Source organism: Nicotiana tabacum, chromosome 3 (assembly GCF_000715075.1).
Source record: "Nicotiana tabacum cultivar K326 chromosome 3, ASM71507v2, whole genome shotgun sequence".
Lineage (NCBI taxonomy): Eukaryota > Viridiplantae > Streptophyta > Magnoliopsida > Solanales > Solanaceae > Nicotiana > Nicotiana tabacum.
The window spans coordinates 175,556,169-175,628,257 of NC_134082.1; the positions used below are offsets into that span (position 1 = coordinate 175,556,169).

Here is a 72,089-nt window from a genome sequence, read left to right on the forward strand (position 1 = left end):
CACGCTGCTAATATGGACTTTCCTCATAAAATGGAAAACAAAACACACAAAAATTAGAATACAGAAAACTGTACTCAACATTATATTATTGCGGCATGCAACTCAATCCAAATAACATGCCTGTGGCGGCATGCCACCTGTTCCACGCATAAAATTCACATAAGGAGATACACACCGAGCTAAATTGCTCATTACTTACAAAATACCGAATATCGGTCATAAGCACACTAAGTGCATAATACCATCCCTGGGGAAACAGATAACACCGTAAGCTACAAAACTCAAGCACAACTGAGGTGCGATATATAACCTGAGTCATAGGAGCCATCCTGCTCACATAGCACCATCGCTATGCGGAACCTCACACATAAGAAATTTATCAAACCGATTCACAACTCACACGACACCATATAGTACTACATGAAATAGCCGACAATGAAATAACATCTCATGTTCGAATACTTCTCCATAAAGAGTGTTATGCTGAAATGAATGCATTCAGCCTGATATAAATCCCATATTCATATTTGAGTCCACCCACAGACCTCAAGCCAATTCTGATCATCCGTACTAGGCTAATAATCCTTTATGGGTCCATAATAACCTCTTTTTTCTCATAACACAAGAACAACTATCGTAACCGGAGGAACCTCCACCGTTCAAAGCCTAATAAACCGAGTGCCCTCCAGGCATAAATTCTCAAATTAATGATATTACCAAAATCTTCACACTTGGTTTAAATTTTTAATCAATCAAATGACTGCATGTCATGGTTACACAATTTTCCCATAAGATATGCTTCCACGATCTCATGAACCAGGTAACAAGTTTGCACTTCCATACCACCGGCCACACAAATGGTGTAAAGCAAATCAAGAATCTGTAACCAGGATGCAAAGCCTCTTACACAAACACCGATCTCAGGTGACACTGAAGATAATACCAACTTACCCTAAACATCCAAATCTCTTTCCTGCTCGTCCAAGCTCGTGACATCCTTGTCAACACAGAACCGAAACATTGATCCTTACTTCCAAATTTTATACCGCTCACCACACCTAACATGCTAATATGCGATAGTGCTAGAATTTCATCATAACTACTGAATCACTAATAGGGTAAACACTTCATTATATAAAAACTTTTTACTTAACTCATTCCGAGAGAACCATAGCAACACACGAGTAAATCTTCATAACCGTAGAACATGAAAATCCTCAAGTAGTGGTTTAAACCACCATAACCCTTCTGGGATCTGCCTACACAGAACAACTCAATCCGCGCTCATCCTGAGTGGCCTTATATCATGAGACCATGCTATCTCAAATCCCACCAATCATCTCATACCCTCCTTGTGTGCATGCTCGCCTCCTCAACTGATGCACTCATTCCGATAATTCCTCTACGAATCCGAGGTCCTTTTCTCTCATTCCTCCAAATGCTACACTGCAAACCGAAGATATCATAGAACGTTCCGAACCTCTTTTCATAATCTGCTGCAAATTCGCGGCTTGAAATTCCTAGGCACCGCATTTTAACATTTGAATTCACTAGGACCATTGTTGAGAGTCACCCACTCTGGCTTGGTCCTGAATGTAATCAACCCCAAGGCTCCGTTGGCACATGAACACCCTTCTCAATGAAGCACCCGACTGAATCACTTCCCTTGTAAATCACCTCTGTACGAAGCATAAATCCTTAATCTTTCCAAAGCCCTAACATGAGTCAATAAGGCCAACTATAGCACACCTTTATCAATGCCTTTACTCAAATTACCACTTATGTTCTTTTCCTTTAGCTGTAATAGCTTACCAATATGCTGATAACCCGAAATCTCATAAGTATATAACCATGCAACTCAATCGTAGACAGTGGGACTCTCCCACTTAGCTTAGAGCCACTTATTACATAACCCTGTAACCTATCAAGATTCTTTCTTCATTGTTGACATGATCTTGCATAACTAACCCGCCAAATTCCTCGAAATCTTTCTATAAAACCCTTTATGAATACTTTGAATCATTAGTCACATTCACATGTCCGACTTCTTTACCGGATAGCCAATATGATTCTTTGTAGAAGCTTTGCCAACCAGCGACGGCAGATCTGCTCACAGGAGATAACCCACATGTGGAGATTACACGCCGACATCTTTCAACGTTGTTGCATGAGGTACAATCACTACATCATCCACAACCCATCATGAGCCCGTGCTCATCCAGCAATTATGCTAGTCTGCTCACTTCTTAGGGACATCAACTAAATGTGCAACGGTACCTCTAGATCTAATGTCATGTTGTATCCTTCTTCATATCGGGCAACTCTCTATTGTATCAAATCTCCCACCGTATAATATTTCAAATTAAGTCTGTAAACCTAGTCACTGTCTACCCTGAACCCCAAATCACTCTAGATGTTTCTCCGGGTGTGTAGTTATCCTACCACTGATCCCATATGCTACTCTGCCACTCTCCCACTTTGTCCAAACCCCTCTTTTTTAAGCAACTACTTGACTCCCGCTTCTTACACCTGGCCTTCTTGAAATTTAACTACCGTATGACACTTCCCACATATCCGTCCTCATCCTTTGTTGCTCAGCTGATGCCTTAGATCAAAATCTATCTCGGTAGCTCTCGAACCAATATACCACTACTAACTTTATACTTTTCCGAAGATCATCTATTCTCGAGCCGTTGACATTAGAAACATCGACTCAATCCTGAACAATTATAGTCTGGTTGCCTTTCCTCCGCCGGGAATGAAATACCTAATCTCTGAATCATGCACTGAGTAGGCCTCCTTTCAGGTTATTCACTACCCCGAAACATTGATAAGTACCCTACCATCACGTCAATACTGGGCGATAGCAACACACGAATCTTCATAACATCTATGCCAAATCTCAAAACCTTGGGTAATACTGATATTAAGCTGAAATGACAGAACAGCCTTCTGGAAGGTGACGACAATAGCCCAATAACTACGCAGGGAGAAACATCCCCCACCACATCTGTAGTACCATTACAATTCCTCAATTCCTGATTTATAACAAGCACTTCACGTTGCATAAGATTGAATGGAAAGGAAATAAAGGCATAAGCCTCAAAGGAATCAAACCGCAGGATGAGGAATCAAGAAGGGAAGTGAACCTACAACCCTGTAGCCTCTCAAAGATAAGTACAGACATCTTCGTACCGATCCTCAAGACTCTACTAGACTTGCTCATGACTCGTGAGACCTAAAGGGAACCTAGTGCTATGATACCATGTTGCCACGACCCAAAATCTACTAAGGGTCATGATGGCGCCGGACACACTGTCAGGCAAGCCAACATCGAGAAGTTAATTAAATTCCAATTTTCGTATTTGTTGAAATCCTTTTCTTTATACATTAAACAATAAATAATAAAATTCACATAAATAACCATGAAGTCTTTAACAAAATTAATATTGAATAATCCCAAAATCATCCCAGAACCCGGTGTCACAAGTGCATGAGCTATTTCTAGAAAACAATGTAATACAACAACCGTCCGGATTACAAATTGGACAGAAAGTAAATACAGTAATTTGAAAGAGACTCTACTGGTTACGGGTCGTCTCGAGAAGTGCAGCTCACCTAAGTCTCCATATTAACTATGCTACTATGCCCACTAGGCCACTAAAGATGCATGTGCATGTGCAACAAAAATGCACAACAAGTCTAGCATGAGTACGAAAATAACGTGTACTCAGTAAGTATCTTGTCTAATCTCGAAGAAGTAGAGACGAGAGGTCGACTTTGACACTTACTAGAGGTCTAATATTAATAATACCAATAATATAGAAAATCGGGAATTTTCATAAAAATGATTTAAAACTCAATTGCATGAGGCAAGTAACCAATTATTTCGTTTATAGGAAATTTTTAAATTCATTTTCATCATTTATACATTTATCTCAGACCAGGGAGAACAAATATCAACATCTATGAATCTCAAGGCAAGCAATACAAGCATGCACAAATCATGTCGAGGTCGTACAACCTGATCCAATAATATTTAAACTGTGCACTGTCAGAGGGTCGAATGACGCGAATCATAGATGTATCTATTTAATCTACCGAGGCATGTTGCCTGTTCCACAATATATAAACATATTCAAACAGTCAATCAAGAACTCATCAAGGACCAAATTATCTAAGAAAAGGCAATTTCTCTTTTAAAAATCAAGAAACGATGACTAATCTTTTAGAAATCATTTACACGTTCGATATATTTTAAGCATTTTTAAATTGATAACAAGATTTCAAATATTGCAAGGAAAGCATGCTTTTGGGTCCTAAACTACCCGGACTTAAGCATAATGGTAGCTACGCACGGACTCTCGTCACCTCGTGCGTACGTAGCCCCCCACAAATAGAAGCACATATCTAATTAATTCACCTATGGAGACAATTCCCTCTTACAAGGTTAGAAAGGAGACTCACCTCACTCCGAAGCCCACTTTCTGGTCCAAGATTATGCTCAAAACCCTCAATTCGATGCGGAACAATCCAAAACTAATGAAATAGTGTATATACTAATCAATACATGTTCAAAAATTCATATTCCAACTATTAAAGTGATTACCCAACCCTAAATGTAAGATTCCTAAAATTCACCCTCGGGCCCACGTGCCCGGTTTCAAGAAATTTTCGAAAAAGTTGTTATCCATAACCTTATGAAGTCAATTTTTACCAAATTCCATAACCATTTTTGTGGTCAAATCTCATTTTTCTACAAAACCTAAGTTTTCATCTAAACCCTTGATTTCACCAATTTTTACATGTTAATCTATCCATAATCTATGTATTAAACTCATGTTGGGTAGAAATTACTTGCCTCAAAGTGCTAGGTAAAAACCCTCTTCCAAAAGCTCCAAAAATTGCCCAAATCCGAGACTCAAAACCCAAAAATGAGTAAAAATGGCTGACTCCTGTTTATAGGCATTCTGCCTTGGCAAGTCGCATGCATGAAATGCGACTTTGCCTGATTTTCGGGTAAAAATAAACTACTACCAGCCTTAAGTCAACGGGCCATAACATTCTGTACAAATATCCACATGATGAATGGTTTAACTTTCTGGAAACTAGAATCAAAGATCTACAATTTTTGTGTTTTACAAATATTTAGATTTCTTATAGATTCCGGGATATAAGCTTCCAAAGTAGGCTCCTCGCATCAGAAATTTCTGGGAAAATTGCAAAACAGCTTTACTAGCCTTCATTCAATTGATCATAACTTTATTTACAAATATCCAAATGATTAACGGTTTCTTTCTGGAAAGTTTAATTCAAGGGCAAAAACTTTCATGTTTTTCAAATTTTCAGATTCCTTATAGATTACAAGATATAAGCTCCCACAGTTAGCTCTGTGATTGCACCAGTTGCTGTCCAAAAACAGCTTCTGCAGCTGAAAAATGTAGCAACTCCTTTTGTCCAAAATCCATTCCGTTAACCTTTCGAAATCCATATGAGGAACTCGGGAGCTTAACCAATTATACCAACATGTCCCAAAATACAATACTAACTTAATCGAGGCTTCAAACCACGTCAAAACTACGAATCGTGTATCGAATCGAATTATGAGTTTTCAAATCTTCCAACTTTTATATTTTGCGCCGAAACATATCGAATCAATCCGGAATAAATTCAAATTTTGCATACAAGGCACATTCGACATTACGGACCTACTCCAACTTCCAGAATCGGAATCTGACCCGGATATCAAAAAGTCAACTCTCGATCAAACTTCTCAAAAACTTTCAAATTTCTAACTTTCGCCAAATGACTCCAAAATGACCTATGGACCTCCAAATCCACTTCCGATCTTGCTCCCAATACTAGAATCATCACATGGAGCTATTCCTAGACTTGAAATCCCTAATGGACATCTATAGCATTGAAAAGCACTTTAACCCAAATTTATGAAATTCTTCTAAAATGCTAACTTCCACAATAGCCGCTAAAACACTCCCGGGTCATCCAAAACCCAATCCGAACATATGACCAAGTCCGAAATCATCATATGAATTTTTTGGAACCTTCAAACTGTGATTCCAAGGTCGTTTAGTCAAAAATCCAATTTTAGTCAATTCTTTCAACTTAAAGCTTTCGAAACGAGAATTCACTTTCCAAATCAACTCCGAAATTTGATTCCGGCCATGCGTACAAGTCATAATACTTGAAGTGAAGCTGCTCATGGCCTCAAACTGCCGAACGATGTGCTAGAGCTCAAAATAATCTGTCGGGTCATTACACCTTTAGTATAAGGTGAGTCATTGATTGAGCTTTACATGTGTCAAAAGTGTAAATTTCAAAGTCTTATTAAGACTTTTTTGTGAGCTTTATCAATCAAAAAGAGATAAACATTTCATTTCAAGACCAAGAACAATTTTTACATTCTATCCATCGACCAAAATGTGAAAGAGTAGGAACATGTCACACAAATTCATTCCTTAACCAACATTTCATTCAAAAAACGTTAAAGGCAGAGTAAGTTGTCCGAAAATTCAAGTTTGTCCAAGTGTGAGTTTCGTCCATATTTCGCAGAAGCAGATTCGTTCAAATAATTCCGGGAACAGGAATGTTAAGACTAAAGCTTTTCCTTCATTTTAGCATGATATCGTAATTACACAAGTTCAATAACGAGGCGTAAAGAAAGATTCGTATCCCGAAATTTGCGTATATTTTGCTAGTCTCGCAAATTACATATATTTTTTGAGTTTTGTAAGTTACCATATTCTTCTTATCGGGACTGCATATTCAGTTGAGTATTTCCTTCTTTCGGTTAAAAGAGTAAAGATTTTACATATATACAATATTAAAAGTATTTTCATTACCATCGAGCTATAACCGATTAGCAGGCCTCTATTGGGAAACCTCTAATCAGATGGTAAGTTATATATCGATCGTACTGTGGCCGAGCGCCTATGAGGGAGCCCAGTTGGTCGAGATACAGAGCCTATTATGGTCGGGCGCTTATGAGCGAGCCGACTACGGTAGATCAGATATATATGTATACCGAGCCTTCTAGGGTCGAACATCTATTTTACTCACTATATTGAGAGAATTGAGTCAATATCAGTAGATGAACATATCTTCAGATTTTCTTTGACTCCCAGTTGTTTTCAATTATTATATTCTCAGTTCAGTTTCAGCTTCAGTATATTGCCTTACATACTCGGTACATTATTTTACACTGACGTCCCTTTCTGGGGGCGCTGCATTTCATTCGTGCAGGTTCGAACATACAGACGAGTAGATCTTCTCAGTAGGCGTATGCCCGAGTTCATCCTTATCGGTAAACTCCCCATCTTTCGGAGTTGCCGGGTCTAGCAGTTTGGAGTACATCTTGTACATAAATGTAGATAGGTCAAGGGTAGGTCGGGGCCCTATTCCAATCACAGTTCATCTATCAGTAGAGGCTTGTAGATATATCCTGTCAGTTAGTGCAGTATGTTGGGCTTGTAGGCCCTGTACGTATATTTTGTTGTCTTGTCAATTTTAGTAATTATGACGGCCTTGCCGGCCGAGCATTATGTTGACGTTTAGTCAGTGTTAGTCTCTATTCAGTTTTATAATTTGCATCGCACATTATCTTGCAATGTGGCCCATGGCCAAAATATGACATTACATGTTTAGAGTCTCTTAGTCACCAGTGGTATGCAAGGATAGGTGAGGAATTGGGTGCCTGTCTCGCCCCTAGGCTCGGGGCGTGACAAAAGTGCTATCAGAGCAGTTCTGTCCTAGGGAATCTACAAACCGTGTCTAGTAGGGTCTTGTTTATAAATATGTGGTGTTCCACATTATATAAGTAGGGGACTACAAGCATTTAGGAGTTGGTTACCCTTCTTTCAAATCTAAATCGTGTTGTAGCACTGAGTTATAGGAAATTTGAGTTAATCTTACGTGTTGATGTTTGCATGCATAGATGACAGTAACTAGGAAGGCTATGGCTAGCCAGAAGAGAGAAATAGTAGTAGGTAAGGGGACTATCAGGGTACCCCCAGCAGATGGGACCCAATCGGAGTCGCAGGGAGAGACCCCTGCCTAGCGATTACCAGCTCCTCCTCCACCTGAGGAGATTCCTAGGGAGACCGCACATCCAGTTGCCCTTCCACTTCCATCAGATCAAGACATGAGGAGTGCGATACATTTGTTGGCATAGTTGGTAGCTACCTAATAACAGGCAGGGGCATCCGCTAGTGCAAGACCTTCTGAGGGATCTGGGAGTTCAAGGGTTCGAGAGTTTATTGCTTTGAATCCCCTAGAGTTCATGGGGACAAATCAGAGGGAGGACCCGCAGGATTTCATATATCAGCTTCATAGGATCTTTCAGGTTATGCATGCCATGGAGAAAGAGACAGTTGAGTTAGCAGCTTTTCGACTCCGAGATATAGCCATCTTTTGGTATGAGGGATGGGAAAGGTCTAGGGGACGTGATGCACCTCCTGATATTTGGAAGAATTTTTCAGATGCCTTCCTTTACCAGTACTTACCGCGAGAGATCAGACTGTCCTGACTCGATCAGTTTCTAGCCCTCAAGCAGGGCAATATGAGTGTTCGAGAATATAGTCTCTGTTTTGACTCATTGGCCAGATATGCACCATCCATAGTTGCTACTATGTAGGACGGGATCCACAGGTTTATAGCAGGGTTGGCCCCAGAGTTGACCGAGTCATGTGCCACCGATTCATTACAGGATAGTATGGCTATCTCCTGGATTCATGCATTTACCTAGAATATAGAGAGGAGTAGGCATTTGCAGCAAAGTACGGAGAGGACTGAGTCAGGGTAGCGTAAGAGGATGAGATTTGCCAGGTCTCAGGAGCAGTCTCAAGGTAGTTACAGGCCCCAGTACTTCGAACAACCACCTAGACCTCCGCCACCTAAGCTACAAGGTTATATGTATGACCGCTATACTCAGTCAGGACCAGGTGAGAGCTCTCAAGCGTCAAGTTTGCAGCGACAATGAGGTTTGAGGCAGATATGTCTAGTTCCATCGCGGTGTGCCATCTGCAGTAGATGATATTTAGGCCAATGCCGAGCCGGCTCCGATGCTTGTTATACATGTTGACGTCTAGGGCATATGATGCGAGATTGCCCAAATAGAGATTCTGGGGTATGGCGCAACCAGAAAATTCTACAACAGGATTAACTATGTCCATGCATCCTTCAGGGTGCGAGTTTCAGTCTTCGGTTGATAGAGGTCAAGGCAGAGATAGAGGGTCCAGTTCAGGTGGTAACCAGAATCGTATCTATGCGCTAGCAGGTCGACAGGACCAAGAGTCCTCACCAGACGTTGTGACAGGTATGTTGACCATTTGTTCTCATGATGTTTATGCCTTGATAGACCTAGGATCTACTTTATCATGTATTACCCCATTTCTCGCGTGGAAATTTGGTATAGTGCATGAAATACTAAGTGATCCTTTTATGGTATCTACATCGGTTAGAGAATCGATTATTGCTAGACGCATTAATCGAGGTTCTACAATATCAGTTTGTGGTCGTCAGACCTCAGCCGACCTAGTTGAGCTAGAGATGTTGATTTTGATGCTATCATGGGCATTGACTGGTTGGCATCTTGTTATGCCACAATTGGTTGTCGAGCAAAGACAACCAGATTTCATTTTCTGGGTAAACCAGTCCTTGAATCGGTATGTAATACAGCGACACCCAGAGGCACGTTTATTTCCTATCTGAAGGCAAGTAAAATGATCTCAAAAGGGTGCATTTATCATACTGTGCGAGTTAAAGATACAGATGCTGAGATACCTACACTTCAGTCTATTCCAGTAGTAAAGGAGTATGCGGATGTTTTTCCAGATGAACTTCAAGGTATTCCTCTAGAGTGAGAGATTGATTTTGGCATCGATTTGCTTCCAGGAACGCAACCAATATCCATCCCTCCGTATATAATGGCACCTACCGAATTGAAGGAGTTGAAGGAGCAGTTAAAAGATTTGTTGGAGAAAGGTTTCATCAAGCCCATTACTTCACCTTGGGGTGCACCGGTACTGTTTGTGCGGAAGAAAATAACCCGCTAAGGATGTGTATCGATTATAGACAACTGAAAAAGGTAACTATTAAGAATAAGTATCCCCTTCCAAGGATAGAGGACTTGTTTGATAAGTTGCAGGGAGCTAGATGCTTTTCAAAAATAGATTTGAGGTCAGGGTACCACCAGGTTAGAGTTCGGGAGAAAGATATTCCCAAGACAACCTTCAGGACCCGATATGGCCACTTCGATTTCCTTGTCATGTCTTTCGGGTTGACGAATACACCTGCCATATTTATGGACTTGATGAATAGATTATCCCGTCCATATTTGGATCTATTTGTGATAGTATTTATTGAAGATATTCTGGTTTATTCACGTTCATAGGATGAGCATGTGGATCACCTATGAGCGGTACTCCAAACCCTCTGTGATAATAAATTGTATGCTAAGTTTTCTAAGTGTGAATTCTGGTTGAAGTCCGTAGCATTCTTGGGGCATATTGTATCTGACAGAGGTATAAAGGTAGACACTCATAAGATTGAGGTTGTGAAATCCTGGCCTAGACCTACCACTCCGATAGAGATTTGTAGCTTTCTAGGCTTAGCAGGATATTACCGGAGGTTCGTAGAGGGTTTTTCTTCTCTTTCAGCACCATTAACAAAGCTGACACAGAAGGCGACTAAGTTTCAGTGTACAGAGGCCTGTGAGCAGAGTTTCCAAGAGCTTAAGAACAAGTTGACCTCAGCGCCAGTTCTAGCACTTCCAGAAGGTCCAAATGGTTATGCCATGTATTGTGATGCCTCAGGTGTCGGGTTAGGATGTGTCCTGATGCAATATGGGAAAGTAATTGCGTATAATTCACGGCAGTAAAAGAAGCATGAGCGGAATTATCTGACCCACGACATCGAATTAGCTACAGTTGTCCATGCACTTAAGATATGGCAGCATTATTTATATGGTATTCATGTTGATGTGTTCACAGATCATAAAAGCTTGCAATATATCTTCAAGCAAAAAGAGTTGAATTTGTGACAAAGGCTATGCCTTGAGTTATTGAAAGATTACGATGTTAACATTCTCTACCATCCAGGGAAAGCTAATGTTGTAGCAAATGCCTTAAGTCGTCGATTTATGGGTAGCTTAGCACATGTAGAGGCCGAGAAAAGACAATTAACCAGAGAGATTCATCAATTGGCTTATTTGGGGGTTCGATTAGTAGACTCTAGCAATGGAGGAGTTGTACTCCAAAATACTGCAAAATCATCTCTCATAACTGAAGTAAAGGAGAGGCAGTACGAAGATCCATAGTTAGTCGAGTTGAGCGAGCGGGTTCCATAATAGAAGAATCCATTGTTAGAACTCAAAGGAGATGGGGTTCTCAGATAGAGGGGTCGTTTGTGTGTTCCAGATGTAGCAGGGCTACGACACAGGATTATGTCAGAGGCACATTATTCGTGGTACTCAATTCACCCTGGGTCGACAAAGATGTATCATGACATTAAGGATGTGTATTGGTGGAACGATATGAAGAAGAACATTGATGAGTATGTCACTCAATGCCCTAGTTGCCAGCAGGTGAAGATAGAGCACCAGAAGCCCGGAGGGCTAATGTAGACTATAGAGATCCCGACATGGAAATGGGAGGCGATAAACATGGACTTTATCACCAGTTTACCTCGTTCCCATCGTAAGTTTGATTCCATATGGGTGATAGTCGATAGGCTCACTAAATTAGCTCATTTTCTTCCGGTCAGATCTACATATACCACAGAAGATTATGCAAAATTATATATTAAAGAGATACTGTGACTACATGGAGTACCAATATCTATTATATCTGAACATGGGGCCCAGTTTGCAGCACATTTTTGGAGGTCAATTTCAGAGAGGTCTAGGAACTCAGGTGAATCTCAGCACGGCTTTTTATCCACAAACGAATGGACAAGTCGAGCACATGATTCAGAAACTCGAGGATATGTTGCGAGCATGTGTGCTGAATTTTAAAATAAGTTGGGATAAACATCTACCTCTTATCGAGTTTGCATATAATAACAGTTATCACTCTAATATCCAAATGGCTCCGTACGAGGCTTTGTATGGGCGCAGGTGCAAATCTCCCATAGGGTGGTTTGATGTTGGAGAACCTGGTTTAGATGGGCCAGACCTGGTTCAGCAGGCCATAGAAAAAGTAAAGCTTATCTGGGAGTGACTGTTGACAGTTCAAAGTCATCAGAAGTCATATTCTGACATGCGGCGACGAGATTTAGAATTCGGGGTTAATGACTGGATATTCTTAAATGTGTCACCTATGAAAGGTATGATGGGGTTTGGCAAGAAAGACAATCTTAGCCCACGGTATATTGGGCATTATAGGATCATTCGGAGAGTGGGCCAAGTAGCTTATGAGTTAGAATTGCCCTCGGAATTGAAGTCTGTCCATCTGGTTTTTCACGTATCTATGTTACGAAAGTGCATTGGCGATCCTACCCGAGTAGTCCCCACTAATAACGTACAGATTATAGAGAACTTATCATACGAGGAAATTCCGATTGTCATCCTAGACCGACAAATCCGCAAGCTGCGGAATAAGGAGGTAGCCTCCATGAAAGTACTTTGGAGAAGCAACAATGTAGAAGATATGACTTGGGAGGTCGAGGAAAGCATGAAGTCTAGATATCCCTACTTATTTCCTCATCCAGAAAAGGATTCGACTGAGACGTCATAATTATAAGCTTCTACATAGAGAGTTGGTAGTAGTGTTGTTATAAAGGCGACCCTGCCAAAGTTATATGGATCACAGTGAATTGAACATTCGAGGACGAATGTTTCTAAGGGGGAAAGGATGTTACATCTCGCGTTTTTCGTACGTTAAAAATTTCGTCTCCAGTTAATTGACGTAGAATCGGGGGTAAGATCATCTTGACGTTAATGTTTTTACCTATTTATAACAAGCGATAAATAAGTGTCATGAAGGATAAATGATGCACGAATTAGAAAAAACGAGTTTCGTTGTAAATGGCCAATTTGGGATAAAATACTGATCAAGTAATAATACCTGATAATTATAAACTAATATCATGCAAGGTACCATATGACCACGGTAGTATAATATATAAAGTATATATGAAGTATTTTGAAAACAGAATTTTAAGTAATTTGTAATAATTTTTAAATTACGCGGGTAATAGATTAATTATCGTGTAACGAAACATTATCCGGTTAACTAATAAGTGGATAAATTAACAAAATCACCCCCCTTAAAGAGAACGTGGCAGCCCCCCCCCCCTTTTAGTATAAGGTAAGTCATTGATTGAGCTTTACATGTGTCAAAAGTTTAAATTTCAAAGTCTTATCAAGACTTTTTTGTGAGCTTTATATTTCATTTCGATACTAAGAACAATTTTTACATTCTGTCTATTGGCCAAAACGTGAAAGTGCATGAACAAGTCACACAAATTCATTCCTTAACCAACATTTCATTCAAAAAATGTTAAAGGCAGAGTAAGTTGTCCGAAAATTCAAGCTTGTCCAAGTGTGAGTTTCGTCCATATTTCGCAGAAGTAGATTCGTTCAAATAATTTCGGGAACAGGTATGTTAAGGCTAAGCTTTTCCTTCATTTTAAAATGATATCGTAATTACACAAGTTTGATAACGAGGTGTAAAGAAAGATTCGTATCCCGAAATTTGCGTATATTTTGCTAGTCTCGCAAATTACATATATTTTTCTAGTTTTGTAAGTTACCATATTCTTCTTATCGGGACTGCATATTAAGTTGAGTAATTCTTCTTTAGGTCAAAAGACTAGAGAGTTTACATATATACACTATTAAAAGTATTTTCATTACCATCGAGCTATAATCGATGGGCAGGCCTCTATTTGGCAACCTCTGATCAGATGGTAAGTTATATACCAATCCTACTATGGCCGAGCGCCTATGAGCGAGTCTAGTTGGTCGAGATATAGAGCCTAGTATGGTCGAGCGCTTATGAGCGAGCCTATTACGACAGAGTAGATATATATGTATACCGAGTCTTCTAGGGTCAGACAACTATTTTACTTACTATATTGAGAGAATTGAGTCAATATCAGCAGATGAGCATATCTTCAGATTTTCTTTGACTCCTAGTTGTTTTCAATTATTATATTATCAGTTCAGTTTCAGCTTCATTATATTGCCTTACATCTCGGTACATTATTTTGTACTGACGTCCTTTTCTGGGGGCGCTGCATTTCATGCGTGCAGGTTCAGACATATAGACGAGTAGACCTTCTCAGTAGGTGTATGCCCGAGTTCAGCCTTATCGGTAAGCTCCCCGTCTTTCGGAGTTGCCGGGTCTAACAGTTTAGAGTATATATTGTGCATCTATGTAGATAGGTTAAGGGTAGGTCGAGGCCCTGTTTCGATCACAATACATCCACTACTAGAAATTAGTCCTATGGCAACGGCCTAAAAACCATTGCAATAGATAAGGAAACCGTTGCAATAGAGCTACTGGAACGGGTGCGGACCGTTTCACCAGGTCACATGGCAATAGATCTACTGCAACGATTCTTACAACGGTTTGGTAACCGTTGCTATATTACTATCTATTGTAACGGTTTTTTCCTTCTATTACCACGGAAATTTTAGTCAATTGGAACGGTTTATAACTGTTGCAATATCTTTATGCAAAGGTTTATTAAATCTATTGCAACGCCAGGATTATGATATTGCAACAGTTTCGAATAACTATTGCAACGGTTTTGTCAAGACTAAAAGCTAGTATAACACCTATGGGAACGGCTCACTGCACCTATGGCAACGGCTCACTGCACCTATGGCAACGGCTCACACATGCTAGCCCGCGTGTAAATAAATAATTATGCATAATAAATGTAATACACCATAATTTATATACATTACAAAATAAAACTATTCATAAACAAAAGCATAATCCAAATTATCCAATTGATAATATCCATTAGAGCAAAATAGAATTCAAGAGTTAGCATAAGTTTCAAAATGAATGAAAATAAAAGATTCCTAAAATATCTAAAACTTCAGCAACAATTGAAATCTTCTTAAGCAAGGTCTTCACTGCTTTTTTCTGAAGCTTTATCATTTACTTCACCTACAAAAGATGACAAATAAGAGTATGGGATAACATTAAAGTCATGTTAATCTTTTTGGCAATGCTACATGATTTATCAGCTCATCAATACTCAACTTTTGTTACTTCATATAGATTAGTGATAAAAGCATAAGTATATAAATGATTTGGCTGCCATCAAGTACTGGGTACATCAACTTTCACAAATTTCACTAAGAAGGTACATATATACTTAATAACTACACAAATTTTCCATGTCAAGTTTAAGAAATCTTTTCCATAACCAAATTATGTTCTCTCTTTTTTTCTCCTTACAGAAGAAGAATTGGTTTTGCTAGAAGTATATGCAAGTATAGAGGGTTGCTAGGTAATTAAACCCATTGCACCTTGTCCAGTCATCTATTTCGTATTTCGTATTCTGTATTTCATATCTCTTATATTGCTGTTATTTTATTATGCATTTTTATGGTACTAATATATCGTCTCCTGTTGCTTTTTTTGAGCCGAGGGTCTCCTGGAAACAGCCTCTCTACCCTTCGGGGTAGGGGTAAGGTCTGCATACATATTACCCTCCCCAGACCCCACTTGTGGGATTATACTGGGTCGTCGTTGTTGTTGTTGTTGCACCTTGTCCAGTCGCTAATATCCCAATCCTTTACTACCTTTTCGTTCAAAAGAAACAAAAGATTCTTTGAATTGAATTAATTTCAGAAATCATCACAGTAACATACGGGAATCAGACGAGTTTAGAAACAAAGATCTGTACTTAGAGGTACTTATAATAAGTACTTTATTTCACATAATTTCTTTCAACTTCTGATCTAATCAAAATCATTAACAGAGAAGGAAAAATTTGAAACTTGGCAGTTATCTAGGAATAGATGAGTAGTAATTGCTTCACATGAATTGTACATGAGAATAGACCAATCAAATGTAAGAATGAAAATATCTTAATTTAGCAAAGAAATCAAATATAGTAACTTGCTGTGTAGAGTCAAATAATTACCATAGTTATTATTACAAGTACTGGGAATTTTAACTTTCTACATCATGTGTTTTTTTCCCCTTTTAATCTCCTTCCCCCCACCCTCCCTTTTTTTTTTTGTATCTTAGATTAAAGTTCTGGTGTTTCTGTACAAATATAGCTTTCTCCAGTAATCCTCCTTACGAAAGAGATATTAAGTATGTACGTATATGGGTGTTTATAGTAGATAGAAAGTTATAAGAGGAAGAGAAGGAAGAATAGAGTTGGTGTAGCATCTAAAATAAATACTGACCTTGTTTGTTACTAGTAATAGATAGATGAAGAATGATATATTTGTTGAATAGCAGTTTGTGGTGCAGAGCTATCGATCTTCTCTCAATGAACGAGCAACAAATATAGCTAGCATTTCAACCACGTTCGTAATTTCTTGTCACAAATTCCCCTTTTGTTTCTCTAGTTTTACTTGTAAATTTTATTGAATTCTTTGATGCATCATGTCTTTAATTTTCTCCATTTTTTTATTCATCTTCTCCTCAGTAACATTTATAGAGGCCCAGAACCTCCAACTTTTCCTTTCAAAACTGTTTTCGTAACCCCCGCCTATACAATCACACGCGTCCACCATGCTTGAATTCCATGACTGATTGATTGCCATCTTCACTTTCTTGAGTTGGTCAATCTTGGGATATTCCTCCATCTTGTGGTTGTATATTATAGTACTAACAAATAACCAAATTGAAGATTTTATGCCAAGCCAAAACAAAAAAATAGCTACAATATTTTCAAATTAAAAACCATAGAAAAATCTCTAAAGTTATGCACATTAAAACCAAGTGTGAAATATTCAATTAAAACAACTATGACATGTGTGTTAGCCATAAAATCAAAAGCATCATGACAAATCAATTTCAACTGCCAGTGGTACAAAATTGCTCAAAATTGTATAACTGTTCCTACTTTCCATGTTATCATAATTATCCCGTTAGCTCTAAGCTGGACATGTCACATGACGTTGTTGGAAGAAAACGATTTTACAATTGAACTAACAAGCAAATATAACCATAAAAAATATACAACATGTCATGCAAAATGCTAAAGTAACATGACAATCTTTATAACTTTTGATGAATCAATTTGATACTGAATTACTTGTCTCTTAAAATTGTAAAATGAGGTTACAGGGCATTAATTATTAAAGCAGAATATTCTACTAGAATTAAGTCAACTAAAAAATGAGAAAAAAGGAAAACACAATGCTGCTTCCAAACCCACAAGACCAACTTCATCTATTACCAGGTAAGAGTTTGGAGCCATAGTTAGCTAAAAGTTAATAGGAAAGATTCATGTCAGAGTCATGCAATTGGTTTTTCTGTACAAGTCTACCTCCTAAACCAAGCAAAATACAAAATAAGCATATGAAACTCATTCTTAACAGTAATCCAAAGACGACCAATGATAAAATACACCAACACTTTGGTCTTAGATTTTTTTGTGCTTCTGTAGATGATTTTACTGGCTTTCTAAGATGATTCATAAGAAAGAGTTGATCAGCTCTGTGTATTAGGACTTCTAGATAGTGTTGTATTGGGAAAAAACTGAATTTATATTAAAAATGATGTGGCATGACACGTGGATTAGTTGAATGGTCAAAGAACAACAATTGACTAAGAGGCACGGTGAAAACAGCCACGGGAAGAAGAATTTAAATAGGCACGAGACGATGTATAGATACGAGTCTCGTACCAATTTAAATTATTTACAGCCAACGGATTAGAAGGCATTGAAAGCAAGGATCAGATGACAGAAAGGAGTCCAAATTCATTATTAAATGTCTGATACGTTATAAAGTTGGTATTTAATAGGAATGATTGTATAACGGCCTATTTAATGTCATTTATTGCTCATGATTATATCATTAAAGCTGAGGCTTTATTCCTTTACCTAGAATGATCTATAAAAGGAAGAAGTATCATCATTTGTAAGGACACGAAATACTATTGAGAATACACTGAAATACTTATCTATTTACCTTCTACCATTGTTCTCAAAAGTATTTTATTTTTTGTCTCCTGATTATCAGTAACCCGAATTTCTCTTTTAGCTTTGACCAAGGACTCAGATTTTTGGTTAAACAAATTGGTTCCGTTACCGGGAATCTGATAATCTTTCCTTTTTAAGCTATATCTTATCTATTATCGTCACCATGTCAAACAATAACGCCGACAACAACAGTAACAACACATTGGGAAACCATGAGAATCAAATACATCAAAATCAAGATACCATGGTTCCCTCTCCTTTAAATTCACCACGTCAATCTCGTGAAGGCACTCCTGTTACTGAATCCCGTGCTGATCAACAAGAACAATCTGAACATTTTGAAAGAGTTACAACTGAAGCTTTGCAAAAGCTAATCGATGCACAAGTCGGCAAAGCTCTTTAGGCACTTGTTAGTCGATTGCCTGGTGCGCCACCTACACCGACTCCTAATAATAATACATTGGAGAACCCTCGTTCTGGTCTTGATAATTCTGGAAACGGAGCAACCCCCAGTGAACCACAAGAAGGGGGACCAGGTAATTTAAATAATTCATATTTGCAAAATTTAGTATTAACCTTGCAGAAACAGCTGAAGGAACAAAATGAGCGAATAGAGCAAATCCCTGGAGTTCCACCTGTAATAAAAGGAGTAGACATGAACAAATACTCACAACAACCATGGAAGCCTAGTGCTGCTCCCCTTCCAATTCCGAAAAAATTCAAAATGCCTGACATCCCGAAATATGATGGTACTACAGACCCACGTGACCATGTGACTGCATTTACAACCGGCGTGAAAGGCAACGACTTGACCAAACAAGAAATTGAATCAGTATTGGTCAAGAAATTTGGAGAAACACTCAACAAGGGTGCATTAACCTGGTATTCTCTTTTATCTGAAAATATTATTATTTCTTTTGCTGAGCTTGCAGATTCTTTTATTAAAGCACATTCGGGAGCACAAAAAGTTGAGAAAAGGATGGAAGATATTTTCAAAATCAAACAAGGGGATTCGGAGTTGCTTAGAAACTTCGTTGATAGATTCTTACGTGAAAGAATGACTCTACCTCGTGTGCCTGACAATTGGGCTGCTATAGCTTTTGCAAGTAATTTAAATGACAAAAGTTCTGAAGCCACGAGACGACTCAAAGAAAGTCTTAGAGAATTTCCTGCAACTACATGGAATGATGTTTACAACAGGTATAGCACGAAGTTGCGAATCGAAGAAGATACCATACCTAAGCTCCATCATGAAGAAAGGGGCGGTACCCGAAGGTCAGATTCCGAAAAAAGATCAAGTAAAAATAGGTACGATCCATATATGGGACCCGCAGGAAAGGACCCACGGTCGAAGCAAGATAACCAGCAATACGATCAAAAGTCAAGGAACCGGGATTCTGGCTCTTCTTCAAAGTTCAGGAATGATCGGAATAGACAGGAATCACGTGATGATGACAGAAATTTAAAGGCACGATTCGGTGGATATAATTTTAACGTGTCTACCTCCAAGCTCGTAGCTGTTTTAAGAAGTATGGGAGATAAGGTACGGTGGCCGAAAGAAATGCGGTCAAATCCAAGTAGACGCAATCCGGATCATTGGTGTGAATTTCACAACGATCACGGGCATAAAACTTTAGAATGCAGATTCCTGCAAAGTGAAGTAGATCATTTATTGAAGCAAGGATACCTCACTGAGTTATTTAGTGAGAAAGGAAAAAAAGCTTATATGAAAAACAGACAAGAACCACCACAACCTCCTTCACCCAAGAGGACAGTGAATGTCATAAGCGGGGGAGAAGATATTCATGGCATAACTTACACAGCTTCCAACAAGGTTTCTAAGGTAACGATTACACACGGGAAACGGGTGCGGCAGGTCCTTGACAATGAAAGCATTTCGTTCGATGACGCAGATAACGAAGGAGTGACAACTCCACATAATGATGCACTGGTAATATCTTTACTTGTATATGATACTAATGTAAAGCGAGTTTTGATTGATCCAGGAAGTTCTGTAAATATTATATTACTAAGGGTACTGCGGGAAATGCAAGCTGAAGACAAAATGTTACCCAAGGCGCACACCTTGTCAGGCTTCGACAATTCAAGCGTAGTAACAAAAGGTGAGGTAATACTAACAACTTTTGCTATGGGTGTTGTGAAAGAAACTAAATTTCAGGTAGTTGATATGGAAATGGCCTACAATATGATCATGGGAAGGTCATGGATACACGATATGGATGTTGTCCCATCAACCTTGCATCAGGTTATCAAATTTCCATCACCATGGGGAATTTGTCAAATTCGTGGGGATCAGCAGATGGCCAGAAATGTCAACGCTGTAACAAGTACGAGCGCCGTAAATAAAGCAAAATAGCAATTACAGGAAACAGTTGAAAGTAAAAAAGATCAAACTTCAACTGAACAAGAGAAAACAGATTTGGATTCAAGGCTTGACACAATTCAAGAACCTGAAGAGAATGAAAACATCAAAACGACGATTGAAGATCTTGATGCAGTGATGTTATTTGATCAACAACCTGAACGGAAGGTTTATATTGGAGCTAATTTAAACACGAACATGCGAGGTATGATAATCGAATTTTTAAAAGCTAACTTAGATTGTTTTGCTTGGTCCCACGCTGATATGACAGGGATACCTCCAAATGTGATGACTCACAAACTCAACGAGGACCCTTCTTTCATACCAATAAAGCAAAAGAAACGGAAACAAGGTGCTTTCAAGAACCAGGTGATTCAGGACGAAGTCCAAAAATTATTAAAAATCGGATCAATCCGTGAGGTAAAATATCCAACTTGGTTAGCTAATACGGTGGTTGTACCCAAGAAAAATGGTAAGTGGCGTGTTTGTGTAGATTATACTGATTTAAATAAAGCATGTCCAAAAGATTCTTTTCCCTTACCACATATAGATCAACTAATTGATGCGACCGCAGGTCATGAACTTTTAAGTTTTTTAGATGCGTACTCAGGATATAATCAAATCAAAATGGATCCTGGTGATGAAGAAAAAACTTCTTTCATCACAGACAGGGGGACTTATTGTTACAAAGTAATGCCATTTGGTCTCAAAAATGCTGGGGCAACCTATCAAAGGTTGGTCACCAAAATGTTCCAAGAACATTTAGGGAAAACAATGGAGGTATATATAGACGATATGTTCGTCAAAACCCAGCAATCTCATGATCATATTTCTCATCTATCTATTACTTTTGAAATTTTGCGAAAATTTAATATGAAACTCAACCCAGAAAAATGTGCATTTGGAGTTGCATCAGGTAAGTTTTTGGGTTTTCTTGTTTCTAACCGTGGTATTGAAGTGAATCCTTCTCAGATCAAAGCAATAGAAGAAATCCCGGATATCCTTACTAATAAAAAGGAAGTACAACGATTAACGGGAAGAATTGCAGCTTTGGGGAGATTTATTTCCAAATCCTCAGAAAGGTGTTTTAAGTTTTTCTCTGCACTTAAAAAGCAAGATCATTTTGAATGGAATGAAGATTGTCAGCAAGCCCTAAGAAATTTGAAAACTTATTTGTCAAAACCACCGTTGTTGGCAAAACCGAAGGTAGGGGAAAAACTTCTCATTTATCTGGCCGTGTCTGAAGTCGCGGTAAGTGCTGTTTTAGTCCGCGAGGACCAAGGTAAACAATCTCCTATTTATTACGTAAGTAAGTCCTTATTGGAAGCTGAGACACGATATCCACAGCTAGAAAAATAAGCATTAGCTTTGGTCATGGCATCTAGAAAGTTAAGACCTTATTTTCAATGTCATCCCATTAATGTAGTTACTGCTTTTCCGCTTCGAAATATTTTGTATAAACATGAACTTTCAGGAAGATTAGCAAAATGGGCTATAGAACTAAGTGAATATGAAGTTGTTTATCAACCCAGGACCGCTATAAAGTCTCAAGTACTAGCTGATTTCGTGGCTGATTTTAGCCAGGGGATGCATTTAGAAGCAGAAAAAGAATTATTAGTTTTTAATGGTGCGAACCCGGGGACTTGGGTTTTATACACTGACGGTTCATCTAATGTAAAAGGGACAGGCTTAGGAATAGTCCTCGTACCACCTGCGGGTGAAACCATTAGATAGGCTATAAAATGTCATTCTATAACTAACAATGAAGCAGAATATGAAGCTGTAATTGCAGGTTTAGAATTGGCACGAGAACTCGGCATAACACAGATTATAATCAAGAGTGATTCTCAACTCGTGGTTAATCAGATGCTGGGGACTTACACAGCCAGAGAGTCACGAATGCAAGAATACCTCGCAAAGGTACGGGAGTTAATAAAGCAATTCCAAACTTGGAAAGTAGTGCAAGTCCCAAGAGATGAGAATGTAGAGGCATATGCTTTAGCAAACCTTGCATCCGCAGCAGACGTGGCAAACAATACAGATGCTTCAATCATACATCTATTTCATTTCGTTCTTGAACCTGACAAAAACGAGGTAAATTTTAATCATCTAACATGGGATTGGAGAAATGAAATTGTTGCCTTTTTACAGCACGGAACTGTGCCTAATGACAAAGGAAAGGCTTACGCGCTTTGCAAAAGAGCTGCACGATATTGTTTATATCAAGGTAATCTTTATCGAAAGATGTTCGGCGGACCACTAGCAAGGTGTCTCGGCCCTTCTCAAACCGAATATGTCATGAGAGAAGTACATGAAGGACATTGTGGGAATCACGCAGGAGGACGGTCACTAGTAAGAACGTTAATTCGCACAGGATATTATTGGCCTAAGATGGAAGAAGAGGCAACCAGTTTCGTGTCCAAATGTGATAAATGTCAAAGGTACGGCAATAATATGCACAGACCAGCTGAGTTACTACATACTGTTTTAGCCCCTTGGCCCTTTATGAAATGGGGAATGGATATCGTAGGTCCACTTCCACAAGCAAAAGGTCAGGTAAAATTTCTACTCGTACTTACAGATTATTTCACTAAATGGGTAGAAGCAGGGGCATTTAAACAGGTACGAGAAAAAGAAGTTAAAGACTTCATATGGCGCAATATAATATGCCGCTTTGGAGTACCAAAGGAGATCGTATGTGACAATGGACCACAATTCATTGGAGCACAAGTTACAGAATTTTTTCAAAGTTGGCAGATCAAAAGAATAACATCTACGCCATACCATCCAGTGGGGAATGGACAAGCGGAATCAACTAACAAAGTTATTATCAATAACTTGAAAAAGAGGTTACAAGATTCAAAAGGTAATTGGCCTGAGGTGTTACCCGGAGTACTATGGGCTTATCGTACAACGACCAAAACAGGTACTGGAGAAACACCATTTTCGATGGTTTATGGTACGGAAGCCTTAATACCAGTTGAAATAGGTGAGCCAAGCACACGGTACGATCAGGAAACAGAGGAATCTAATAATGAAGAGATGCGGGTTAGCCTAGATTTACTTGAAGGAAGAAGAGAAGCTGCTTTGATAAGGATGGCAGCACAAAAGCAAGTAATAGAACGATATTACAACAGGAAAACACGCCTCAGATTTTTCAAAATTGGGGACTTAGTGCTTAAAAAGGTTTTCCAATCTACAAAAGCTGTTAACTCAGGAAAGCTAAGTCCAACATGGGAAGGACCATACAAAGTTCGTGGCATTGCGGGAAAAGGAGCATACCAGTTGGAAACAATGGATGGTAAAGTTTTACCCTCACATTGGAATGTTGTCCACTTAAAAAGATATTACTTTTAAGAAAGTACCTACGGTCAGGTATCATCATGTAAAAATTCTTCTCTTGGTTTATTAATATTTTACTAACGATTTTAGATGCTAGGCTAAATATCCTAACTCGTGCCAAATGATGAGTCACAACCTGCAAGGCAAAATGGAGTATGCTTAAATTCCTAGCCCAGGGTTACAATTAATCTGATGGAAATACACACGAGTTAGGCAGTCTTCATCTATAATCACACCGTCGAGTCTCGTATATCTTTCTGTTTCAGGAAAAGGGCCAAAGTAAAAGAAATAAACAAGTGCTCGAGGCTTCATACTTCACTGCTCAAACACTTGGGGGACTACATATTATACACAGATAGGTGCAAAGAAACAGATACGAGTATCGAATAAAAATCGGCCACAAAGAAGCAAGTGTTGAGAAGAAGTTACGAAGTCTTCAGCATTCATGAGAACAACAGAGTCATCTCTCAAACTCATAAACAAAGTCACCTCTCAAACCCTTTTTAACATATAAAGATAGGGTCATGACTATGTATTGAAACAAGTTATAAAAAAAACCTTGTTTAGTTTATGTTATTTACAAATCTGTTACAAGAAAAACAGTTACGAGAAAAGTTGTAGATGTATTGTAATACATGTAACAGTCAAACACTTGTTAAAAGTTTATGAATGAAAACTTACCAAAGTTGTTTCATACAAAACGTGTGTTTTCCTATTACTTTCATCTTATTTTAACACCATTATGAAGTTGAGACGTCTTCTTCATTAAGTGTCGATAAAATAAAAGGGCCTTCTTTTATAAGCCTCATGTCAATAAGTCATGGGAAGAATCATAAAGAATTTTCAAAGGATAAAAATGCTAAACTATTCTATAAGTCCTAAATAAGTAAAGAAAAGGCAAGAGTAGAACACATTGAAGTACTAATAAAACTTCTTGATATAATTAAAAAGACTAAGTAGAAACTTAGTCAATAAAAGTTTATACAATTGCCCCATTATGATAACTGGGGACTTTCACCAAAAAATCCTTTAAAAAAAAACTAAGGGATCAAACCATCATTCAGTTGAGGGGATTGTCACGGAAGCTTCAACTTCCATAGACTGGGTTGTAGAAGTTTCACCCTCTGAAGCTGGAATAGCAACATTTTCAGGAACTTCAAGGGCAGGAGAAGGAGTATCAGTAGACTGTTGGCTTTTCTCGATGGTATCTATGACTTTAGCCAGTTCAGACTGCAAGTCAAAACCCTCTTGAGCAGCTTCCGTCAAAGCATCACGACGAGAATTCAGAAAAGCCCAACTCACTTCTATGTTAAAATTTTCCTCTAGAAGTCCATATTCCTTTTCCCACATAGCAAGATCGTTTTTTAAAATTTGATTTTCAGCTAAATGGGAATCAAGGGAAGCTTCAAGAGAAGCATGAGAACTCTTCAAGGCTTGAATCTCGACAGAAGAAGTCTGTAAGTCAGCCTGAGCTTGAGTCAAGCTTTGCACTAACTCTCCTGCATATTCTTCCTTTTTAGCCAAAAGTGCCTTCAGCTCTCTAACTTCTTCACTAGCTCTGGATAATTGTTCTGATAAAGAGCATTCCAAAAGCTCTTTGTCTCTTTTCAATTGGCTTGAAGAGGCTTTGACTGTTGCCAGTTCAGAAGTTAAACCACGGTTTTGCTGCTCTAGGAGGTTTTTATTTTCTTGCAACTCTTCTATAGTCCCTTGAGCATTTTCAAACTGCTCCTTCCAGTTGGTTGCTTCAAGTTGGGCTCCCCTAGCAATTTCCTCAGCCTCGTGGACAGACTTCTCAGACTCACGAGCTTTTCTTTCCAGTAAGGAAATTCTTCTCATTAATTCTGTGCTAATAAGGTTAACCTACAGAGGTAAGTCATGGAAATGAGAAATTGAAGATAATTTTAAAAAAAAAACTTGTTGGTAGAAATACCTTCAAAGTAGAATGAACTACGTCGTTCATCAAAGTTAAGCAGCTATGGCTCTCCATCTTCTTCTTCTTCTCGATATCTCCAATGAGAGGTTCGAGCCAAACATCGGCTCTGTTGGTCTTCCTCAGGAGGCTATGATTGGCAAGAACCTCCAAAGTAACACTTCTCATTGTCATATTTCCGCTGCTAGAACCTGTCTCTGTATGATGAACAGAGGGAAGAAGAGCAGCGGAGGGAATAGAAGGAATGGAGGGAAAAGATGTAGAAACCAACACCGGAGCAGAAGCAGGTGCGGTTGAAGCAGCCAAGGGAACAGATATAGGAGCAGTAGAAATTGGCAAACAAACGGAAGTTGTTAAAGCTGGTAAAGAAACACTTACGGCAGGCAGAGGAATGGAGGAAATAGGAACAAATGAGGAAAGAGGAGCTTCATCAAAAACAGGTCCGAGCTCGCCACTCCCGAAACCACTGTCAAAAAGGTGTTGAATTGACTCATTGTTATCTCTTGGTTCGGCATCCTCATCAGATTGAATCAAAACAGGCTCGGTGGCGGAGGTACGAGCAGGAGTGTTTTCAATTTCATTATCAATGATTATTCGTCTCCTGGACCTTGGCCTGGTAATTAGGGAGGTACCCTCCTCTTCTTCTTCAGAACTTTCCTTTGTAGCTTTTCTTTTAGGTAGCAAGGCTCGAGCCTTATCTAAATCTAGAGCAGCATTCGCAGACATGCGAATGGCCATAGCTACTTCAGTTGTCATTCCTCTAATGCCAAATCCTGATTAAAGAATGGATATACATGGTTAAAGTTGAGGAAAAAGTGCTTAACATGTAAAACAAAAATTTTAAAAGGGTGGATACCATGTGTTTTGACTTTCCAGCCATGTAAAGAAGAAATTGATTTCCAAGTTCTCTGCTCCCTAGTAGCAATCTTCAAAAGTGAGTCTACCCAACCACGAAAGTTGGGAATAGGTTCCACATCTCCCATGGTTGCTACAAAAAACCAAGAAGGGACGAGGTTAAAAACAACATTCTTTTGAAATTCTCAAAAGTAGGTACGGTAAACAAGAGGAAACTTACGTTCAAAATTCCACTTCTCAGGAAAGGGAATATTTGTTTCGCCAATCAAATCCACTGTACGGACAGCAACGTAACGGATATACCATCTACGATCTCTGTCATCCTCAGGGTTTACCAAAACTTTTTTGCTCCTTGTAGTTAAGGTGAAAACCCCATGGCGTATTAAGTTGGGATGGTATAGATGAATGAGATGAGAAAAGGTGAAATTGACATTGGCCTTGGATGATAAATATCTCAAACAAGCCACTGTTCTCCACACCAATGGACCAATTTGGGCCAAACAAATGGTAAAGAAACGACAAAAATCGAGAATAACTGGGTCAATCGGAGGATTAAAACCTAAAGTGAAGGGGTAAGTGTAAACAGAAGAATACCCATTTCTAAAAGAGGAAATTCTTTGATTTGGGGAAGGAATTGACATTCGAAGACTATCCTTCCAATTACAATCTTTTCTTATGGTGGGGATTGTAAGCTCGGTTACTAATGTTGGGTAAGTATCGGCTCTTTCTAAATTTTTAATTTGTTTCTGAAGAGACGTTTTGTCACTTTCAAAAGACAAATCGCCGGGAACTATATCATCAACTGAGGGTTCTTGAGAAGTATCAAGAATTTCCCTACTTTTAGAAGAAGGGGCTTTTGGGATAAAACTCCTTGAAGAAGAACCAGATGAACCGCCTCGCGTAGATTCTAACCCTGTTCGAGGCCTACTTCCTCCGCCTCTTCTGTGTCTAACAGGGGCGTTGGGGAACTGATCTAGAATTGGAACTTTTTTACGGTTAGGGTTTGAAGAAGACATTGTTAAGAAGAAAGTATGTGCTGAAAATTTGTGAAGAAGACAAAGGAAGACAAAGTATGTGTAAAATGGGAACCGTCAACTTTTAAAGTATAATGATGAAAAGCCTATAATAAAGGCAGCTATCACTTCGTAAATAGTGAGATTGAAGAAGTCTCGAAGAAGGGTATGAATAGCAGAATCAATTATAAAATGACACATGGACAGAACATTAAATGGAAAAGACTGCTGAGACGTTAGTACTGTCATGAGCATTAATTGTGGCAAAAGTTCTTTTTTTATGAAGATCCACTTCCCAATTATTTAATTGATAAAAAAATGGAAAGTGGGGGGACTATCTGTATTGGGAAAAAACTGAATTTATATTAAAAATGATGTGGCATGACACGTGGATTAGTTGAATGGTCAAAGAACAGCAATTGACTAAGAGGCACGGTGAAAACAGCCACGGGAAGAAGAATTTAAATAGGCACGAGACGATGTATAGATACGAGTCTCGTACCAATTTAAATTATTTACAGCCAACGGATTAGAAGGCATTGAAAGCAAGGATCAGATGACAGAAAGGAGTCCAAATTCATTATTAAATGTCTGATACGTTATAAAGTTGGTATTTAATAAGAATGATTGTATAACGGCCTATTTAATGTCATTTATTGCTCATGATTATATCATTAAAGCTGAGGCTTTATTCCTTTACCTAGAATGATCTATAAAAGGAAGAAGTATCATCATTTGTAAGGACACGAAATACTATTGAGAATACACTGAAATACTTATCTATTTACCTTCTACCATTGTTCTCAAAAGTATTTTTTTTTTGTCTCCTGATTATCAGTAACCCGAATTTCTCTTTTAGTTTTGACCAATGACTCAGATTTTTGGTTAAACAGAGCCTTCAAAAATGGACAGTCAATCAATTTTAAAGATGCAATAAAGAAGAAAAAGAACCCTAACAGATCCCCAATTTTAAGAATAAAGAGCAAAAATGGAAGAATTTTAATATGAAAAAGCCTAACATGTCCCTAATTTAGATTCAAAGCTTCAATAGAAATAAAAATGATGAACTCAACAAGAAATTAATAAGTGGAACAAGAAAGGAATGATTAATTCAAGAAGAAACCCCCAAATCTTAAATACATTACCACACATTTTAAATTAGGGATTTCAGATTTTTGCACCTTTAACCCAATGTTTTAAAAGGCGGGGGCGTGAGGCGAGGCGTTTTACTTCTGACGAGGCGAGGCGTAAGCCCTGAGACATGGGGCGTAAGTCCCACGGATCTTTAATTTTTACTAGTTTCAAGAATTTTAAAATAGTATAAAATAAAAAATAATTATTAAAATTACATTAAAATCACAAAATTATAACAAATAATCTATTTAAAATATTTATAAAGTATAATTCAACTATGAATAATACGAAAAGTATGACATATATCATAATATGCAAATTAGTTGCAACGTCATTACAATCAAACATCAAAAGTAATGTAATCGATACAAAATCTTATATGTATCTCTTAAGGAGTAATGAATCTTGAAAGAATTTCGATATTATAATTTGATATTTTTCTTAAAATAGTTCTTTTATTTATTATGCTTTCTATTTGAAAGAGAATTAATATAAAAACATAATTCACAATTTCAATACGATTCTCTAGCATCATTTATTTTTTAAGTTTCAACAAGTTAATAGAGTGACACATAATTCACCATACAATACTATGATAACTAATTATTACTAGCTAATACTGAGCTATTAAATTAATAATTATTGTATCTCGTAAACGTGAAAAAAAATATTTAGAAAAATAATTATAAAAAAATTATGGACTATTATATATTAAAGACATAACAAAAGTTAATAAATAATACTTTTTAAAATGAAAGATTTATTTAAAACTAACTATCATAGCAGTCTTAGTGGATAATGTACAATAATTTTTATTTTAATTGTGACATAAAATACTCTCAATTTAATGATTTATGATAATAAAAAAAAGTAATTTCGAATACTTAAGGATTTATTAAGAAAATTTGAGGATATACAAGGTTAGCTACATACAATTGCATAAAGTTCTATTAGGCGAGTCCAGTACGCTGGGTGTTGCGCATGTCCGGAGCGTAAGCCCCGATGGCCGAAGCGTAAGTCTCACGGAACTAAACCCCACACATAAGCCCAGGGGCGTTTTACGAGTGTTCCGCTCTGGGGCGACCCCTAATTCCGCCTTTTAAAACAGAGCTTTAACCTGCAACAAGCAGTAGGTGGAATACACGAAATCTAAGATTGCTAAAACATTTATCCAAGAAAATACACTTACCGGCGTCACCGAATAGAATTTTACAGTTACGTACCGGCGACGATGTAAAGCTACCGGCAGCGAGATGCTATATACATACAGGTTGCCAAAGCTATTTGGCACAGATTGTGGTGATAATTTACGGCTACAACTACTGATCATGGCTTTGGAATGATTCTTCCATAGATCTCAAGAGAATTCTAGAGTTTTTCAGAACAGACTTTGTTCCTTAGGTCTTTGAGTGAGTTGAAGTTATTTGGGGTTTTAGGAGTTTTACAGATGTTATAATTAAAAGATAAAAGATAAAAAATAAAATAATAGTGTTGGACAAGCTTAGTGAAATGGGGGGAAAAAGAGGAGGGAGCAATACACCGACCCAATAGATATTTTTAGCCTAAAATCCGTCGCCAAAGATACGTCTATTGCACGGTTACAAAATCGTTGCAAACATTGATGCTACGACAACGGTTCCTAGAAAAAGGGAACGGTTCTATATCTAAAGTGTCTCAAAAGCACTTAGACCCTTAGGCAACGGTTACAATCGTTACCATAGGCTATCTATTGCAACGGTTTATACAACCGTTGCAGAAAAATCATTGCAATAGGCCTAATTTCCCGCAGTGATCTATCAGTAGAGGCTTGTAGATATATCTTGTCAGTTAGTGCAGTATATTGGGCTTGTAGGCCCTGTACGTATATTTTATTGGCTTGTCAGTTGTAGTAATTATGACGGCCTTGCCGGCCCAGCTTTATGTTGACGTTTAGTCAGCGTTAGTCTCTATTCAATTTTATAATTTGCATCACACATTATCTTGCAATGTGGCCCATGACCAAAATATGACATTACATATCTAGAGTCTCTTAGTCACAAATGATATGCAAGGATAGGTGAGGCACTAGGTGCCGGTCTCGCACCTAGGCTCGGTACGTGACACTATGTTGAGCTGATTTTGGAAGAAGTTTCTCCCAGAAAGTGGTATATTATATATATATATATATACGCGTATATAACGACATCTGGTCATGGGTCAATGTACATGTATAAATGAATGCAATGCATGGGAAGCACGTCATAAAATCTTTCGGAATGTCGTAAGACCATTATGCCTCTGATTAATATCATGAAATAAACTTTATTGGCAGTGTCATCAAAGAAGCAACGTGACACACTGCATATTTTAATGTGTATCAAAGTCTATCAATACCATAGCTGCGGGCTTCTTGGTCTTTCTCTCTCGTCTATTTTCTCTCCCTTTCCTTGACGTAAAAATTTATGATACATATAAGCGTAGAAAACATGGATGAACAAGAGCCCCTATTTTTATTTGTCTATATCAAAATTTACTACTAATAAATATGCCAAGAATGGTTGTGCTCTTTGTTTTCCAAAATTCTATCTCCTGATTAATTTAAATTCAATGATCGTTTTAAGAAAAATATCTAGGTGCTCAAAGTTCTATAAGTACTAGGAAAATATTTAAATAAATTATTTTTTTTAAAAGAAAAAAAAATTAAAATTATGAACACACCGCTCCTTAGTAAGAAAATAATATAAAATTAAACATTTGATATGGATGGACCAAAAAATTAGAGGTCGCATCTCTGTCTACAGTGAGACAGTTCACTAGATGTTTATTATTGACAATTTGGCATAAAAGTATGTGGCCTGGACTGAATACATGGTTTACACGTTTATTATAGATAAGAAGGCATGTGAACGGGAATACTAATGTAATATCTACAGCTAATACCTATGGCAGAAAGATTTGCACCAATAGATTTATTTATTTATTTTGCACATAATGAGCAAGTGACAGTGAAAAATAAAGAAAGAACTTTCTTCACTTATAAGCGGGAGTCGATTTGTCCTCAAATATTACCGCTTCTACTTCATCAAAACTTGCTTAAATCATCACGTGAACACTTTCACGATCTTTAGTATTAAACAATATCATCAGATACTATTCTTAAGGCCAATTCTTAACATCACAACTCGCCTATGTTATACCAAACGAAAAACACTACAACACAATTATATCCCTTTTCCATCAAGAAGAATAATTTTCACACAATGCTACAGTACAAATATATCCCTTTTTCCGCCTTGGTATTTTTTTGTAATGGACAACTATGACCTACTAAAGCCCAAAAACAACATAGTAACAAGCAACACTTTTCATTGTTTAATATGAGCTGAAATTAAGACATCAAGAAAAGTAAAATTAGGAATAAAGAAATAAACTTTACCAACTTACGTATTTTGGAGACCCATGAACAGATGATAGAATAATATGACACATAGGGAATCAAGAACATAAGCATCTCTAATATTTCTATGAATAGAGTCATGTTTGAAAACTGTAAATTTGCTCGTTTCGTTTGTGTTGTATGGCTCATGCCAAAAGAAAGAAGGGATAGCCTCAGCATACCTGAGTCAGTTCTCTTGATAATCCTTCTATTATGGTTTTCAAAAATAGAGGAACTCTTATATGCGATCTCATCAGTTGTATCATCGATGAACATAAGCATCTGACTTGAACTAAAAATAGCAGCAGAATACACTATGCACACTTGTGAAAAGATTTTTATCTTAGTTGGGAACTTCCATATAACACCACAAGTTATCCTCTCGCAAGAACATATATAAAACTAATGAGACCAAAGGCCAACCTCCAAAGAAAGTTGACAGAAACCATGAAGGAGCAAATATTAGACAGGAGAACGTGAAGCCTGTCAGAATATTTAGTCAAGTGTACTCCCAAAGCTAAGAAAGAAAACGTGGAGGGGTAGAAGCATGACACACGATCGAATTGAGGATTATGTCAAATAAGATCAGCACGTATCCCGTTAATCGGTAATTAACTCATTATCCGCATCATTAAGAATTATCTTAATTTATTTAAAATATTATTCACTTTTAATATACTTTTGTATACTACAATCATGGTCATGTGATACCATATAAAATTAATACATACATTATAATTTCATTAAAACATCCATGTAAAAATACATATATTTTCTCAATATTCTAATTTTTCTAGTCTCATATAAAGAGTACAAATCTTTCGTATGCTTAATTTTTAAAATGGTAAAAAGATAACCTTCTTTTCTTGTGAGAAGATAATTTATATCTTTATAATAAAGAAATTCTTTTTGTACTATAAATTCTCAAAACGGAAAGAGGATAACTTTTCTTATGATAAAATACTATCTACTCTTATAATAAATAAAACCTCATTTATAAACTCTCACATGTCATGTATTTAATTTAAAACTTATCACAACCATATAAAATCGTATCTATCAACTTTTACTGGTTTACTTCAAAGAAATACATATCAAGCCAATATATAGTAGTTCCGAAATTCTTCAAACTTACAGGGTCTTACATTCATATTTTCATGTAACATCTTAATCCCTTTCAACTCATTTATTATTACTTCAACGAATCCTAACGTTAAAGTACGGGATGTAACAGAAATATTCTTAGCGTCTCTTGTTCCAGGCCTTCGATACTGTTATTCTTCTTTTTAAGGTTGCATCTAGTACCGAGAGACTGAGAGCGTAGTAGGGAGGGGTTTATTTTGAATAATGAGAGTTTGTAAGGAAACAAAAGAAACTCCTGTCTAGTGATTCTTGGGGAAAAAAAATATAAAATCCAGAAGGCAAAGTATTATTAACCATCGGTGAATGAATAATGAATTAGATAGTTGAATCTAGTAGTGCTACTATTTATAGGAACTCTAAGAACGCTAATCTAAAGCATTCTAGGCAGGGGCGGAGCTAGAAGCCTAAGTACGGGTTCGGACGAACCCAGTAACTTTTGTCCAAACTCTATACGTATTAAGAAATTTATTTAAAATATGTAAAAAATGAAATTCAGAACCTAGTTACTAACGCCTTATGTTGCTATCCTAGAATTTAGAATCCAAAAAGTTCAAATGCGGACTCCGCCTCTGACTCTAAGATCCCTCATTTTTTTTGATTAAAAGAAAATAAGAAATTCCTAAACCAACTCGGAATTATAATCACCTATGGATCAACAAACTAATAAACAAGTAAACAACAACAATTAGAAGTTGCATTCTAATAGACCTCTTAATACTTGGGAAACTAAGTAAATTTAATGTAGTGTAAGGTTCACTTCTCCATAGGCTGTCAGCTTGAATTCAGAATCTTTTTGGAATTTTCACCAACCTGCTTCCAATGAAAAAAAAAGACTTGCTTTTATTGAATGTAGGCTTCATTTTGCTGTACGTTTCAAATTCTTAGAGAAAGTTCCTCTCAAATGTTCTACAGTTTCTTAGCCACCAACTTGACACTTGTGGAACTTTTCATTTGTATCAGACTGCAATTTAATGCTACTAGGCATTAGCTGCCTTTTTCCTGGTCCTGCTTATGAGATATTGCACACTTTGAAATTGACTTGAGCATATATCTTCAAACAAAATAATGGAGCTAATGAATCTTAAGATTTGAGAATTTGCCTTGGTATATACCGTGTAATTTTACCGAGGCACCCCTAGTTCTGCCCCTCCCTACTTCCGCCCCTGAGTATCTCCCACACTATTTTCCTGCTGCAACTCTCAACATTACCGACCAACTTTGGTCGGTAACTGAAAATATATATATATTTTTAAAATAATTAAAATTAAACATTATCGACCAACTTTGATCGGTAACCTAAACAGTGCAGACAACATACCGACCAAAGTTGGTCGGTAAGGTTGAATTCTGGGAATTCATTGTTCATTAACCGGCCAACTTTGGTCGGTAATATGCAATTAAGTTTTTATTTATTAAAAACGACCAACTTTGGTCTGTAATATGCAATTAATTTTTTTTTTTAATTAAAATTTGACCAATTTTGTTCGGTTTTTCTGGGTTTAATTTTGGCATAAAATGCCTGTTTTAATAGCTACACCACCTGCCAGCATACCAATAACCCCAACAACTTAATCATAACAACAACAGCAGCAACAACAACAACAACAACAACGTCAACAACAATAACAACCAAACATTCAATAAATACTTTAAAACTAACAAATTATAGTTCAATTGAACATAACAATCCAAAACCAAGTTAAAACTAATTATAACAAGTTCAAAACTGATTCTATTTGTCTAGTTCAAAGTATATAAAAGTCAAGGTGTGTTTTCTATAACATCATCATCACCGTCTGATGAACTTTCATCTACAAGAAGGTATAGAGAACAGTCTTGTGGAGGACGGAAAGAACGATCACGGGGAGGACGGGAGGAACGATCTCGAGCAGGACGGGAGGAACGACCACGTGGAGGTCAACTCTCTGGCGATGACTTACGGGACCGAGTCAATGGAAAAGCTCCAGTAAATAGGAGAGTTCTGATCTGAGCTTGCATGCCAAGGAATTCATGAGCATCTCTAACCTTTTCTCTTTCCTTGGCCGCTTCTAGCTTGGATGCGAGCTTTTTCACTGTCTCCCGTATAGCTGAGAGGCTCTCCCTATTAAGTTGCTCACCTTGCGAGGAAGTCTCTATTCCTTGCATTCCACACTTATAGTGATGGAATTTTTTAGTCGGAAGCCTGTATACCTTCCCCCATTTTGGACCGCCAACAGACTCCAATCATATTCTTTCAGCATCCTCATTCGAAGGTTGGGTTGGCTCGCCCGATTCACCAGTTGGATGACTACGAATGAATTCCTCCACGTTACTTTGGTAGCGACCCTATATTATTTTAAATTAAATCAGTATTTCAAAATTCTTATAAAAGTAAATTATAATACTTAAAGAAAATTGAAAGCTTACATATGCAGTCGAGGCCCGATCCTCGACCCACCTATCTTGATCCCCCTCTTTCTTTTTCTTCTTCTTCTTCTTCTTCACAATAGCTCTTCATGGCTCATTGGATGCCCCAACTTCTTTTCCTAAAAACAAATTAATTTAGTTAATAAACAGAATAGATATACTTAAAAAAGTAAAATAATTTAAGCAATTACGTACCAATCTTCTTTTTATTGTCCCTAGGCTAATCGCTCCTCCAGTGTGCAAGGAGCCTCCCTTCTCGGATGGGCGGGATTTTTTTCCTTTTCGCTCTTCTCTAAGAACTCTGCGGTAAGCCATTGCCTTTGCAAATCATCCCATAAATTCTGAAGTAACCAGTCAGGCCTCTTGTTCTTCTTTCTAGCATAAGAGAAAACATCCACCAATCTCTTGCGAGCTTTATGTTGTAAAATAATTTTTTTCCAGTTTCCGTCCAAGCTGGACGGTTTTTGGTCGCTTTTTTTGGACCGACTAACTTTGGTCGGAAACTTTTGGTCGGTTTATAGCGGATTTCTAGTAGTGACTGTGGATTCCATCTATGATCCTAAAGTGGGGCTGCTTTTCGATCCCAAATCATTGATTCAAGCACTTTCTTATTAATCTGTTGATGGACACATGAGCCTTGGATGCTAGTATTTGAAGTTTCTCCATTTTTGCGCAACTTGCAAGGGTACGATTCAGCTCTGCAAGAATGAATCCCTATTACGAAGCCTGGTAATGTTGTTTTATTCATCCATCTATTGATTTTTCCGAATAATTTTTATGCTGATATGGTAGGATGTGAAGATAAACAGGCTCTTCCCAGACACTTGGTAGATGACAATTCAAGCAGTTCTGCGTTGATTTCAACTCCTTGAAGTCTGAAGGATGATGGTAAGGCTTGCATAGTTTCAGAAGTCGTAGAATGTGAAGTAGGAATTTCTTTGATTTTATTCAGCTCTTAATGGGAATAGGCATCGCTCGCAATTGAGCTGAAACACATGTTATATTTCAAATTTTATATGAATTTGGACTTGTACAGATTGGAATTGGTGCCAACCACAACTAGTTCGGGCTTGAGGCATAGCTGTTGTACATACTGAAATTTTGTGCATATCAAGGGCCTTATTTTAAATGAAGATGTTCACTCTTTATGAGTGGTTTCTTCTTCCCCGTTCTCCCTTCGGTATAATTTTGAGCATTTCCATATGAGACCAAGTGATATCCTTAATTTTGCAATCGTTAGAACTGAAAACCATTAAACTACTAAAATGCATGCCAGTCATGGAAATAACGATAAAAAGGTGACACTCTCTAGAAATATTTCTTGATTTGTTTACTCAAGAAAATAATGTAATCTCATAAAACAAAGACGGCATGCCAGTATTGAAATATTTTCTTTCCTGTTGCCTAAAGGGCAAACTGCTGTGATGGCCTCTCTCTTCTTTTTATTTTTTCTGGGTATTTATTCTTCTTTTGGTTCCTTTTCCTATCACATTTAAGGACAAAACAGAAGTGATTATTATTTACAAATAGGAAAGCATAGTGATCAAGTTCTCCATCCCTAAATCAGAAAACTTTGTCAATAAAGGATTTCTTTAGTGCCTATAGTTCCAAAATTATGTTCCAAAGCTAATATGGAACGAGAACTTGTCAGATAGTTGCAAATGAAAAGTTTATTGCAAGATATCGTCTGGGGACATCAAACAGCGTGCCTGATCCACCTTTATTTTCACAATCAATATCATACATAACTTGCCGGGCTTTCTGGGGAATTCAATCATCAAGGAAAAATTATAATATTTTGAGTTACCTTAATATAACCACAACGTTAGTACTATAAATACCAGTCACTCTAAGTATTTCATCCACAACATTCAAACAGAGACATGCTAGATTCAACAGAAAAATTCAGGTAGTGAAAAATGGCTTTGATATCCAATTGGAAGCTTGCTTTTGTAGCTCTACTAGTGTTAGGAATGTGGGCTTCTCAAACCACATCTCGTGACTTGAACGAAGCATCAATGGTCCAGAAACACGAGTACTGGATGGCTCGCTTTGGACGTGTGTACAGAGATGATGCAGAGAAGGCAAAGAGGTTAAAAATATTCAAGGACAACGTTGATTACATTGAGTCAGTCAACAAGGCAGGAATCAGGCCTTATAAGTTGGGCATCAACGAATTTGCAGATTTAACAAATGAGGAATTTAGAGCGACTCACAACGGATACAAAATGTCTTCTCATCAGAAGTCATCAAAAACCGTATCATTCAGGTATGAAAATGTGACTGCTCCCGCCACCATAGATTGGAGAACGAAGGGCGCTGTTACTGGTGTTAAGGACCAAGGGCAGTGTGGTAAGTCAAGTAATTTGGTCATGTAAGTAACTTTCTGAGTTTCTGTGGTTGGAGCTGTTGCGGAAGCCAAATGTATATAGTGTGAATAAGTCACAACTACTATACCAAAAATTATGACAGCCACCAAATAATAAATAAGACAATAAAACAACAATAAAGGGAACACCAGAATTTACGAGGTTCGGCTAATTTTGCCTACTCCTCGGACACAACCAATATTTTATTTCACTCCAAAAATACAAGTGAAATAATACTAAAGAGAGAAGATACAAATGCCTTAAACAGATGAGAAGGCAAATGAGAGGTGTATTTCAATCCTAAACATTAGGCCTTCTTTTATAGGGGAAAAATCCCCCCAAACTTAACTCCCAACCAATGTGGGACTTTGACATTTTGCCAAACTTCAACAAATCTCCACCTTGGCAAAATTCCACATTTTCAATTCTCTCTCAATAACAAATTTTGGTTGTGTCTTCATCTTCAATCTTCAGTGTTCAACAATGTTGATCAAATCCAAACAATGTTGAAACTTGACCGCAGTCACCACCTTTGTCAGCATATCAGCAGGATTCTCTGTAGTATGAATTTTCTTCACCGTGACTCCACCTTCTTATATGATTTCTCGTACGAAATGATACCGAACATCAATGTGCTTCGTCCTTGCATGATAAACTTGGTTCTTCGCTAATTGAATAGCACTTTGACTATCACAAAAAATTGTGATACCTTTTTGTTCAACACCAAGCTCCTTTAGCAATCCTTGAAGCCAAATTGCCTCTTTCATAGCATCTGTAATAGCCATGTACTCTGCCTCTGTTGTAGACAAAGCAACTGTTGACTGCAAAGTAGACTTCCAACTAACTGGTGCCTTTGCAAAAGTAAACACATAACCAGTAGTTGATCTTCGTTTGTCCATATCACCCGCAAAATCTGAGTCACAATATCCAACTACAAACTGATTGTCTTCCTGCTCAAAAACTAACCCGACATCTACAGTATTATGAATATACCGTAGAATCCACTTCACAGCTTGCCAATGCTCCTGCCCTGGATTGTGCATATATCTGCTAATAACTCCAACAGCTTGTGAAATGTCAGGCCTTGTGCAAACCATTGCATACATCAAGCTACCAACAACATTTGCGTATGGTACCTTTGACATATACTCTCGTTCAGCTTCATCCATTGGCGACATAGTAGTACTTAGCTTAAAATGGGAAGCAAGTGGAGTACTAACTGGCTTAGTCTTGTCATCTATGCCAAAACGTTGAAGTACTCTCTTCAAATATTCCTTTTGAGATAAACAGAGTTTTTTTGAACGTCTATCTCTAATTATCTCCATGCCAAGAATTTTCTTTGCCTCACCCAAATCCTTCATCTCGAACTCCTTCTTCAGTTGAATCTTCAACTTATCAATTTCTTCCGAATTCTTGGAAGCTATCAACATATCATCAACATATAGGAGAAGATATACAAAGGAACCATCTTTAAGCTTGTGCAAATACACACAATGATCGTATTTGCTTCTCTTGTACCCTTGCCGCAACATAAACTCGTCAAATCGCTTGTACCATTGTCTAGAAGATTGTTTCAATCCGTACAACGATTTTTCAAGTTTGCACACCATATTTTCTTTTCCAGCAACTTTGAATCCTTCTGGCTGAGTCATGTAGATTTCCTCCTCCAAGTTTCCATGTAAAAACGCAGTTTTTACATCCATCTGAACTAGTTCCAAATCCAATTGTGCTACCAAAGCCAACATAATTCTAATGGAGGAATGTTTTACAACTGGAGAAAACACTTCATTGTAATCAATTCCCTCCTTTTGAGCATATCCTTTGGCCACCAATCTTGCTTTGTAGCGAACATCTACTTGGTTAGGAAATCCTTCCTTCTTTGCAAATACCCATTTGCACCCAATTGCTTTCTTTCCCTTCGGGAGATTGGCCAATCTCCATGTATGATTCTGATGAAGGGACTGTATTTCATCATTCATGGCAATCCTCCACTTATCTTCTTCTGAACTTTGGACAGCGTCTTTATAAGTAGTAGGAACATCATCAGCTACAATTGAGGTTGCACAAGCAACCGTCTCTATGAGACGAACAGGTTTCGTTATTGTTCTTTTTGGCCTGCTGGTTGCTATTGATTCAAGTTGTTGTTGAGATTCCTGAGTTGGAATCTCCTCTACTGGCTCTCCTTCCAGAGGGTAATCTTCATTTGTTTCCTCCTCTACTTCTTGTGTAGGAAAAATAAATTTTCCCTCAAACTCCACCTGCTTAGAAGCACCTTCATTTTGTTTGGTATCTTCTGTTACCTTATTTACCATAGCAAATTCATCAAAGGTAACATCTCTGCTGAATATTACTTTCTTTGTCATAGGGCACCATAAGCGATATCCTTTGACTCCAGAAGTAATTCCCATAAAAATAGCCTTCTTTGCCCTTGGATCCAATTTTGACTCCGTCACATGATAATATGCAGTTGAGCCAAACACGTGCAAAGAGTTATAATCTACAACAGGTTTTCCGTACCATTTTTCAAATGGTGTTTTGCCATCAATAGCAGCAGATGGTAGACGATTAATGAGGTGACATGCATATGTAATTGCCTCAGCCCAAAATTCTTTGCCCAAGCCAGCATTGGACAACATACACCGTACCTTCTCCAGCAAGGTCCGGTTCATACGTTCTGCCACTCCATTCTGTTGTGGTGTATGTCTAACAGTGAAGTGTCGGACGATGCCATCATTTTCACAGACCTTATTGAAATGATCATTTTTGTATTCACCTCCATTGTCTGTGCGAATACACTTGATCCTCCTGCCTGTTTGATTCTCCACCATCGTCTTCCATTTGAGAAAAATTCCCAGCACTTCATCCTTGTTTTTCATTGTATACACCCACACTCTTCGAGAAAAATCATCAACAAAGGTTACAAAATAGTGCTTCCCACCCAATGAAGGTGTTTTGGAAGGACCCCAAACATCAGAGTGTACATAATCCAAAATGCCTTTAGTATTATGGATCGCTGTACCAAATTTAACCCTTGTCTGTTTCCCTTTGACACAATGCTCACAAAACTCCAAGTTGCAAGCCTTTACTCCTTTTAACAATCCTTGATCTGATAGAGTTTTCAAGGATTTTCCTCCAGCATGTCCCAAGCGCATGTGCCATAGCTTGGTTGCTTCTGCCTCTTTGTCGTCACTGGATGTTACTGTCGCTGTCCCAATAACTGTACTGCCACGATAGCGGTACATATTATTATTCTTCCGATTAGCCTTCATTACCACTAGTGCACCGGAGCATACTCTCATCACTCCATTTTCTGCAATGATTTTGAACCCTTTTGATTCTAGGGCTCCCACAGAGATGAGATTCTTCTTCAAATCCGGTACATATCGAACATCTATCAATGTTCTGATCATTCCATCATGGTTCCTTAATCGTATTGAACCAATGCCATATGAGGTAAGAGGGCTGTTATCCGCTGTGTGGATGACTCCATATTCTCCTTCTTGAAATTCCATGAACCAGTCCCTGTTGGGACACATATGATAGCTACAAGCCGAGTCCATCAACCATATGTCTGATGATGTTGATGACTCTGTTGTAACTAATGAGAAGTCTGAATCATCACAATCAGCTACATTTGAATCCATAATAGCCTTTCCATTGTTATGTTTGGCCTTATTCTTCAACTTCGGACAGTCTTTCTTCCAGTGCCCTTTTTCTCGACAAAAGGCACATTCATCTTTACTGGGTCTGGATCTTGACTTGGATCTTCCCTTCTTTGTCCTCGTTTGATTTTGAGGACGACCCCTCACAAACAGTGCTTCTCCTTCTCCGCCCTTCTGTTTTTCTCGCTTTCTTTGTTCATAGCTGTACAAAGCTGAACAAACTTCTCTGAGAGAAATTTCGTCATTTCCATGGAGTAGAGTAGTTTCAAGGTGCTCGTACTCATCAGGAAGTGACGCCAACAACATTAAGGCCAAGTCACCATCATCATAAGTTGTATCCATATTTTGCAAATCTGTGACCAACTTATTGAAACTGGTGATATGTTCATTCATCGTGGTACCAGGAACATAGGTGAAGTGAAACAGTCTCTTCTTCATGTACAATTTATTTTGACTGTTTTTCTTCAAAAATTTATCCTCCAGTGCTTTCCATAATTTACTTGCAGAAGTTTCCTTTGTGTATGGATATTTCTGCTCTCTAGCAAGGTAGGATCGAATGGTACCGCAAGCAACACGGTTGATAATTCTCCAATCTTCTTCTCCAATAACATCTGGTTTCTTTTCTTCAATGGCCAGATCTAGCCCTTGTTGAAAAAGGACATCTAGAACCTCGCCTTGCCACATCCCAAAATGTCCGGACCCGTCAAAAATTTCTACCGCAAATTTCGCATTTGACACAATTCTTGTCATAAGCGAAGATGCCAATGATGACGTATTGTTGACACTTGATGTAGATTCTTCTTGTTTATTGTCCCCCATATTTGACACAAATATTATTTAATAGCTGACGACACAAATCAAGATTATTTCCTTTCTGATGTAGAAGATCAGACTAAGCTACAACTACAGAGCATACTCAGACAGAACCTTGACTCAGTTACCAAGATAAATCTTTTCTGATGTGGAAGATCAGACTATGCTGCAACCACAGAGCATACTTAGACAGTACCTTGGCTCTGATACCAATTGTTGCGGAAGCCAAATGTATATAGTGTGAATAAGTCACAACTACTATACCAAAAATTATGACAGCCACCAAATAATAAATAAGACAATAAAACAACAATAAAGGGAACACCAGAATTTACGAGGTTCGGCTAATTTTGCCTACTCCTCGGACACAACCAATATTTTATTTCACTCCAAAAATACAAGTGAAATAATACTAAAGAGAGAAGATACAAATGCCTTAAACAGATGAGAAGGCAAATGAGAGGTGTATTTCAATCCTAAACATTAGGCCTTCTTTTATAGGGGAAAAATCCCCCCAAACTTAACTCCCAACCATTGTGGGACTTTGACATTTTGCCAAACTTCAACATATGCTACAGAAGAAAATCTTATTAAGCTGATAATGTAGGATGTTGTTGGGCATTTTCTGCTGTTGCTGCTACTGAGGGGATCAACAAGATCAAAACAGGTAAGTTAATATCTTTATCTGAGCAAGAACTCGTGGATTGCGATACAAGTTCTGATATGGGATGTGAGGGAGGTCTTATGGATGATGCTTTTACGTTCATCATCAAGAACCATGGACTTACTACCGAATCAAATTATCCATACGAGGGGACCGATGGCACTTGCAAAACTAGAAAGGAATCCAACCATGTTTCCAAGATTACTGGCTATGAAGATGTTCCAGCCAATAGTGAATCTGCTCTGTTGAGTGCAGTTGCTAACCAACCTGTATCTGTTGCCATTGATGCTAGTGGATCAGATTTTCAGTTCTACTCTAGCAGTGTTTTTACTGGAGAATGTGGAACTGAGTTAGATCATGGTGTTACAGCAATAGGATATGGGAAAACTAGTGACGGGACAAAATATTGGTTAGTGAAGAACTCGTGGGGGACTAGTTGGGGAGAAAACGGTTATATTAGAATGCAAAGAGATATTGATGCTGCAGAAGGAACTTGTGGAATTGCTATGCAAGCTTCTTATCCAACTGCTTAAATAGCTGGGAAGCTTTGGTGCATGGGAATTTGCTATTAATTCTTCTTTAAACACTATTGTTGTTCACCTTGTTTATATTTTATGTGGTGTGTTTACTGTGTATATATGCTTCAAACTCCTTGTATGTACATAACTGTTAAACAAAACATTATGTGTGAAAAGATTGGTAATGCGAGTGAATGATAGAAAAAATGCTTCCCCTATTTAAGACTTAGACTCCATAAACACGAGATTACTATATATATTGTCTAAGATTCCACTATTCAATCTTTGATTCTTAGGTTTCTCTGTCTTAGATTCCACAAGTTCTTTCAACTCATTTCTATCAAAGTAATTTCTGTATGAACCCAAAAACCAACTAGCAGTAAGTTACATATGCTGGAGAAACAATAGAAGAGAGAACAGTTTGTTTTTGAGAGAACTCTAATTCCCAACTCGTTTGCCTCAAAATGACAACCACAACGAGGTATATATAATTGTCAAGAGAGACTTCTACACTAACTTGTAGGCTTTATCTAGTTAATCGAATTTTATAAATGACCTAAATATCTATCATGATAATGCTTAAGTTAATATAGAAGAATCAAAACCCTGCATTTGCAAGTTGGGATAACCACTCATCATAGACAGACACAAAAAAGAATGTTCAATCCAAATATTAAGCAACTAATTGGATAGTAGTGTCTAATATGTACATAATCTCGTTTTAGTTTTAAACTTTATCCAACTTTCAAAGATAAAATTTATTACTTTTCTTTAATACTTTTATAAACGTCTCATTTAGCATCGAATTAATTGTACAATATAATATGGATGCATTTTTTTTTAACACCGTAGTGATTGATCAGCATCAATCTGTAGCTTATAAATTTAGATATTGTCCCAAGACTAATGCTGAGTTTTAACAAAAAAAAAATACAATTACTTGAATTAATTTGACATGATAGAAAAATCGAAAGGAATGCTGACTTTTTCAGCAATATTACTCCCTCCGTTCCAGTTTATGTGAACCTATTTTCTTTTTGGTTCGTTCCAAAAAGAATGTCCCCTTTTTAAATTTGAAAACAATTTAGCTTAAACATCCAATTCTAGCCTTAATGAAAAGCATTTATAACCACACAAATACTCTGGACCCCCTTTTGACTTGTGTAGGACCACAAATTCCTAAAGTTTTTTATTTTTTCTTAAACTTCGTGCCCAGTCAAACAGATTCACATAAATTGGAACGGAAGAAGTATAATTTACGCAAGAAACGAGCTATATACCTGAGAATCAAAAGATTAATATTCAGCAAGCTATATATCACAATCTCCGCAATCCATGTCTAGTAACTAGCAAGGAGTAAGAGTATATTCCAGCAAGAAATTACCCATTTTCGATTTGTCCATATCCTACCCGACCCGCTCATTCGCCATCCCTAGTGTCAATAGAATTGACATATTTCGAAAGAAATAATACTCCTTCTAACCAATAGAAACTATCGTTTATCTGTGCACAATTACTATGGATGTCTCATCAATTGGATGACTATGAATTGTTCTTTAAACCCATTCAAATTTTCTATGATAACTCTAGTGCTATATGTCTCTCAAAAAATTCTTTGCATCACTCTAGGGCAAAGCATATAGATATCAAGCATCATTTCATTAGAGATCATGTTCTTAAGGGAAATATAGAAATATTTTTTGTTGGAACTACTGATCAGTTAGCAGATATTTTTACTAAACTTTTACTTGAAGACAGATTTTTCTTTCTAAGAGAATTACTTGGTATTATTTCCATTGATTATTAATATTAAGAACTATGTGATATTTTTATATTTTGTATGTCTAATGTTTAAATTTTGTCTTTTTATAGTCATTAATAGTGCCTTCCGAATTTCCTCACTTTTCCTCTCTTTTCACATCAGTTGCAGCGTTCAAGAAAGGAAAACCAATCATCACGCCTGTTAAACTGACACCCTTTCCTTTCCTGTACTCAATTGTCAGAAACCCCCTCTTTTAATCTTTGAAACCCTTCTTCAATCTTCATCATTCTCATTACCTAGAACCCCTCTCCAAACTCTCCTCAACCAATTTCCTCCATTGCTAAACACTCTAAGAACCCCTACCTCCATCAGAAAAAGTACTCGCTTTAGAACAAAACCCCCTTCCCAGCCTCCAGAACAGGTGGACATAGGGTCCGAACACTCAGAGGGTTTTGCCTCCTCTCAAGCAGAATTCTCAGATCATTCTCATCCTTGAGGAGAAAAAGCCCTGGAAAAAAGACCTTTGGAAGAACCTCCTGAGTCCTTTACTCCAAAGTAATCAAAATTTGATCTTCAAGTTCTTTAGAATCTGACCTAAATTTCTGGGATTCTCCAAACAAGGATTTTTTCATTGCTCTGAAAGACAAGCCAATCGCTCATGCCAGAATAGTCGACCTTGACGACATGGAAGCCCTAAATTGTAAGGTAAAAGATTTGTTTATTTATCAACGTTGGTCAAAATTCCTCTTTGTTCCCCTTCTAAAGTCTATGAACCCCTTGTAAGAATGTTTTATGGAAATCTTCGCTCTAGTAAGTCTAACAAGTTGGAATTCTTAGTGTTAGGAAAGAGCATTGTTCTTTATTGTGCCATGTTTGATTAGATCTTCCAATGCAAGTGTTTTGGTTTTCCCATGCTTTTCAAAAATTCATGGCCTGATGATTTTGAAATCACCTTTGATCAAGCAAAACGATGTATTGCTGAGTGTTCTTCTGAATCCCTCCCAAACCAGTTAGGTCCAAGTGATGTTAGCTTTGAAACTCGTGTCCTAGGCCCACATTGTTGCAACTACTCTGCTCCCCCGTACTGGTTCTTTCTCTACCTTCTCTCAAAAGGATATTTTTCTTGTCTATTGCCTTGTGATCAAACTCAAGGTCAAACTGTTCTCCTGGGTCATAAATTTTATGATTGAAAGTGCTGATGATCCTACCAGTTTGTCCTATGGCATGCCCATCATTCACATTCTGGAAGCTCATAATATCTCTATCTCTAACTATCCCGTCATCTCAGTTTCAAAATCTTACAATTCTAAGGCGTTTGCTAGTATGGGATATGTGTGTGTGAAGGGCTCTTGGGTTAAGAGGTTAAGTATGTTCAGCATGATCCCAAGACCAAAGCCTCTGTTTCCCATCACAGCCTTAGTAATCCTGACCTTACTGAGAAACTGACTGCCATTGACAAATAGCTGACCACCATCAGATATCTTATTACTGCTACTCATTCCACTGTTGGGGACATTCACGCAATCTCCAAAAAGACAGGGTCTAAGGTTTCCAAGATTAGGGTTACAATCCTCAGATTAGGGAAAATACAGTCAAGGCATTCAAGGAAGTACACGATAAGCTTGATGGAGTGACTATCTCAGCCAATGCTAGCTTTGAACAACTAAAGGAGGCGATTTGCAACACTCTTACTTATTTCCTATATCGTTAGTGTGGAAGTTTCAAACAATTTTTTTGTTGTGCTATTTTGGACTGGATAACCAGTCGTTGGATATTTTTTTCTTTTCTTGTTTTCCTATAACTCTGCATGCATATAATGCATTTCCTGCTACAATTATGTTTTACTGTATTATTGTTTCTTGTTATCTCCTCTTTGCTGATGTCAAAAAGAGGGAGAAAGCTGTTATCCATATATTTGTGCAGGCACATTCATTGCAGGGGGAGTCGACTATAGATACTACAGGAGAAGTCGACTAAAGAAAGTATTCCCAATGGAACCTATTGAGGGGGAGTCAACTGAACTCATTGAGGGGGAGTAAAATATAGGAAAGTTAACTGATGTTTATATATATTATTTTTTGTCATCATCAAAAAGGGGGAGATTGTTAGATTTTAGTTTTAATGATGAAAAACTATATAATTGCTTTTGGTGTAGGGACTCAAAGGATTGAAGTGCAGAAAGAGAAATAATCGAAGCTGAAGGGAGAAATCAATCAAAGGTTGATTGAAGCATCTAAAAGGAAAAGACGGCAAGAAAATCAATCAGAGATTGCCTGAAGAGTTAAAAAGGAAATGAAGCATTGAAGATGAAAAGACCCTGATTTAAGTAGCAAATCCGGAGCTATCAAGGCTTGAAGATGGAAAGCTGTCAGAGCCCACACATCAAGGAAGAATAACGGGAATTAACCTTACTCTTGGAAATAATCAATTTCTTTTCAAGGATCAAATCTTTTGGGTTGACAAATCTCTTCAGTAACGGTCTCCTACAAAGTATTTATACGCAACCTTAGGACTTAGAGATTCATACATTGATCAAACCAATTACCCTCTTTTTGTTCTACTGCAAACAAATATTGTAGCTCTACTAGATCTGTTGTGTAACATGTTAAAGAAGAAAGAGAGACAAATACTGGCGAGGCATTGTCACGGCCCTAAACCCGTACCTGATCGTGATGGCGCCTCTCGTGAAGACAAGGCCAGCCGACACTTACCCATTTCAGTTTTAAGCAGTTAACAATGAGAATTTAAGTCTAAAACATGATAAATAATCCAACATTTAAGCAGTCAACAGTACAACTATGCGGAAGAATAACCCAACACGGCCCGATATCGGGGTGTCACTAGTCATGAGCATCTAAAAATCCGGAATAATCAAGATAATTCTACAGAGTTCAATACAAAACAAAAACAAGGAGACATAAGATAGGGAAGAAGCTCTGGGTTGTGAACGCCACCAGCTACCTAGAGAATCTTCGGATCTGCCTAAGCTGGAAAGATCAACACTCGGGAGCAGGACCAGATGCGCCTGAATCTGCACACGAGGTGCAGGGAGTAAAGTGAGTACTCCAACTTAGTGAGTAATAATCATAAATAAAGACTGAAAACAGAAAATCACGTAAGGTACATTACAGGCTATAATGAAGCAGTAAAACCAGTAAATTAGTAAAGATATGTGAGGGTCATTTTAATTCAACTTAAACTTCATGAAAAGCCTTTTCAACAATTTAAGTAGGTAAATGACAGGCAAATAAGAAAGATAAACACATAAAGGTTCGCCCATCGGGCACAGTATCAATAAATCTACCGCTCGGGAAACATCTCAGAACAATACCAGCCTCTCGGGCTAAATCTCACATCACAATGGGTACCCGCGCTCACTGGGAGTGTGCGGACTCCTAGAGGGGCCGCTTACGGCCCAAGCGCAATATCAAGCCATCTCGTGACATCATCACTAGGCTTTCAGCCTCATATCAACTAGCCACCTCGTAGCGTACATATCTCAGGCCCTCGGCCTCATAATCATGATCAGTGTTTCCTCACAACATAGGCCCTCGGCCTTACTCAGTCAAAAATTCTCACAAGTCACTCGGCAGTAGTAAAACATGATTCTCATCCCAATTATCATTAAAGATCACTTAAGTGTTAAAACATAGTAAACATGGCTGAGTATGAAAACAGTGGAAATATAACATGACTGAGTTCTAGTATAAAGTCAAAACAGTGAGGAAATATCAATAAAAATCCCAGAAGGTTTCAAATAGATGGCACGAGGCCCAAATATGGCATTTAGCTCCAATCATAATGATAGCAAATAGATTTCAGTCAAATACGCGGTAAAATAATCATTTGGGACGGACTAAGTCACAATCCCCCAACAGTGCACGATCCCACACTCGTCATCAAGCATGTGCGTCACCTCAATATAGCACAACGATGTGAAATCCGGGGTTTCATACTCTCAGGACATCATTTACAACAATTACTCACCAAACTCTAGCCCGCGATGCCTTTGCCCCTCGAATCGGCCTCCACTTACGTCAAATCTATCCAAAATCAGAACCACGACGTCAAAATATGCTAAGAGAACGAAGCCCAAGCGAAAATAATCAATTTACAACACAAATCCCAAAATTACCAAAACCCGACCCTCGGGCCCACGTCTCGGATTCCGACAAAATTCACATCAATGGATTCCTTATCTCTCCCTGAGTTCATTCATACTAAAAGTATCAAAATTCATCCACAAATGACTCCTCAAATCCCAATTCTGACTCTCCAAATTTCAAGCCCTAGTTCTTCAATTTTAGGCTTAGATTCCATGATTAATTAGGTAGATTTCACATTAGAATCGAGTTTTAAGTCCATGAATCTTACCTTCAAGTGATTCCCATTGAACCCCTCTTCAATCCTCTTCAAAAAGCTCCAAAAACGATCAACAATGGAAGAAATAAACCCCAAAATCGCGGACAAGACGACTATTTAAACCTTCTGCCCAGGCCTGAAATCCTTCATCGCGAACTTGATCAAAGCCTCGCTTTCGCGAAGAACAAAATAACTTTGACCAAAATTTCCTCTTTCCTAATCGCGACCTTCCCATCGCGAACGCGATGCTTTACTCAGACCACCCTTCGCGATCGCATTACCCCCTCTCGCGAATGCGATGAATAAAATACCTCAAACCCAGCTGACCACTTTTCCTCTACGCGAACGCGGTCAACCTCGCACGAACAAGATGACCAAACGCCCAGACCTCCGCGAGCGCAAAAGCTCAAATCCCAGCTTCATCAACTGACCCTTTGCGAACGCAAAGGTCATTTCTCTGCAGCACTGATCTGCAATTTTCTGCAATTCTAAACTTCATGAAATGGTCCGATTGACCACCCAAAACTCACCCAAGGCTCCCGAGACCTCAACCTAACATGCCAACATATCTCATAACCTCATTGAAACTTGTTCCAATCTTTGGAACGCTCAAAACAACATCAAAACACCAAATTCTCATCGGATTCAAGCCTAAGAATTCCAAAATCTTCTAAATTATGCTTTTGATAAAAAAAACCAACCAAACCACATCCGAATGACCTGAAATTTTGCGCACACATCCCAAATAATACAACGGAACTACTGCAACTCTCGGAATTCCATTCCAACCTATATATCAAAATCTCACCTATCAACCGGAAATCGCCAAAAATCCAATTTCGCTAATTCAAGCCTAAATCTACTCCGGACCTCCAAAACTCATTCCGACCATGCTCCTAAGTCCCAAATCTCCTCCTGAAGCTATCTGAACCATCATAATTCACATCTAAGCCCTCTAACACATAAGTCAATATCCAGTTGACTTTTCCAACTTAAGCTTCCTCAAAAGAGACTAAGTGTCTCAAACATTACCAAATCCTTTCCGAACTCGCAACCAACCCAATCACATATAGGACCGATAAACAAAGCAATAATAAGCATAAATGGGGGAAACAGAGCAGTAACTCATGAGTCAACTGGCCGGGTCATCACATCCTCCCCAACTTAAACAAACGTTCATCCTCGAACGAGTCAAGAAACATACCTGAAGCTTCAAACATGTGAGGATATCTGCTCCGCATCTCCCGTTCGGTCTCCCAGGTAGCCTCCTCCATGGGCCGACCTCTCCACTGCACTTTCACTGAAGCTATATCATTTGATCTCAACTTTCGAACCTGACAACCCAAAATAGCTACTAGCTCCATATCGTAGGTCAAATCATCATCCAACTGAACCATGCTAAAATCCAGAACATGAGACGTATCCCCAATATACTTCCGGAGTATAGAAACATGAAATACCGGATAAACACTCGACAAGATGGGTGGCAAAGCAAGCTCATAAGCCACCTCCTCAATCCTCCGAAGCACCTCAAAAGGCCCATTGAAATAAGGACTCAACTTACCTTTCTTCCTAAATCTCATAACACCCTTCATAGAAGAAACCTCCAATAGAACCTTCTCGCCAACCATGTAGGACACATCTCGATCCTTCCTATCAGCATAACTCTTTTGCCTCGACTGCGCTGTACGAAGCCTCTCCTGAATCACCTTCACCTTTTCTAAAGCATCCTGCACCAAGTCTATCCCCAATAGTCTAGCCTCACCCATCTCGAACCAACCAATTGGAGATCTACACTACCTCTCATACAAAGCCTCATATGGAGCCATCTGAATACTCGACTGGTAGTTGTTGTTATAAGCAAACTCTGCAAGCGGTAGAAACTAATCCCATGACCCTCCGAAATCAATGACACAAGCACGCAACATGTCCTCTAATATCTGAATAGTGCACTCGGATTGCCCGCCTATCTGAGGGTGAAAAGATTTGCTCAACTCAACCTGAGTACCCAACTCTCGCTGCACAGACCTCCAAAACAGCGATGTAAACTGAGTGCCCCTATTTGTGATGATGGAAATTGAGACATCATACAACCAAACAATCTCCCGGATATAGATCTCTGCCAACCGCTCGGAAGATAGGTAGTACACACAGGAATGAAGTGCGCGGACTTGGTCAACCGATCCACAATCACCCAAATAGCATCGAACTCCTTCAAAGTCCGTGGAAGTCCAACTGCAAAGTCCATAGTGATCCTCTACCACTTCCACTGTAGAATATCCATCTGTTGAAGCAAGCCACCCGGTCTCTGATGCTCATATTTAACATGCTGACAAGTGAGACACCGAGCTACAAACCCCACAATGTCTTTCTTCATTCTCCTCGACCAATAATGTTGCCTCAAATCTTGATACATCTTCGCGGCACCCAGATGAATAGAATACCGCGAGCTATGGGCCTCCTCCAGAATCAACTCCCGAAGCCCATCTACATTGGGCACACATATCCAGCCCTGCATCATCAACACCCCATCATCACCAATGGTCACATCTCTGGCATCATCATGCTGAACTCTGTCCTTAAGGACAAACAAATGCGGATCATCATACTGGCGCTCTCTGATGCGATCATATAAGGAAGACCGAGAAACCACACAAGCCAATACCTGACTAGGCTCCGAAATATCTAACCTCACAAACCAATTGGCCAAGGCCTGAACATCAACTACAAAAGGTTTCTCCCCAACTAGAATATACGCCAAACTCCCCATACTCACTGCCTTTCGGCTCAAAGCATCGGCCACCACATTGGCCTTTCCCGGATGGTATAATATAGTGATATCATAAGATCCTTCTGATACAACCACCTCCGCTGCCTCAAATTAAGATCCTTCTACTTGAACAGGTGCTAGAGACTATGATGATCAATAAACATCTCACAAAACACACCATACAAGTAATGCCTCCAAATTTTCAACGCGTGAACTATGGAAGCCAACTCCAAATCATGAATGGGGCAGTTCTTCTCATGGGGCTTCAACTGACGAGAAGCATAAGCAATAACTCTACCCTCCTGCATCAAGACACAACCAATTCCAACTCTCGAAGCATCACAATACACAGTATATGAACCTGAAGCTGATGGCAAAACTAACACTGGAGTTGTGGTCAAGGCTGTCTTGAGCTTCTGAAAGCTCTCTTCACACTCATCCGACCACACAAATGAAGCACCTTTCTGAGTCAACTTGGTCAAGGGCAATACGATAAATGAGAATCCCTGAAAAAGTCGGCGATAATAGCCTGCCAAACCAAGAAAGTTGCAAATTTCTGTGGCTGAGGAAGGTCTGGGCCAACTCTGAACCGCCTCTATCTTCTTCGAGTCAACCTGAATACCCTCGCTGGACACCACGTGCCCCTATAAAGCCACTAAATTGAGCCAAAACTCACACTTGGAGAATTTTGGATAAAGTTTCTCCTCCCTCAATCTCTGCAACACAACTCTCAAATGCTCTACATGCTCCTCCTGACTACACGAATACACCAGAATATCATCAATGAAGACTATGACAAATGAGTCGAGATAAGGTCGGAACACGCTGTTCATCAAATACATGAACGTTGCTGGGGCATTGGTCAGCCCAAAAAATATCACCAAGAACTCATAATGACCATATCGGGTCCTGAAAGTCGTCTTAAGAATATCCGAGTCCCTGATCTTCAACTGGTGATAACTTGAACAAAGATCAATCTTGGAGAAAACTGTCGCTCCCTGAAACTGGTCGAATAAATCATCAATGCGAGGCAAGGAATACTTGTTCTTAACTGTTACCTTTTTCAATTGCCTATAATCAATGCACATCCTTATAGTGTCATCCTTCTTCTTCACGAATAGAACCGGCACATCCCAAGGTGACACACTAGGCCGAATGAACCCCTTTTCAAGGAGTTCCTGAAGCTACTTCTTTAATTCCTTCAACTATGTTGGTGCCATACGATACGGTGGAATAGAAATGGACTGAGTGCTCGGTACCAGGTCAATACCAAAATCAATATCCCTGTCCGGTGGCATGCCTGACAGGTCTGTAGGAAACACATCGAGAAAATCTCTCACAACTGGAACAGAATCAATATTGGGAGTCTCAGCACCGACATCCCTCACAAAGTCTAGATACGAAAGACAACCCTTCCCAACCATACGCTGGGCCTTCAAGAAAGAGATCACTTTACTAGGAACATAATCAGTCATACCTCGCCACCCAATTTGTGGCACACCCAGTATAGCCAATGTGACTGTCTTGGTATGATAGTCCAGAATAGCACGACACGGAGATAGCCAATCCATGCCCAAAATGACATCAAAATCCACCATACACAATAATAAAAGATCCACTCAGATCTCCAGCCCCCCAATAGTCACCACACACGACCAGTACATACGGTCTACAACAACAGTATCGCTCACTGGGGTAGATACATAAACAGGTGAAGCAAGAGACTCATGGGGCGTACCCAAATAATGAGCAAAGTATGATGACACATAAGAAAAGGTGGAACCGGGATCAAATAATTCAGAGGCATCTTTGTGGCAGACTAAAACAATACATGTAACAACAGCATCTAAAGCAATAACATCGGGTCTTGCTGGGAGGGCATAGAAACGGGCCTGAATGCCACCTAATCGACCACCCCCTATGGGGCGACCCCTATCTGACTGACCTCCACCCCTAGCTGGTTGGTCGGTGGTGATGACGTAACTAGCACTGAAGCCGATGACTGACCCCTCTGCTGAGATGAACTCGCAAGATGGTGAGGGCATTGCCTCCACATATGGCCCATCTCTCCATACTAATAACAACTCCTAGGTGCTGGAGAAAGGGACTGAAGGGAACCCCTCACACCAAAGTGACTAGCAGATGCACCTGGCATAGAAGAGCCATGAACTGATGGAGTACGGGACGAACTCTGAGCTGGAAGGGAACTAAGTGATGACTGGCCCTAATGATAACTGTGAGAACCATGACCCGATGACGCCCGACGATAACCTGGGAGAGCTGGCTGAGCATGCCTAAATGGACGACCTCTGTTGTGCTAAAACTAATCTCTTGAAGGAGTACCGCTGTAACTACCAGATCCTCGAGGCCTCTTGGCCTCCCTCTCCTCTCGCTCCTGGCAAAGAACCGAGTTAATCTCACGGGCAATATCCACAACCTCCTCGAAAGTAGCACTAATCACCCTTTCCCTGGTCATGAGAATACGAAGCTGATAAGTGAGACCATCAACAAACCTCAAAATCCTCTCTCTATCTGTCGGAACCAACCAAATGGCATGACGAATTAACTTGGAGAACCTCAACTCATACTACGACACGGTCATCTCGCCCCGACGCAACCACTCAAACTGCCTGCGCAGCTCCTCTTTGCAAGACTGCGGCATATACTTCTATAGAAAGAGAACGGAGAACTGCTGCCAGGTCAGGGGTGCTGCACCAACAGGCCTATGCCTCTCAAAATCCTCCCACCAAGTGAAGGCAGCTCCAGAAACCTGATAAGTAGTGAAAGCAACCCCGCTGATCTCCAGAATACCTGTTGTACGAAGCATCCTCTGGCACTTATCCAAGAAACCCTGGGCATCCTCTCCCCCTGCACCACTGAAGGTCGGAGGCTGAAGTCTACCAAACCTCTCCAACCTACGTTGCTCGTCCTCTGGCATGGAAGGAACTACATAGTCCTGAGCAGCTGCAACCGGCTGGGATGGATGTGCCCCATGTTTCTGAAGTCCCTGCACGACCTACTCAGGTGTGCGAGCAGCGGGAGTTTGATTGCCTCCCCCGGCCTGAGAAGTAGCTGCGACTGTAGTAGCTAAGACCGCCTGAGCTAGGCCAGTGCAAACTGATAAAATCTGAGCCAAGGCCTCCTGAAGACCCGGAATCACAATGGGCACAACTGGTGCCTAAGCTGGTGCTGCTGGAGTGCCCACAACTGGGACCTGATCCTCAACTGGGGCGGCTGGTGGATCTGCAGGTGCTTCCCTAGCTGTTGTGCGGGCCACACCTCTACCCCTATCACAACCACGACTGCATCCTCGGCCTCTAGTGGCCACAGCCGATGGTACTAGTGGTCGTCCATCCTGATTGCTAGCACGTGTCCTCACCATCTGTGAGAGAATAGAATAGCAGAAGTTTAGTACTCGGATCAACAATTCGCATGACAAGAAGTTCAAGAATATAAAGTTTTTACTAAACGTTCTATAGCCTCTCGAGGATAAATACAGATGTCTTCGTACCGATCCGTGAGACTTTACTAAATCTGCTCATGACTTATGAGACCTATGTAACCTCGGCTCTGATACTAACTTATCACAGCCCTAAACCCGGACCCGATCGTGATGGTGCCTCTCGTGAAGACAACGCCAACCGACACTTACCCATTTCAATTTTAAGCAGTTAACAATGAGAATTTAAGTCTAAAACATGATAATTAAATAATCCAACATTTAAGCAGTCAACAGTACAACTATGCAGAAGAATAACCCAACACAGCCCGATATCGGGGTGTCACTAGTCATGAGCATCTAAAAATCCGGAATAATCAAGATAAGTCTATAGAGTTCAATACAAAACTAAAACAAGGAGACAAAGGGTAGATAAGAAGCTCTCGGCTGTGAACGCTGGCAGCTACCTAGAGAATCTTCGGATCCGCCTGAGGTGGAAAGATCAACAATCGGGAGCGGGACCAGATGCGCCTGAATTTGCACATGGGGTGCAGGGAGTAAAGTAAGTACTCCAACTCAATGAGTAATAATCATAAATAAAGGCTGAAAACAGGAAATCACGTAAGGCACATTACAGGCTATAATAAAGCAGTAAAACCAGTAAAAATATTAAATCAGTAAAGATATGTGAGAGTCATTTTAATTCAACTTAAACTTCATGAAAAGCCTTTTCAACAATTTAAGCAGGTAAATGACAAGAAATTAAGAAAGATAAACACATAAAGGTTTGCCTCTCGGCCACAGTATCAATAAATCCGCCCCTCGGGAAACATCTCAGAACAATACCAGCCCCTCGGGCTAAATCTCACATCACAATGGGTACCCGCGCTCACTGGGGTATGTAAACTCCTGGAGGGGCCCCTTACGGCCCAAGCGCAATATCAAGCCAACTCGTGGCATCACTAGGCTCTCGGCCTCATATCAACAAGCCACCTTATGACGTACATATCTTAGGCCCTCGGCCTCATAATCATGATCAGTGTTTCCTCACAACATAGGCCATCGGTCTTACTAAGTCAAAAATTCTCACAAGTCACTCGGCAGTAGTAAAACATGATTCTCAGCCCAGTTATCATTTAAAAGATCATTTAAGTGTTAAAACATAGTAAACATGGCTGAGTATGAAAACAGTGGAAATATAACATGACTGAGTTCGAGTATAAAGTCAAAACAGTGAGGAAATATCAATAAAAATCCCAGAAGGGTTCAAATAGATAGCACGAGGCCCAAATATGGCATTCAACCCAAATCATGATGATAGCAAATAGATTTCAGTCAAATACGCGATAAAATAATCATTTGGGACGGACTAAGTCACAATCCCCCAACAGTGCACGACCCCACGCTCATCATCAAGCGTGTGCGTCATCTCAATATAGCACAACGATGTACAATCCGGGGTTTTATATACCCTCAGGATATCATTTACAGCAATTACTTACCTCAATCCAGTCAAAACTCTAACCCCCGACGCCTTTGCTCCTCGAATCGGCCTCCACTCACGTCGAATCTATCCAAAATCAAAACCACGACGTCAAAATATGCTAAAGGAATGAAGCCCAAGCAAAAATAATCAATTTACAATACAAATCCCGAAATTACCAAAACCCGACCCTCGGGCCCACGTCTCGGATTCCGATAAAATTCACATCAATGGATTCCTTATTACATCCATCCACAAATGACCCCTCAAATCCCAATTCTGAGTCTCCAAATTTCAAGCCCTAGTTCTTCAATTTTAGGCTTAGATTCCATGATTAATTAGGTAGATTTCACATTAGAATCGAGTTTTAAGTCCATGAATCTTACCTTCAAGTGATTCCCATTGAATCCCTCTTCAATCCTCTTCAAAAAGCTCCAAAAACGATCAACAATGGAAGAAATAAACCCCAAAATCGCGGACAAGACGACTATTTAAACCTTCTGCCTAGGACTGAAATCCTTCTTCGCGAACGCGGTCAAAGCCTCGCGTTCGCGAAGCATAAAATAACTTTGACCAAAATTTCCTCTTTCGCGATCGCGACCTTCCCATTGCAAACGCGATGCTTTACTCAGACCACCCTTCGCGATCGCGTTACCCCTCTCGCAAATGCGATGAATAAAATACCTCAAACCCAGCTGACCACTTTTCCTCTACGCGAACTCGGTCAACCTCACGCGAACGCGATAACCAAACGCCCAGCCCTTCGCGATAGCCTTCCTCGCGAACGCGAAGGCTTAAATCCCAGTTTCATCAACTGACCCTTCGCAAACGCGAGGACCCACTCGCGAACGCGAAGTTCATTTCTTTACAGCACTGATCTGCAATTTTCTACAATTCCAAACTTCATGGAATGGTCCGATTGACCACCCGAAACTCACCCGAGGTCCCTGGGACCTCAACCAAACATGCCAACATATCCGATAACCTCATTCAAACTTGTTCCAACCTTCGGAACACTCAAAAAAACATCAAAACACCAGATTCACACCGGATTCAAGCCTAAGAATTCCAAAATCTTCTAAATTACGCTTTTGATCAAAACCCCAACCAAACCACATCCGAATAACCTGAAATTTCGCATACACATCCCAAATGATACAACTACTGCAACTCTCAGAATTCTATTCTGGCCCCTGTATCAAAATCTCACCTATTAACCGAAAATCGCCAAAAATCCAATTTCGCCAATTCAAGTCTAAATCTACTCCAGACCTTCAAAACTCATTCCGATCATGCTCCTAAGTCCCAAATCACTTCCCGAAGCTATTCGAACAATCGAAATTCACATCCAAGCCCTCTAACACATAAGTCAACATCCGGATGACTTTTCCAACTTAAGCTTTCTCAAAATAGACTAAGTGTCTCAAACCTTACCAAATCCTTTATGAACTCGAGCCAATCAACCCGATCATATATAGGACCGATAGACAAAGCAATAATAAGCAGAAATGGGGGAAACAGAGCGATAACTCATGAGACGACTGGTCGGGTCGTCACAGGCATTGTAACGAGTGACATAGAAACTGAGTTGTTGGTATAGAACTACACCATTCACTTTGTACTCAAGAAACTCAATTACTGAAAGAGAAATCCCTTGCAACCCAAGGGGACTAGACTAAGATTCACAATGAATCTGAACCAGTATAAAAACTCCGGTGTCTTTAATTCCTGCACATTACTTCTGCATTTTAATTCTGCACCTTTTGATATCTCGTTATTATATCTAGTCGACTAATTGAAAAACTAGTCAATTATAACAATTAATTTTAAAAATAAAGCTATTCACCCCCTCCCCCTCCCCTCTCGTACTTTCAATAGAAACTATCGTTTATCTAATTTGAAAAAGACAAAAGGGAAAGGAGAAAAAGTAATCTCATCTTGCACCGGCTTAACATGCGGAGGAAATTTGCGGAGACTCCATTTGCGCAAAATTTACGAACACTAGAAAGTGGCAAGTAATTTCTCCTTTTTAGAACAAAACCACCAAAAGTTCAAAAGCATAAAGACTTACTATGTAGAGAGTAAAAATGAGTCTTTGAGAATACGAATTAACTTGCCGTGGGCCAGTTAGCGTAGATTTGAAGTTGACAGAACCTTTGAACAACAACATTTGCGTCCTATTACCTTGGAAGACCAACATACTAATAGAGTGCCCTTGGGCAAACGGCGAAGACTTGTAGATTGAGGCAGTAAAACATCTAATTAAATTAAGCATTAGTACCTTTTCTGGGTAATTGAAATTTCCTGGAAAAGCATAAAATCAGTGTGCAATCCAGAAATGAATAATCCGAAAAAATAATTACTCGGAAGATACATAACGACTTCAGATTTTGCATCAATAAATCCAAATGGTCATAAATCAAAACTACTTTCCAAGATGGACTTGTTTTAATTTCCAGTTGTGAACTAAAAAGGAGGTTATATTATTGCCAGTCTAGAATAGTTATTGGGATATAATTTCTCATCTACGCCTCTATATAAATGCTATGCTACCAAAGGCATTGAATGCAAGCCTTAAACAACTTAATTACAACAATATTCTTTGTGATCAAACCATATTTCTCCCTCTGTTATACTTAACCATGGCTATGAAAATCAATTTGATCAGTGTTGTAATATTGTTCTTTGTAGTTGGCATGTACAAGTCTCATGCAACGGCTCGCAACCTGCAGCCAGAATTATCTGTGTCTGAGAGACACGAGCTGTGGATGGCACGTCATGGACGAGTTTACAAGGATGAAGCAGAAAAAGGAAAACGACTCATGATATTTAAAGAAAACATGCAATTCATTGAGTCAATCAATAGGGCAGGAAATCTGTCTTATAAGTTGGGCATCAATGAATATGCTGATATTACTTCAGACGAGTTTTTTGCTAGGTACACTGGATTAAACATGCCTTCACACCTTCCATCTTCTCCGGTATCGTCGATGGAATTCAAGATTAATGATCTAACTGATGACATACCGTCGAACTTGGATTGGAGAGAGAAAGGAGCTGTCACTGAAGTGAAGCATCAAGGTCAATGTGGTAAGATACAACATATCACACTACGTACATCTAGCTGGTATTATTTATATATATGAGTATGCATGTGCGTGTGAAAGAGAAGATAGTTATACTACATATATAAAGATCAGAACCTATCGACATCGACATTAAATTCTGGATTCTTACTTCATGTCCTTGCTAGTAGTTAATTATTTATTATACTTTCTTTTATAAGTATCTCTTTTTTTAATAAAAAGTTGATGCACCTTTCTATGTCTTGATAGATACTAATTTGTTTACGTATAGGATGTTGCTGGGCATTCTCTGCGGTTGGAGCACTAGAGGGAGCATACCAAATTGCAACAGGCCAAAAGGTGGAACTTTCTGAGCAAGAACTTCTCGATTGCACCACCAATAACAATGGCTGCAAAGGAGGATTTATGACCAATGCATTTAAATTCATCATAGAAAATGGTGGAATTTCCACTGAATCAGACTACCCTTATGAAATGAAACAAGACACATGCAGAAGCCAAGAGCTCACACCAGCAGTTAAAATAAGTAGCTATCAAGTTGTGCCTGAAAGTGAAACAGCATTATTGCAAGCCGTAACTCAACAACCAGTGTCAATTGGAATTTCTGCTAGCCGAGAGTTCCAATTCTACCAAGGAGGAACTTATCATGGAAGTTGCGCAGATCAAATTAACCATGCTGTTACAGCCATAGGATATGGAACTGATGATGAACAAGGTCAAAATTATTGGTTATTGAAGAATTCATGGGGAACATCTTGGGGTGAGAATGGATTTATGAGAATTATAAGAGGTACTGGAGGTCATTGTGACATCACCAAGTTGTCTTCTTATCCAATCATTTAATTTATCCTTACATATGATATAGTCCCTACGAAAGTATTCTATATTTCAGTTTCTAGTTATATGTTGTAGTAAGAATTAAAAGAAAATATTGGTCGTGCATGCAAAAGTGTTTTGCATGCAGTATCTGGGTCTTCTGTATTGGAACTTTAATTTATCGAATTATACGAGTGTATTGATTATATTATATGAAGCGTAATGTGTAATTGTGGGGTTTGTTTGACTCAAAAGATATCGAAACCTTTTTGAATAAATCAATCAAAGAAAATGAAGGGGTAAATTTTAGCTAAACATAATAATCTCTAGAACAGAAGATAGACCAGGAGAATGTAGAGGATAAGAACTTTTTATATCCTTCGAAAGAAAAAATTAACAATAATCCAGTCAGTTGTTTATGTAAGCGAGTTTACAGCAAGTATTATGAGTTAGGAAAAATGTCCAGAGTCCCTTACATGGTTGTTTTACGCTCTATATATATAAGGTACCAACCCCTTCTAAGCGCTAAAAGACAAGTTATAGGGATTATTCGAAAGAATATCCCCATGGTCCCCAAATGGGCCTACCCTACTGCAAAGATCGTACAGCCTCTTATTCGCCTTAAGATCGTCCTTTGCAGGATGTCGAACTTCCAGGATCTCGTTGTTCGTCGTACTCATCAACAATTGTGGTTGTTCAAATTTGGACCCATACAATTAGTCCCTCCGCTTGTCGAGGTTGCAACTTGGTGCGTCCTCGATGAGCGGACACCATACATTCTTACGGAGAAATTGGACCTTACGAGGCGTTACGGCCTGGCCAATGGTGGGTGGTCAGCGTGCTTATCAAGACACCAGGTAATGCATTTTACCGAGAAATGATGTCATCTTCACGTGCGTCATCATTACGCGTGTTTTCGAGACGGGGGTTGATGGCTTGTTTCTTCGATTTTGGTGCCACTCTGTGACCTTCCGCTTCGATTCTGGCGCCACCCAATCCTATAAATGGGTGGAGGGTTTATTTTTTTTAAAAAAATCTTGGCCATTTCATTTCTGATTACCCCCTCCTCATTTCTCTAAGCTTGCCCTGACAACCTTCTGCTTCTTCTTCTCACACTCTTCGTTCACAACTTCTTCTTCTTCTCTTCTTTTTTTGGGTTGTGTCACTACCTTTTTTAACTAAAGCATGCCAAGATCACATCAAACTCGTGAAGGGATCTGTGAGGCCGCCCCATTGTCCATGGCACCCCCTTCAGGCGGTGAAGATATGGTGGTAGAAGAAGGTGATAGTCTTCCTACGGTGGAGGAGTTACTGCCGAGACACCCCATGTATCGAAGTGACTTCCTCAAAGATCCCTCTTCTACTCCTACCCCCGTACTCTCTAAGACGGAACAAGTTCACATTGACGCTCTTCGTGCAAAGTGTGGCATTCCAGCTCACGTTGACATGGTTCCAGCGGGGAGGGATTTCGTAGAGGTCCACAGACCTGGGTACTGCGCTTTCTACGAGTACCCTTTCATGATTGGCTATTCTTTTCCCCTTTTCCCATTAGCGGAAGAGTTTTGTAGGTTCTACCAAGTTTTCCCGGCACAACTTTCGCCATATACGCTCAAGATACTTCTACTGTTGACCAAGTATGCGAAGTTGGCGGAATGCGATGTTTCTATCCACCACCTTTTGCACATGTTCTCGCCCAGCTTCCACAGGGGTACTATAGTGCATTTGAGGCACCGTGGCACAAAAGGACTGGTGGTTGGGACTGACGACCGAACAAGTCACAAGTTTTGGCATAAGTATTTCTTTGTCAAAATTGAACACATTATTTCTGACCACGCCAGGTTCCCGGAGCGGTGGAACGAGACTCGTAAGTGTCGCCACTCATTTTACTCTTCCTTCATCTATATTCATTATAGGGTTTGTTTGTTTCTCGTTTGCAGCTATGGGACGTCGGCTCTGCCCTATTACTGGCATAAGGGATTGGGTAGCCTGTCTGTTGCCCCATGTAGCGGAAACCCAAGATTGGCCCGCCTTCATAAAACGTTATGGCCCGAGAGTTCCATCTAATAAATGTTTTCCCCTTACCACTTTGTTGGTTATATGTCGTCGTCTATTGATACGACTCTTCATGACAACAGGTCGAGGTGCTTCCAGGCGGAGGGCACCAGTCCCTGCATTTTGATAGGCCGTCGACGCCGCAAGAATGCAGTTTACTTTGAATGAGTCTGTTTGAGGGGGTCATCCTCAATCAGTTCAAGTAGAATGTTCCTCTCGGGTCATGGTCGTGAGGGAGGAGGCTTCTTCAATACTGACCCCGTACCTCTTGGCCAAATTCTCTAACGAGGACGAGTCATTGTCAAGAAAAAGGAGGAGAATGGAGCTGGGGAAGGATGTGACCGTAGACTCCGGTATAAGTAGGGCGTCGCAGACGACACCTGTACCCACATTTATGGCCGACGCCATTTTAGCGGGGAGATCTCCCCAAACGGAAGGAATTTACCCAGGGGTCGGATCCGTGCGCTCTACTGAGGGAGGTGCATCGTCCAACGTTGGAGGCCGTCGTGTCGAGGGCGAAGGCTCAGGTGCAGATGTTGACTCAGAGGACATTCGCAAGTTCGTAGATCACCATACTCATGTGGAGGTCAGAGCGGAAGGATCTTATCGTCACATAATCATCCCGAGGGACTACAACTTGTTGTTGAAGTGCGATCAAGTGGCGTCTGTTTTAGCCTCTTTATGTGTTGCCCTTGAAAACGAGGTGCTTAGGGCGACGAGTGACATAGAGTTGTCCCAGAACGTCGTCGGTATGGCCTTATGGGTAGGTGCCTTTCTGTTCATTTTCGTCGTTGGGCTTGCGTTGTGATTGTCGACCTGTATTTTTGTTTTTAACTTCTCTTTTTTTTGTTAGACCCTTGTCATGGAGACCGAGCGCGAGCGTCGGGAAAGGAAGAGGACGGACATCTACGGGAAGATGTCTTCCAAGTATCAACAGTATCGTGCTAAGCATCGTGCAATGACCGATATTTATAATCAGGACCCTGACTTTTAGTTGTTCCGCAAAGGACTCAAACAGAGGGAGGACCAACTGGCGCGCAAGGTCGAGGAGTTGAGGGAGCGAGATGAGGAGCTTATGAAGGTTGTCGCCCGTAATAGTGAACTTGAGGCCTCCCTTAAGGTGAATGAGGATGAGCCTGAGTTAAGCAGGGGGTGATGGCCGAGAATGCCGATTTACAAGCAAATGTGGCCAGTTTGACCGCGGAATTGGGTACGAAGGCGGTGGAGATTCAGGGGCTTAAGGGCTAACTGAGTGTCGGTGTTGATAAGCTGGCGACGGCTATTTCTGGATCAGCGGCCTTGGAGAATACCCTCCATGTTTGTAGATCGGAGCTGACCGAGGAGAAGGAGACCTCTAAACTTAAGGTCGCGGGGCTTGAAGGGTGTGTTAAGGAGTTGGAGGCGGCGTTGTCTGTGTTGAATGGACTGTCACATCTCCTTTTTTTCGAGGGGATAGGAAAGAAAGGAGTTTTTCCAATTTAAGTGACATTATTTGAAAAGGGATAAATTCATTTGTATTTAAGAGTCGCCACTTGGAATAAATATTTACGGTGTCCCAAGTCACCATTTTAAATTCCCAATTCAAGGAAATTGACTATGATTAAGTCTGCGAAACACAGAAGACCGAGTAAGGAATTTTGTTAACCTGGGAGAAGGTGAGAGGCACTCCCGAGTTCCGTGGTTCTAGCACGATCGCTTTAATAATTATACCGGGCTTGACTAATTCTAGATATTTTATGTTCTAGAGAAATTTATGTTCTCTTACCTTAAACCGCTTTTAATTGCTTGATTATTTGAAATTATAGAATTATCTTGAAACGAATCACGTGCACGTGTATTCATTTCGCTTAGTGTGTCAGGAATCATGTCACACGTACGTGTACACAATTAATAACACTTTATTATTTTTGAGATTGTTTTGTCAAAGTTGCGCAAACGCATATTTTGCCTTTAATTTGGGAAATCATAACTATGTCACGCGAACGTGTACATAATCATGATAACTTATTGGTTAATACGCACCTAAAGCATATTAGCTTATTAGGAGTATTCCGTTTATTTATCTTTAATAAAGGTACTTCAAATCTCAATTTTACTAATTAAAATAGACTAAACTTAATTATTGACCTAAATAATATATTTCATCTAATACAATTTAAAAATGTAACTTTATGATTCAATCCCCAAAGTAGCGTATTAAATTAAATAATTCTCCAAATGATAAAAGAATGTACTGAAAATTAAAGCATAATGAGAACTCTCTTTGTGTTCTCTGAAATTTCCAAACATTTGAAGTCTACAACCTTAATTGCCATTATATTCTATTGGACAAAAAAAAAATTGACTAAGTATTGGTTCGTTAGGGTCCCTCGTCCAACCAACAATGGATTAACATGGAAATGGATTTTAAGGAAATATTATTGGATACTAGTTAGAATCTAGACAAAAAGTATAACAACTTTCAGTATTATGATTGACACTAAAGTGAAGAAATTTAAATAATATGGATATGCAATTCTGCCGGTAATTAAACATCCAAAACTGTAAGTATTTCCTTTCATAAATTATTGTATTATCTTTTATCAACTTTTAACTCAAATTACTAACATTTAAAGGAATGAGAAATAATTAAAAAAAAAAAAAAAGTAGAAAGAAACCTGGGGATTCAAATCTTCTTCAATATATGATAGAAAGAACCTCCAGAACAAGTTTACAATGATGAAAATCCAAACTAAATACAGCAGCAATTAGATTTAGAAACCGAAATAAGAACTGAAACCCTCGTGTGAAATTGGAATCTTAACGGTGACCCCAATATTGACTCGTATTTTAGCCTCTATCTAGACTCCATGTCTTCTTCCCCAGTTTCCTTATTTTAAAGATGAAGAAGTGAAACCCTCTCTTGAAAGTTAATTCAGCCTCTCAATATTTTTCTCTCTTGAGTATTTTTCCAATCTTTTCTTTTCTATTCCTCTCAATTTCGTTGCTTTCCTCCCCCTCTTTCTTTCTTCTTTGCACAATTCTCTCTCCTTTTTTTTAAAGTAGATTGTGCCTTTACTGATGCTAATGAGATCATGTGCATGTTTTGTATGTGGGGTGAGAGACGTGAAAGTTAGGAAATGTGGGTGAGGGACGTGCGAGTGTGTGTGAGTGGGGAAGGAAATGATGTGAAGTGGAGGAGTCATGGATGAGTTAAATCACTTTTGAAATTAAATTTGTTACCAAACTTTTAAACTCACGTGAATACTTGCTGCTTCTTTTATTTTCTTTGTTTGCTAATTTCTTTTATAAATAGAATCCAATTAAATATTAAGACAAAAATTTTAATTAACTAACTCTATACTAACTAACTATATTTACACACACACTTTAAATTATACTAAGAAAAATACCATAACTTGCTTATTAAAATTCTAATTAAAAGAAAGCATATATGTGTATATATATACATTTGATTTATTTTTTTTAGAAATAAAATTTATACTCTGCGAATGTGACTTTTTAAAAAAAAAAAAACCTATTAAGAGTAGGATAAAAGTTTAAAATATTAAGATTAGACCTAAAAGAAATATTTATACTAAAACAGTATAGAATTTGGGTGTGGTCAAAAATTAGGTGTTCACATGGACAAGTGGCCTCATTAAGAGTAAAGGATGTAAGTCGATGCTCACAACCTTCTATGTCTCGTGCTTCGGCCAATCCGGTTGTGCTTCATCGCTTATATGAGTTGTAGGTCCATGCTGAGGCCCGACTTGACGTGTATAAGGCTTTTCGCGCCGAGGGGAGGGCAACTGAAGCAGAACTTCAGGTCGTGCATACCGAAGCTCATGCAGCTACTGAGGCATGCGGGTATGACCCTCTTACACCTGACGGGGATGACATCAACTCTGATGATGCGAACCGTCTTGCTTCGGACTCTTGGTACGAAGATGCGTACCCAACCGGGGATGACATGTAATCTTTTGTTTGTACTTACTTTTTGTTTTGGGACTTTTGTAGGAGGCATGGTTGAGCCCGTTGTAAATATATGTGTAAGTAACATTTTGATGTAATGTAGAATTTGTTTTGTCGATTCGAGTGGTGCTCTTTGCAATATCTGGTATCCAGGATACCTGTCGAACTGTTAAGCCGATTTAGCTTTTGGATGAGGTCGATTCCTTTTTTCTTTTGGCAATGGCTTTAGTCTTTGGGGTGCTACTTTCAAACGATCGTCGAAGTGGGATCCCCTCGTAGTTCGAGTGAGGTCGAACTCACATTTTCGTCAATGGCCTTGGCCATTGGGATGTTGCTTTGAACTGTTGTCGAAGTAGGATCCCGTCGTAGTTCGAACGAGGTCGAACTTCATATTTTCGTCGATGGCCTTGGCCATTAGGATGTTGTTTTGAACTGTCATCGAAGTAGGATCTCGTCGTAGTTCAAATGAGGTCGAACTCATATTTTTGTCGATGGCCTTGGCCATTGGGATGCTTCGAACTGTCATCGAAGTAAGATCCCGTTGTAGTTCAAACGAGGTCGAACTCATATTTTCGTCGATAGCCTTAGCCATTGGAATGTTGCTTCGAACTGTCATCGAAGTAAGATCCCGTCGTAGTTCAAACGAGGTCGAACTAATATTTTCATCGATGGCCTTGGCCATTGGGATGTTGCTTCGAACTGTCATCGAAGTAAAATCTCGTCGTAGTTTGAACAAGATCGAACTCATATTTTCGTTGATTGCCTTGGCCATTGGGATGTTGCTTCGAACTATCGTCGAAGTAAGATCCCGTCATAGTTCTAACGAGGTCGAACTCATATTTTCATCGATGGCCTTGGCCATTGGGATGTTGCTTCGAACTGTCGTCGAAGTAAGATCCCATCATAGTTCGAACGAGGTCAAACTCATATTTTTGTCGATGGCCTTGGCCATTGGGATGTGCTTCGAACTGTCGTCGAGGTAAGATCCCGCCATAGTTCGAACGAGATCGAACTCATATTTTCATCGATGGCCTTGGCCATTGGGATGTTGCTTCGAACTGTAATCGAAGTAAGATCCCGCCGTAGTTCCAACGAGGTCGAACTCATATTTTTGTCGATGGCCTTGGCCATTGGGATGTGCTTCGAACTGTCATCAAAGTAAGATCCCATCATAGTTCGAACGAGGTCGAACTCATATTTTCATTGATGTCCTTGGCCATTGGGATGTTGCTTTGAACTGTCGTCGAAGTAGGATCCCGTCATAGTTCGAACGAGGTCAAACTCATATTTTTGTCGATGGCCTTGGCCATTGGGATACTCGCTCACATTAGAGGTTTGATCATATTTCCTACATGTCGACTTTATACATACAATTGAGATTTGATTATATTCTTGTAGGAAACACATGTCGACTTTGTACATACAATGGAGATTTGATTATCTATATCCGGTCCCTTTATTACTTGGCCCGGAGAACATGTCGACAGACGGGGTAATGAATAATACTTCGAACCTCGAGACGTTCCCCTTGTCGCCTCATTAAAAACCTCATCGAGAAAATCCGATTGGGACAAAACCTGGATGAGGGAAAAAGAGTATGACTTAGGTGGCGCCTCCTTTCAGAAGTGGAATTATTTGAGATGGGAGACATTCTAATTGTTTTGGAGTAGTTTTCCTTCCATTGTCTCTAACTGGAATGCTCCTTTGTTTGTTGCCACCGTGATTTTGTATGGTCTGTACCAGTTTGTTTCCAGTTTTCCCTCATTAGGATCTTTCATTGCTTGTGTTTTAGCTTTGAGGATGTAATTTCCGACCTTGAGCAGTCGCACTTTGGCCTTCTTGTTTTAGTACCTTTCTACTTGTTGCTTTTGGTCTACCATTCTTATGTGGGCCATATCTCTTCGTTCTTCGACTTCATCCGGATCTTGTAGCCTACTTTCGTCGTTGTTTGGTCCGCTTTCATTGGAGTATCTCAAGCTAGGCTCTCCGACATCGACGGGTATAACTACGTCAGTCCCGTATACTAGTAAATATGGCGTCTCGCCTATGCTAGTTTTTGGCGTAGTACGGTATGCCCTTAGTACTTTTGGTAGTAGTTCAGGCCATAGCCCTTTGACGTCCTCGAGCTTCTTTTTCAATATATTCAGTATTACTTTATTGGAGGATTCGGCTTGGCCATTGCCGGCGGGATGGTATGGTGTAGAGATTATTCTCTTGATATGCCATTTTTCGAAAAACTCGGTCATTTTCTTTCCGATGAACTGAGGTCTGTTGTCACAACTGATTTCTTTGGGGATGCCAAAACGGCATATTATAGTTTTCCATATGAACGCAATGACCTCTTGCTCACGTATTTGAGTGTATGCATTTGCTTCTACCCATTTAGAAAATAGTCAGTTAAAACTAAAAGGAAGCATACCTTACCTCGTCCTGCTGGGAGGGGTCTGACAATATTCATCCCCCACTTTATGAATGGCCATGGCGAAATGATGGAATGCAGGAGTTCCCCTGCTTGGTGTATCATAGGGGCATACTTTTAACATTGTTCACACTTCCTAACGTAGTCCGCGGCTTATTTTTTCATAGTTGGCCAGTAGTATCCGATGCGGATGAGGTATCAGACGAGTGTGCGGTTTCCCGTGTGGATGCCACAATGTCTCTCATGTACTTCTTCTAGTACTCTCCTTGTTTGATTTGTCCCAAGACACTTGGCCAGGGGGCCGCCGAACGTTCTCTTGTAGAGATCACAATTTACGAGGCTGTATTTGGCTGCCTGTATTCAAAGTTTTTTGGCTTCTTTCTTATCTTGTGGTAGCATTCCATCCTGCAAATATGTTACGAGACGGTTGCGCCAGTCCCAGGTTAGATTTACAGAATGTACCTCGACTTGGTCTATTACGGAATGGAAAAGAGTGACCACGTTCTCCTTGTTGATATTTTTGGTAGCTACCGCTAGTTTGGCGAGACCGTCTGCTTCGATATTCTGCGCCTTAGGTATTTGGTCGAGGCGACATTCATCGAATTCTGGCAGCAATTTGTGAATTTCTGATTGGTACTTTTGTAGTCTTTGTTCTTTGATTTGGAAAGTCCCAATAACTTGGTTCACCACGAGTTTAGAGTCGCAATAGAGGACGAGTCATCGAGCGCCATATTTTAGGGCTAATTTCAATCCTGCAATCACAGCTTCATACTCGGCCTTATTGTTAGTCACCTCGGGGCATCGTATGGACTGGCGAATTACTTCGCCCGTAGGAACTTCGAGGACGAGTCACAGTCCCAGTCCCGATCCCGATGCATTAGATGCGCCATCGGTGTAGAGGACCCATAGGTCGGAATGTGTGGAAGCGCGGAGCGCCTCCTGCTCTACTTCAAGAAATATTTTCGCGCTGAAATCAGTGACGAAATCGACGAGCACCTGTGACTTAATAGTAGTTCGCGGTTGATATGTTATGTCATGCTCGCTTAATTCTATGGCCAATTTGGCCAATCTACCTGATAGTTCGGGTTTGTATAAGATTCTCCTGAGGGGGGAGGTTGTTACCACTTTTATGGGGTGACACTGAAAATATGGTCTAAGCTTTTGTGAAGCTACGACTAACGCCAAATATAGTTTCTCAAGGTGAGGGTACCTTTTTCTGCATCAATTAAGGTTTTACTAATATAGTAAATCGGAGATTGCGTATCTTTGTTTTCGTGGATCAAGACTGCACTTACCGCGACTTCGGAGACCGCTAGGTACACTAGTAGGCATTCACCCAGGTCTGCCTTGACGAGTAATGGTGGCGAGGATAGATACATTTTCAGCTTCTTCAAGTCGTCGACGCATTCTGAATTCCACTGTAGTCTGTAGTCCTTCCTTAGCAGATTGAAGAATTTTTGACATATGTCTGACGATCGTGAAATAAACCTTGACAGGGAGGCTATTCGTCCTGTAAATTTCTGCACCTGCTTCTTGCTGGTTAATGTCTCAAGTATTCCTTCTATGGCCCTAATCTGATCCGGGTTGACTTCGATACCCCTTTGTGACACCAGAAAATCAAGGAACTTTCCTGAAGTTATGCCGGAGATGCACTTTTCAGGATTTACTTTTATTCCGTATTGCCTCAATATCTCGAAGGCTTCCTTCAGATGGCCAATGTGATCCTCTTTCTTTTTTGACTTTACTAGCATGTCATCGATGTAAACCTCCATGGTCTTACCGGGTTGTTCTTTGAACATCTTGGTGACTAACCTTTGATACGTCACCCCTGCGTTCTTGAGTCCGAACGGCATTACCTTGTAGCAGTACGTTCCTCGGTGAGTGATGAAAGTGGTCTTTTCTTGGTCTTCTTCATCCATTAGAATTTAGTTGTAACCGGAGTAGGCGTCTAAGAAGCTTAGTAGTTCGTGTCCCGCGGTTGCGTCGATGAGCTGGTCGAAATCTGGTAACGGAAAGGAATCTTTTGGGCATGCTTTGTTTAGGTCGGTAAAGTCGACACACATCCGCCATTTCCCATCCTTCATTTTGACCATGACCACATTGGCGACCCATTGGGGATATTTCAATTCTTGGATGAAACCATTAGCGAGTAATT

General features: G+C 39.4%; 3 protein-coding genes and 1 long non-coding RNA gene across 4 annotated transcripts; 2 read left to right on the plus strand and 2 right to left on the minus strand.

Annotated features, from left to right (window-relative positions):
* Nucleotides 1-17,690: 17,690 nt before the first annotated feature.
* On the minus strand, nucleotides 17,691-30,534 carry LOC142179551 (uncharacterized). Its single transcript, XR_012708032.1, has 3 exons — nucleotides 30,025-30,534; nucleotides 18,718-18,776; nucleotides 17,691-18,632 (listed from the first exon to the last, which is right to left on the minus strand). It is a non-coding gene; the product is annotated as an uncharacterized LOC142179551 (long non-coding RNA).
* On the minus strand, nucleotides 25,736-28,968 carry LOC142179550 (uncharacterized). Its single transcript, XM_075250244.1, has 3 exons — nucleotides 26,875-28,968; nucleotides 26,656-26,787; nucleotides 25,736-26,572 (listed from the first exon to the last, which is right to left on the minus strand). Exons 1-3 carry the CDS (start codon nucleotides 27,668-27,670, stop codon nucleotides 25,743-25,745), a joined length of 1,758 nt encoding a protein of 585 aa, XP_075106345.1. The 5' UTR covers nucleotides 27,671-28,968; the 3' UTR covers nucleotides 25,736-25,742.
* A 7,070-nt stretch (nucleotides 30,535-37,604) lies between the features above and the next one.
* LOC107831372 (senescence-specific cysteine protease SAG39-like) lies at nucleotides 37,605-44,060 on the plus strand. Its single transcript, XM_075250245.1, has 2 exons — nucleotides 37,605-38,117; nucleotides 43,217-44,060. The coding sequence occupies exons 1-2, from the start codon at nucleotides 37,685-37,687 to the stop codon at nucleotides 43,804-43,806; spliced, it is 1,023 nt and encodes a 340-aa protein (XP_075106346.1). The 5' UTR covers nucleotides 37,605-37,684; the 3' UTR covers nucleotides 43,807-44,060.
* Nucleotides 44,061-60,132: 16,072 nt separating this feature from the next.
* Nucleotides 60,133-61,720, plus strand: LOC107774349 (senescence-specific cysteine protease SAG39-like). Its single transcript, XM_016593844.2, has 2 exons — nucleotides 60,133-60,697; nucleotides 60,965-61,720. Exons 1-2 carry the CDS (start codon nucleotides 60,154-60,156, stop codon nucleotides 61,534-61,536), a joined length of 1,116 nt encoding a protein of 371 aa, XP_016449330.2. The 5' UTR covers nucleotides 60,133-60,153; the 3' UTR covers nucleotides 61,537-61,720.
* The last annotated feature ends 10,369 nt before the right edge of the window (nucleotides 61,721-72,089 follow it).

Excerpts from the sequence above, each read along its gene's own strand:
- LOC142179550 (XM_075250244.1), bottom strand. The coding sequence starts at position 27,670 with ATGTCTTCTTCAAACCCTAACCGTAAAAAAGTTCCAATTCTAGATCAG. Across the intron at positions 26,788-26,874 it reads TGAGAAGTGGAATTTTGAAC|CAACCATGGGAGATGTGGAA; the intron begins GTAAGTTTCCTC and ends GGTTTTTTGTAG. Across the intron at positions 26,573-26,655 it reads CTGGAAAGTCAAAACACATG|GATTTGGCATTAGAGGAATG; the intron begins GTATCCACCCTT and ends TTCTTTAATCAG.
- LOC107831372 (XM_075250245.1), top strand. The coding sequence starts at position 37,685 with ATGGCTTTGATATCCAATTGGAAGCTTGCTTTTGTAGCTCTACTAGTG. Across the intron at positions 38,118-43,216 it reads TAAGGACCAAGGGCAGTGTG|GATGTTGTTGGGCATTTTCT; the intron begins GTAAGTCAAGTA and ends CTGATAATGTAG.
- LOC107774349 (XM_016593844.2), top strand. The coding sequence starts at position 60,154 with ATGCTACCAAAGGCATTGAATGCAAGCCTTAAACAACTTAATTACAAC. Across the intron at positions 60,698-60,964 it reads GAAGCATCAAGGTCAATGTG|GATGTTGCTGGGCATTCTCT; the intron begins GTAAGATACAAC and ends GTTTACGTATAG.